The 64,883-nt window shown below is 42.8% G+C and overlaps 1 protein-coding gene across 7 annotated transcripts; it reads right to left on the reverse strand.

The window, feature by feature from the left end:
- Window positions 1–358: 358 nt before the first annotated feature.
- ZSWIM8 (zinc finger SWIM-type containing 8) lies at window positions 359–55,953 on the reverse strand. 7 transcript variants are annotated; one of them, XM_033148586.1, is made up of 27 exons: window positions 55,602–55,953; window positions 41,217–41,370; window positions 40,325–40,419; window positions 39,180–39,352; window positions 37,578–37,685; window positions 33,058–33,139; window positions 32,566–32,686; window positions 27,265–27,466; window positions 26,780–26,955; window positions 25,109–26,120; window positions 23,843–23,974; window positions 22,622–22,801; window positions 22,190–22,373; window positions 21,125–21,223; window positions 20,732–20,856; window positions 20,051–20,285; window positions 19,511–19,663; window positions 18,421–18,516; window positions 16,013–16,235; window positions 14,583–14,872; window positions 12,269–12,492; window positions 9,843–10,325; window positions 8,984–9,152; window positions 6,716–6,889; window positions 3,091–3,210; window positions 1,924–2,102; window positions 359–1,414 (listed from the first exon to the last, which is right to left on the reverse strand). In XM_033148586.1, the coding sequence occupies exons 1-27, from the start codon at window positions 55,777–55,779 to the stop codon at window positions 1,211–1,213; spliced, it is 5,571 nt and encodes a 1,856-aa protein (XP_033004477.1). In that variant the 5' UTR covers window positions 55,780–55,953; the 3' UTR covers window positions 359–1,210. The 7 variants fall into 7 exon arrangements, 5 of the variants coding, with proteins under 5 accessions (XP_033004477.1, XP_033004476.1, XP_033004475.1 ...); XM_033148585.1 differs by having other exon boundaries at window positions 6,716–6,886; window positions 8,984–9,182; XM_033148584.1 differs by having other exon boundaries at window positions 8,984–9,182.
- Window positions 55,954–64,883: the final 8,930 nt, after the last annotated feature.

The raw sequence follows: 64,883 nt of genomic DNA on the forward strand, positions 1-64,883 counted from the left end.
TATTTACTGTATTCATCACTTTATACAAAAAAATGCCCCCAAACAACTTAACAAGGTAAATTGCAAATAGGTAAAGAGCAATCAAAACAGGAAAGGTTAAGGAGGAGAAACAATGTCAGGAATAAACCATCCGTGTTTAGGAGCAAGAGAGCCCAAACCCCTTTCTTCACATACCAACATTGCCTTATGTCTTACAGTCTAAGTACTGTGTGTTAGCATGGTAAGCAGAATCGCAATGAAACTGGTGTATGTCAAAGACCATTCATGTTACAAGTTAAGAACCTCCTGCTGCAGGCAATCTTAAGTTCCGTGTTTTATCGCATCCTCAGCATGATTAACAGAAGGATGGAGAAGAGAATCAGTCTAAGAAAATGAGTGTTTTAATCAGGAAACTGAAACAAGGAATAAGAAATTGATTACAGGAGAGCTAACATCCCAGCCAAAGTAACATGACTGTACAACTCAGAACCACCATGGTTGGAACATCCTACAAAGCCTGATGACAAAAACTCTTTGGGGCCACAGTCCAAGCAGCAAAGAAACTGCAGTAGCCAGCTCAATACTGTTCTGGGGCCTGCAAAAGTGGTACTTTTGCCCATCCAAACATGTAGGCAGTGCTGGCTGAAGGAGCTCTTTCCACTTCAGCCTGAGCTCCTCTGGGTAGTTGCTGCAGGAAGGAATGGTGACGGAGGAGCCCAGGATGCGCAAAAAGAAAACTCTTGCCTCTCCTGGCCCTATGATGAATGAAATTTTTAGAACCTTATAGAAAGTAGTATACATATTTATAAATGCTAAAATAAATATTATAAAGGACAGGCTCCACCCTACGCCCTTAACATGCAGGCACACACACACACACACCCTCATTTAGAAAACTGCACAGGAAGGGGGCTGAAAGCACTGGCCAAGTATCAGCTAGCCAGACAACTCTCCCTCTTTCCCCCCCCCAACCCCCGCAACTTTCACACAGAAAACACTCTCATACACACACCACGTACTTCCTTGTACTTGCAAAACTACTTTCTTGACTCCACCTGCTGGGGAGAAGAAAACAAGGGAAGTGGAGCACAGTCACAGTTGCACGAAGAGGAATGCCTTGGTATAAATACATCAAATCAGTGGTTTCCAACAGCTAAAAAAAAAAAAAAAGATCCGGTATGGAAGGGTGCCACGAACAGAACTCTAGCTAACAGAAGCCACCCCCAAGCCGTCATGGTGAAAAGGTGGTCATTTCCAAAGAGACCCTTTGCCACAAATCCTTAGTCTGCTTGCTGCGCTTCAGGTTCTGAAGGATGTCATTGAATTGCATCATGCCCATAGGGGTCAGGCAGAAGGCGCTTCTGGCGCTGCGAATGGCATTCACAAAGTCATCGTAGTCTGCCGGAGTGAGGTGGATCAGCCGGTGGTGGATGTACTTTAGGGGGACACAAGGGGAAATGATGTTCAGATATAGCTTCCAAGGTAACAATGTTTTTCCATGTTCTACCTACCTGATCACTCTTCCCCCTTTGCTGCTGTGTGGCAGAAACGTCTTACGTAATCGGTAAGTTGTGGAGGAAGGGAGAGGCTTGCCCAAGATCCCTCAACAACGTTGACTCAAGTGTCAAGGTTCAGCATTCTAGCTCTGCCCTACAATGGCTCTTATTTATTCTCCCAAAGGAGGGATGACAAGCAGGATCAGCACAATGAAACAAAAGGCTGCCTAGAGAATCAAGCAATACTGTAATAAAGACTTAATTCTCAGTTTTCTCAACAAATTGGGAGGTTGTTCACCTACTATTAACCTACAAGTGCTTTGACTTAACAGCCTTCACATTATCCAGGCACGTATTTAGATGATGGTGCGGCTATACTTTTCTGGAGCAGCAAGGAGCAACTAGGTGAAGCAAGCTTGACCCGATGGAAAGGAAGGGGCATGTGTACCTGTATGTATGCCTGCTGACACCTCTGTACCAACTGGTGGAAGGCTGGTGTGCGCAGGTGATTGTGGACATGGGCAGGATTGAGCCTCTGCAGGGATTCCATGATGATCTCTTGCAACACAAAAGGGCTCAGGACCCCCTTGGCTGCGCCAAGACAGAATTGATGCACATAGTTGACACCTGCAGAAAAATAAAGGTGGATGCAGCAGAGTAGGAAGAAAAGGCAAAGCATACTGAAAAACCAAGAGGGCAACTACTTCTCCTCCTTAGCAAGGGGCAGAGCACAGCATCTACAAATTAGCTGCAATGAGCTAGAGCGCACGTCGGACAAGGGAGAATCTGCCAGCCTTACTTACTCTTCACTTACCAGCGATTAAAACAAAGTATTGAGGAATCTAGCTAATATAAGAGTAATCCACAAACACTCTGCTTTTCTTTTTATAGAACTTTGACAAATTTATAAATTACACTTGGACTAATGCATGGGCCTTATCCACATGCCCGAAGGTTGTTGGGTTTGTTTGTTTTTTGCTTCCCCACTCCTTTGTATTTTTATATTCTACTGCTCCTCCAGGTCTCTCACTGTGTTATCATGATGCCAAGAGTTGTTTTTGTTTTCTTTAAAAAAAAAAAACACACCCCAGGCGATTTTTAAAATAGAATTATTCATAGTTCCCAAAGTCACCTGCTGTGATACCAAAAATGTTTTTATGGCCCATCAAAGATTCCCCCAATTTTTTTTTAAAAAGGGGATTTCTTGTGGCCACTTTTATGGAGGGTCACATACCATAGGCCACACCTACTATAGTATGGGACCCCCATACAGCTGACCATGGGTCAATGCAGTCCTTGGCCCAAAAAAAGTTAGCCACCCCTGCAGTGCCTTAAGAAAAACCCCTTTAAGCTGCTCAGTTTTGGTGTCATTTACATCTCCATGTGATAGTCTTCTGTTATGGATCAGAAGCTACAATATTTACAGTGGTCTCTCTTCGTGAATTAATTTTATTTCCCACATTTTATTCAGTTCTAGAATCAATGCTACTGCTACAGTATGGGCAATCAGATGAAGATACACGAAAAGCAGAAGAGCTTGGCGGGAAATGGTGCCTTGGGACTAAGTGAACCTTTACTCGCAGAAAAACAAGTGTTTTTCTGCCTTGGGCCTTACCTAATTTGGCAGCTAATCCCAGGAGCCATTTCACATCTTCTGTGTAAGGTGGGCTGCGTGAGAAGTTGTTGGGGTGGTCATTGTGAGCTCTGCGGCCAAGCATCTCCAGTGCTAACATTCCTGCAGGGAAGTGCAAATTCAAAATTTCAGACAACCAAGTTAAGCCCCACAAGACTTAAGAGGGGTAGTGCCCACCCATTCGCAACCATTTCATAGAAATGAGCTAGGAGATGGCAATTATGCCCAATGGTGTCTCTGTTTATCTTTGCAAGGTGGTAAAAAGGTTGACAACATTTGTAATCCCTGTGGATTTGGTAGAAGATGAAGCGACAGCTTGCAGAACGATCTGGAGCTGAGAAACAGCAGGTGGGGGAAAGCATAAATGTACATCTTCCTCTGCTCTTTTCAAAAGCAGCTTTAAAAAAAAAACAAATAGAAAGCCAGCAGGAGTTTTTTTATTTTCATTTTTCATTTTGTTTAAACACAGACATAAACATTCACCATTCAGTTATGCCCTCAGTTCCTATGCAAGACAACACTCTCTGAACAGGCCTGTGTTAGGCTTCCCCCTCTTTCATATCTGTGACAACAGGCAAAACAGGGAGACAATATTTCCGAGGGGACTCCGATGACACAAACCCCTCCTCTACATCATTCTGCCATAGAATGGATAAGGACACCAACCACAATATGGAGAGCAACTCAGGACAGTCTGGATTCTCCACATATAAGGAATATTGAAAATGCCCAGGTTTCCACCGGCAATCAATTTCAATATGGCCAACTGCAAGTAAATACAAACCTAGGCCAGAGTAGTATAGCGATACATTGTGACTAGGGCAAGCCAGACTATTTCATGCTGACCCCAAATTCTGGACGTCTTACAAGCCCACCTACCTGGGGGGATACTTCCTAGACTAGTACATTTTACCACAGTATTAAATGGTAAAGGATAACAACTTGCTCCATCCCGGATATATCTTATGCCCCAAGGATTTGGATGTCAGCCCCAAGCCAGGACTGGAAGGCATGCCTTCACCTTCCCTTCAAAGCAAAAGGCAGAGAGCAACAGGCTCTCTTTCAAACTCCAATTTAGGAGATTATGTGCTAGAGGCAGAAAGCAAACTGTGCACTGTTTGTGAGCCTTGACAAGCGGAGGCTTTGAACAGCATTGAGGGAACACACTGCTCCCTTTCCATTTCATTGTGTGTCTCCTTCCTCACACCCCAAGAACCCCACAGGTGTCTGCATAGTCTACTTAGAGGAGAAACTTGGTTAAGGTTGAAGAATGAACAAGATAGCCCAGAAGGCTGTGTTAACATAGTAAAATTAAGAAATAAGTGACCAAGTCCCCAATTAACATTCTTTGTTCCATATAAATATGCAGTGATCAATTCCTTTTCTTGTAATTGCTATGATTTTATTAGGCTGCAGTAGGTGGAGATGAAAAAGGAAGTATAGTTGGTTGGTTCATTTGTGTTTAAATTTTTATTTTTGCAAAAAGAGACAGCTTTACAAAAAATCACTGAAACATGCAAACTCATTGCATCCATTCACCACCTTGTAGCCACTAGGAACTTTATTCCTCCTCCATTCCCCATTTTATATGACAGTGTACATTTTATTTTATTTTGTTCAGTGCCCCAAAATAACACCACATAGGCTGTTTTGGATCTCCACCCTCAGAACACAGTTGGAATTATGTTATATCCATTCTATAGGCATTCCAAAAGTGGCCCACTTTGATTTCTAGGAATCTGCAAGGTATCAATTTTGTAATCAAACCAGGACATTACAGTTAATACCACTATCAGCCCTGAAAACCATAGTTCATAGTTATCAAGAGCCCTGCAACACCAGCAGGGTGTGAACCATTCAATGCAGTCAAGGATGGGCATCTGGTATCAAGACCTTAGATTTGAGGATTCATCACAAAGCGGAGGTTGAGGAGAGTTCCATCTCCCTCCTTGGAACAGCAATCAAGGCTTATCTTACACATGTACTGTATTCTGCTCAGAAAAGGTCATATTGAACAAGGTGACTCATATGGTTGAGTCTTACAAGCCTGTCATTTCTAGCCCAGTTACCTCACACCATGACCATGGGCTTTGTTCCATTGACATCTGCAATAGTTTCTCCTTCCATTTCATCGGAGACCCAGGGCCAGTCCTGCAATGCAGCAGAGTGAACCATTTGGCCTCCACTTTGGGCAGCAAAATATCTTCAGCCAACAGTGGTGAGTCAGCCTGATCAAGGTTTGGTTTCTTGAGAATCAAGAACCTCTTCAAGACAGTAGCTCAACTATGCTTGTCTGGCACAGCAAGGTACCAGAATGCTTATGAATGAGGTTCCAAAATTCAGATAAAGGCTGTACATGTGGTCCCACAGAGCATAGGTCCATGAAAGATTCCCAATTGCACAAAACATGCCTGTTGAAAGCAGTCAGAAGGGCTTGTTCTGCTTTACCCCCAAAACACTGCACAGCCCTTGGCTTCTTGTCACAGTCAGTGTCTCATTATTGGCCATACTAATCATTAGGGGCACAAAGGAGGCAGATAATTATCACTACAATGAAGCAGAGAGGCTGCCAGCATCCTTGAGACTGATGTACCTGAGGAAGATCCTGAATGCACCCAACAGGCTATACTCTGCTTAGACCCATCAATACTTGAGACTCAGTTTTTTCTACCCGGGTGTAATGCCAAACTGTCCAATTATATGACCGGATTCCTGAGCCTGATTGCCAAGAGCATGGGGTGGAGTTGCAGGGATCTCCTTGGCTTCTGGTACTGAGGTAGCTTGATATTCCTAATGTGATCCTCAGAGGCCCTGGCACTTAGACCCGATGATGCTGAAGCTGGCTTCGTCCATGCCCAGTTTTCTACTGAACTCAAAGCTCCCTGCCCTGCAATTGTTTTACTTGGAAGGCAAGAGGAAGCAACTCAGGGCTCAAGTACTCTGAGCTCCAGAGGACACTAACTTAAAGGAGAACCTGAGTAGTTATAAGGGTGTGACATGTTTTCTACAACATGGACTAGTTGTGCATGCTGTGCCAGAGACTCAACTATACATAGGTAAGAAGAACTATCTAGCTACCAAGCATCCATCCTCATACTCCTTATCTTTCTGAATCAATTTGAAGGCTCACTCCACACTAGATTCATAACATGCATCTTGCCCCGCCCCTGGCCTGGCAAAAAAACAACAACAACAACCTCCTTATGTCTGTATCTGCTCACCAAGACCATTTTAACATTCACCCCAATCCTATGAACCTCTCAGTATTGTAGGAAGTCTTTCCTCAACAGACTTTCTGCCTCAGGACTGCTGACAGCTGGTGCACTCACATTACTGACTGGCACACTTCTCACTGTGATTCCATCCCCCAAACCCACTTGCATTCCCCTCAAAAGATTCATGCACTGTAAGGTTCTGTGATCGGCTTGTAAGTCTTGTGGCTATGTATTCCAGCCTAAACCAAACAACAGTCTAAAACCACTTCATCACGTGAGAATTAGCACACCTTCCCTATTGACCTTGGCACAAGAGTCAATTTTCACATACTGTAGCCCTGCCCTGAATTGCAGGTGAGAGGGTGGCAAGAGCCACAATTAACTGTCCTTACCAACTCGGTAGGCAGAGTGGAGGTGATGCACGCCTTGATTGCCTGCAGGCTGGCTGTGCTGCTCATCCTCAGAAGGAAAGCCTCCTGTGACAAGGGAGCTGGGCTGAGAAGACAGACTCGTCAAGGAAGTCCCTTGAATTGCTGGGAATGTAGACCCTGCATGAACACTTCCTACTGGAGAAAACAAACAACAATATAAGGGGTGGGGTGGGAATATTGGCATCAAACAGCTATAGGACTTCAGCCAGCTACATCCTGCCCCAAACTGTATCATACTTGTGGGGTTAACTCTGGTAGTAACATGGTAGACAGAGGAAACGTAAGCAAGTAGACCCAGAAGTACATGTCCTAGAAATTCTAAAGATGGATCACTTGTTTGCCTTCTCAGTGAGCAGGCTTTATAATGTAGTTCCCAAGAGCCAAACCTTACTACTGCATCGTGTCCCTTTGCAGACAATGGGAAGCCAGCAAGTAATGTATCAGGAGAGTCTTTACACCAACAGTAGAATAATTGGGGAAGATGAAATAAGCGACACTCAACTTTTTGGGGCCCTGGGACACAATTGGATTTTTATGGGAGTACTCTGCAGGTACTGCTCCCTCTATTTCTCCCCACCCCACCAGACAGAAAACATGTGCACACTTGGACAAACACGTAATGTCACTTTTCCAATGAGTCCTAAGCAAAAGTTGGATCCAGCAGAACTGAAATAGATCGCTTTTAATTTGCATGATTTTACACAGGGCCCCTGAACAATCACCATTGAATTAAAGCTTATACTGGTAGACTACACAGTCAAAAATCTCAGGGCCAGTGCTCGCTAGTAACACAAAAACATTGATCCTCATGGATCTAGCATAGGTTGACGACAAATCACACAGGTGACCTATGATTTCAAGGTGGCTTTGGGAAATTATGAGGGTCCATAAGGATCCATTCCTTAGATTCATATTTCTATGCCACGGCAGCTTTAGAAAGTACCACAAGTGATCTTTATAGTTCAGTCAAGGTGATTTGATGAGGGGATGGGCCCCCGGGAAGGCCCCCCCCCTTAAAAAATTCTGTGATTTCAATGGGATTTTTTTTTTTTTACTGGATTCACCTTGGCAGCACATTTGCCTTCCCTCCCTGGCACTCCATTCTGTTGCTCCCGACTCCTGTGATGCCTCATTTCTTTTCTGCAGGCTACTCAAGTTTTCTTCCACCCAGTTTCTCAGACTAATGCCCTTTCCCTCCTACCCTCTCAGTCACTCTGCTTGCCATTCAGCTGCTGATCCAAACCTTGGAAAACACAGAACTGAACCTAGGACTTGCTTGTCCTCACAGAAATTAGAATAATCTGATACCATACATATTTTTAGAAATGATTTATAAAATATTTGAACCCCTTATCTTAAAATATTTTATTCATCATGTTAAAATAGAACATTCCATAATCTATTTTTCATTTTTCATTTTTTTTCAAAAACAAAACAAAACAAAAAAAGCTTCAGGAAAAAAACAGGGGGGGAAACCTCCCCCCCCCAGTTTTTTTCCAGGCCTTCACATCTCAAGGCCAACCACCCCCCTTCCTCAGATGTGCAATTTCATGACACAATCTTTGGAAACCTAGTAATAGCTATACCATGTTTGGTAGCCCAACATCCCACCTGCTACAGACCACTGCAGGTCAATTTTAAGAAAGCCCCGGTTAAAGCTGTTTACCCCCAAGCCTGAGAAGTTTTAAAGATTATTCATGGAGGGCTCTTTCTCTTTGGTAGCCTAAGGATTCTACCTAATAGTTGCTGAAGTTTTCATAATTTCCTAAGAGGATAAAGGGATTGTGCTGGCAGTATGTTTTCATTTTAATCATGGTATATATGGTTGTTGTTTTTTAATGCATAAATGAAACCCTTAACAAATTTTAAAAATATTGTATGCACCCAGAGACTGCATTGTAGAGGCACAGAGACCAGTTGTGGGCCCCCCGTCAAGCCTGCAAGGAAACCTAACAGAAAAAGTCACTTGTGTTCCTCTTGCCATGTTCTTTCCTCATATGCTTCAGAACAATATGAAGGTTTATGACATCATGACTGGGATTCCATTGAGGCCGATTTCCATCTTGCACACCTACACATCTCATGATTCACAGCAGCACAAAAAATCACCCCTAGTCCTGTGTCACAGTAGGTGAGCTCCATAAGCCTCAGCAAAACTAGAAACACCATTCAGCTAGGATGCTACAGGAGCCTATTTCCCGCAAGACACAGCAAGACTGAAATACTCACTTGCTACATTGGAAGACAGAGACAGCCCAGTCTCAGCATGGTATGGATGCACAGCAATCTGCGTCATGGATGGGACAGGCACTCCCGGGAAGGACACTGCTGTAGCTGCCAGAGACGGGGTAGTGACCGAGTACGGGTACTGTGCTCCAATGAATGCTGGGTGGACACCCTGCAAAGGAAGAGGACAGGGTAACCCTGCCTTGCGCCCAAAACACAAGGCAGGGTTTTTCAGGAGGGGCCTCCAAGCAACCCAACTATCTAGTACCGAGAACTCCATTTCCAACCCAACTCCTGAAAGCCTAGAACCCACACCATGCTCATTGGGCCATTCTAAGCAAATTTCTTTCAAGGAGGAGGAATGTGACGGGAGACAAAATAGCCACTATGCCTATCTTAGGCATTCTCCCCACCCCCATAAACTGGCATGGGATAATGTGAGATTTATCAGTAAACACTAACAATTTGTAAATTGGTACAAATTTAATAATTCTGACACAAACTGGGAGAGCAACAATGAGATATATATCCACCAAAATGCATCTTTATACAAAGATTCAGACTTTTGGTCCCTCTAACCCATTACTGCCCCCAACGAGAAGTGACTCTAAGGGCTTGGACAGGGGCTTTTTCCAGCTGCCATTTGCATGCACGGGGTCCCAAGTTTCATCCTTGGCATGTCCTAGTGCTGTGCTTTCGCCCTTTTCATTATGGTGCCACACTGAAACCAGCAAAACTAAATAATCCGGCTTGCCATCCTTCTATTCACCTATGCCACAACACTAGGGTTGACAGAAAAAGATGTGTCGTCATCGTCCCCCCCCCCCTCCCCAAGATGCTTACTCTACAAAAGATAACTTACTTGGGGATAAGCTGAGCCAGGAACAGGAAAGACCGCCGGACGTGGCATGTGCTGGATAGGGTGCCCGATATACTGAGGATTGCAAGGGATGTGGGTCTGGAGTGTTGTATAAGGGTGCAGACCCTGGGTGTGCGCATGTGCCATTGCTGGCCCTGCCATGGTGTGCTGCTGGTAGATTGTCGACCCCACCGAAATTACGGGCACCACCGTTGCTGCTGCTGTCACCGCAGCCGCGACAGTCACTGTGGTGGGTTCTGACGTCACTCTGGTATCTGCCAGTCCACGCACCGCTTCGCAGGATGCCCGGGCTCCACTTGCACTGCAGCCTGTGGCTCCCTCTCTCTGAGCAAGAGTTCCACCAACAGTTTGTTCGTACAACCAGTACCACTGGTGAGCAACTTCAAACAGGACTTCAGGGTAAACACCGCCTCCTTTGGCTGCCTCCTCCACTGCCAAGCATGCCTTCTCCAGCATTAGATTATCCTGTAATATTAGGGAAGGTACTGATGATTTAAGGTCTTTTATACTGCCCTTCGCAATTTACAATTAAAGTGTAAATGCAATCAAACTAACAGCTCTGAACCCAACAGTCAACCTTACAGAATTCTACCTAAAGAGCTTGGTAAAATAAAATAAAATAAGACTCTGCCTGGGACAAAAACGGCATTAAGGCAGGTTTCAGCCAACCCTGTCTGGAAAGAGCATTCCACAAGTATGATGCCGCATCAAGAAGGGTCCCTCTTTGATAGCCACCCACATCTCCCCAGGCGGCATCTGCAGGAGCATGGGTGTCTGCACGGAGGAGTCGTATTTCTTGGATCTCCGGCTTTTATTTAAAAACAAAACCTTCCAGCACTTGTAGAACCCAAGTTATGAGACAGAATGTGCATGCACTCTCTTGTGGGAAACTAACTTGCTCCTGCCTTTCAGTGTTTTTAGCCAATGAAAGTCATAGCTGTCTGATATTTAAGAAAGCAGGCCTAACCAAGTAGACAAATAGAAGGGTAGAATGACATGTCCCATATACGTCTATATAGAAATAACTGGTTCATTTTTAAGTCTTTCCTGCTGGCCTTCAGATATCCGGGATTTTACTGTAACTGTGATTTGGTAAAAGGTAAACGGGAGCAAAAAATAGCAGCAAAGATGGAGGTTCATGTTTTTCTCTCTCTAATCTTATTTCATAGAAACAAAAAACAAAAAGTGATTTCACCCGAGTTTGTAAACATTAAAAAAAAAAAATCCCTGCCGGTGTCAATGCAGATAAAATCTATCACTATTATACCCATGTGGCTAAGAGTGTGTTGTTTATTTATTTGGTTTAGTACAAAACATCACTAGATGGCTGACATACCAGCCCTGCAAAGTAACCCAATTATACCCATCTTGTTGCCATGTGAGTGTGTGAATGACCTTAAAGTGTAACCTAGTGTTTTATCCCAGAATGGGGATTTTTTTTGGGGGGGGGGGATGCAGTGATGTGTGAAGTTGGCTGTGGAAGCAGAGCAATTAATGGCTGAAGTGGGTGCAGGGAGCCAATTGAAAGGACTGAGGTTTTTAGGTGTGAGTGGCAGTATATGTCATCTGGGTGCCAAGTCAATATGTCAATGAATAGCATGCAAAGCAACAGAGGAGTAAGACCTGTTCTGCTAATTTCTAAGAGGCCAGGTCTCTCCAGGTCTCATCACCATTCAGTCAGCAAATCTACCAGAAATGGAAAACTAGCTCCCTGGTGCTAGTTATTTATATATGTATATCAACCTATTAGGAATATCTGAAGAAGTGTGCATGCACACGAAAGCTCATACCAAGAACAAACTCAGTTGGTCTCTAAGGTGCTACTGGAAAGAATTTTCTATTTTGTTTCGACTATGGCAGACCAACACAGCTACCCACCTGTAACTGCTATTAGGAATATGTACTTTTCACCCTCCCCCTGAGAAAAATCCCTGCAAAGGAGGCCTGTTACAATAGCTAGGTGCATATGGCTGCATTATGAAGCAGAAAGACCTATATTGAAGTGTAAGGTCCATATTTCATTAAAGGCCAAATTCTAATACAGAAAATATTGGATGAGTGTATGGAGAAAATATAAGGGCACCCATATAAGAAATTTAGTGTATCAAAATAAATTTATTTTACTTTGGAATAGCACAAAATAACATAGTAGTGGCAGTTATTTAAGTTGTTCCTTTGGAGCTTTTGGAGACAACTCCTGACTTTAAAAATCCAAAACATTTATCTCTCTAGCATTTTGGGGGTCCAGTTTTTTATAATTTTTTTAAAGACCTCAGACAACACTAAATGCAAACACTAAAAGACTGCAACACTAAATGCAAAAAGAAGGAACAGGCGAACCCAATTGCTCAAAGGCAAGAAGCAGCTGGGTGCCTGATAGCATCGACCGAGACCTCTGAACTGCTCACCTGCTCCTTGCACTGGACCAGGGCTCTCTGGATCTCATTTGGGTTCAAGGCGTGGGCGTGCGGCAAACAGCTCAATGCCAGCTCAGCGGCTGCTCGCACCATGTTGGAATCCCTAGCTCTGGAAGCCCTGTCAGCCAGGGACGCTACCTCCGGAGGGGTCAGGTGCCCATCCCAGCACTCCACCAGGATGTTCAAGGCTGCACTGCCAATCTCCATGGCTTGCCCTAGAAACCAGAGAAAAGAGGATGCACAACAAAGTAGTCAGGTGCCTACAAGACTCAATACATTTATTATGGTATACGCTTTCATGGATGAGAGTGCAATATCCTGAATTGGCAGGTACACACATTGAGGTGGGGGTTGTAAGCAGTGCAGCTAGAGAGAAATGCAATGCAATAAACACAGGCTGTGACAAATACTGGTACATTAAAGCTTAGATGTATGTTAAGGTCATTACAGCAAGCACTCATAAAGCAGTACTGGTAATATAAATATCCTGGCATTGGTAAGCTAACCAAAAGAGACCCTTTCAGCAATAAACTCCTTATGTAAAGGAGCCTCAATAGTCTGTAGGTGACTTCTGTTCTCCAGTTGTCAGGAGTCTCTGCCTCTGCAAAAAGAAAAACCCATTTGCAGTAGTGCAAGTGGTTCTACCAGAGCTCCCTTCTATATTAGTTTTCCCCATCTATGATGCTTACCTTTATGCTACTAGTGGAAAAGCAAGTACTTTGCTAGATTTGAGTTTTGTAAGCTCTGTGAACAGAGTGAAACACAGATCTTAACACTATTAATAGGGGCAAATATTTCTTTATGATGTGCAAAGTAAGTTACAATCTTTACCTTGTTTGCCTTTGCAGCTTCCCAACTTCATAAAATTTCCAAGTTTGCAGCTAGGAAACTGAAAATGCAACTTGCCCAGACCATTGCTGGGATCTGAACTCAAAGGTCTCCCAAGTACTCAGCCAAACATCTACCTACTGAACCCTGTGCTCTGAATGTGGTGCCCCATAGGTGCAACGGCACCAATGAACACCTCTCCAAACACCCATGAAACCTCTTCCCCCACTTCTCCCCTTCACCAGGAGTTGTCTTTTTCCTCCTGTTTGTAGTGATCTGAAAAGATTTGAGAGAGGAAGTGGGAGAAGCATTGCTCCTTTCTACTTCCTCTTACAAATTCTCATGCTAGGCTGATCTTCCCACCTAAGCAAAAAGCAGAGCAACCTGGAGGGAAGACAGGAAAGCATTTTGAAAGGAAAAAGGAAAGGGCAAGATACTGGGCTGCTCCCCAGAGGCCACAGCAGACATTTTGTGACTGGTAAAGCTCTCCATGTCAGCAATTTTGTGGTGGCACCTACAACCCTTTGTGGAAATTCCATATGTACCTCTGGGCACAGAAAGGTTGGAAGCTCCTGTGCTGGACCATCAAGGCTCCTAACCTCATATTTCATTCTTACCTAGTTAAAGCCACATATGGATTTCTCTTGAGTGCTTATAACAAGTACAAAGATTGCAAGCTATTTTACACTTGGACATACTAGGGGTCATGCTCCTAATGTACAAAGACCCTCTTTCAAAATGCCGACAAGGGGAACAGAAGCAGGGAAGAGGAAGGGTGAAGGCAACACAATATAGTGATGTAAGAGAAATCCGTATCCTTGTGAGATTAAGCACTTTCTATATATATAAAAAGTCAACGCAAAGTTAAGCCTAAAATAAAGTTGATGCATCCAAATTCAGGAAAGCCAGGATTAAATTGCCTTTTACTCCTGAATTTCTTTGGATGGCTCTGGGCAAGCTGCATGTCTCTCTCTGGCTAATCAACTCCACAGCAGATAAAATAATACATTTATATATAAAATCTACGCGTTTTGTAGTAGTGCTTGGAAACTTCCTTTCATGTTAGTGTCAAAAAGCAGAGGACACCGAAGACATTTGCTAAAGGGCTACAGATGTAACCTGTAGCCCACTGGCCGAATTAGGTCTCACATAGGTCCCAATTTGCCCCACAAGGCCGTTTCCCCAAAAAACCCACGTTCACCTGCACCACACCTGACGGCATCAGTGATGTCAGTTGTGGGGAAGTTAGAGACACAACTGCAAACGAGACACTGACTGGCAGTTCTGATACAGCAACCTGATCCCATGATTCTATGGTCAAGCATTACCCAGAGGCTTCCCAAACTGTAAACTCGGCTATACAGATTATGCTAGCAAATTGAGCCATGAGTTCTTAAAAGTTAGTAGCTAAGTTAGGTCACCCTCTGGGGAAGGATTCCTGAAAACAAAACCTGGTTGGAGCACCCTGGTTCCTTACCTGTAATCCATGAGACGTGGGAGGAATAGGTTCGAGACAGCCAGTTGGGAGAGACAAAGTTGTGCAACCCCAGTGCATAGAGACCAATCTCGAAGGCGCAGAGGTGGAGGTTGCGATGAGGACCCTGGTGGCCACCACTAGAGGATGGGTGGGTGAAAATGGAAGTACTGCTGTTTCCACCAGCCTTGATGAGGACTGTCTTGGCCAGCTCAAAATAGAAATGTGCAGCTGCTTCCGAGGGCTGATTTGGGACATGAGGAGCATGGCTCTCTGGACGCCTGCCCTTATACCTGAAAGGAACAAAGTGAAATATGTATGAAGTGAACTTAATAGTAACTTACACACCCACAATAGAAAGGAAGCTCAGATAAGGCATCATATTGTGGGTTTTCCAAAAGATAAAATGTTCAGACTTTGCAGACTCTCCAGAGAAGAAACTCTGCAAGAACTGGGCCGCTACTGAGAATACGTCACTATTTGCTCTTGTCATATAACCCCAGTGATCCAAGGAGCACTCATTTAATTTTTAATATCAAGATGAGTGCGGCCAAAAAAGTAATACTGAGTTCACTTGCTGAATTTCTCGGTCTATTTCTGCGTGGCTCTCCCATTGAGACTCCCAACTTATTATTATATTATCCTTCATCCACAGATCAAAGGGCAGTTCAGAACATAAAAATACAAAATGAGAACAAAAAATACATAATAAAACAAAAATGAAATGAAAACAGTAACCCCCATCCCTCAAACACATTTAAAAGGCCATAGAATGTTAATCAGCCAAATGCCTGGTTGAAGAGGAATGTTTTCACCAGGGACCTAAATATATGCAACAGTTAAAGTTAAAGTTGCATAATTTACTTTTCTTTTTCTTTCTCTTTTCTGCTTTTCTTTCTTTCTTTCTTTCTTTCTTTCTTTGGCCTCTTACTTTTTTTCTTCTTTCTCTGTATTTTCCTCTTTCCTTCTTTTCCTTTATTGTTTGTAATGTAAACTGTTTTTTTTATTGTGTGTAATGTGTATTTGTAAAACTTGTAAAAATTTGTAAACCATTTGGAAATAAAATAAAGATTTTATATTTAAAATAAATAAATAAATAAATAAATATATGCAACAAATGCTCCAGGTGAGCCTCCCTGGAGATCCCATCTCCCTTTAGCCACCCCAAGAAAAAAGGGGACCAACCCTTCCGAAGTTGGTGGGCATTGCTGCCCCCCCCCCCAAAAAATTATTCACCTTGGTGCCCCTGCACACAAAGATTATGATTGCAGGGTCTGGGTGAAAAGCCTCCTTGTGGTATATTTCTAATGAAGATAGCCTTTTTAATTTTTTTTTTAAATTAAATACACTGCCCTTCATCTAACAATCTCATCCTTGGGAGGTCCAAATACTAAAACGATGTACAACTTTGGAAAACAGACAGCGGCTCTTACCTGCCGACCTCCACCGTCTTTGCACGTGCTCCTCCGCTAGCTCTCCTGCTTCCACTGGAGGAGGATGAGCCCAAGGAGTCGCTGGAAGAGCTACTGATGCTATCGCTGTCCTGCCCTCTGCCCCAGGAAGTGGCTGCCCATCCTCCCCGCAGAGGCCGCCTGCTGAGGGTTGGAGAACTGTCCGAGGTGGTTTCTGGAGCACTGCTGTCAATGCTGGCCATTCCTGCAACGCAACAGTCAAAGTGCACAGCAGCAGGTGAGCAGGTCGGCAGTACACAAAACCAGTTTTACAACAGGAAACATTCTTCTCCCCCCCCACCCCACCCCAAAAAACAAGCTGAAACATTTCAAGCAAGTCAGAACCTAGAGATGTAAGCTGACCAGAAAAGCTAGAGAGTTGATAAACCAAAATCTCAGCAGTCACTAATTCAAACTTATATGAGCCGTGAACCTACTAGGTGAGGAATATTATCTTACTTTGCAGGTGTGTTGGGGATTACTGAAAATGTGGTGGTAGTGAGTATCTTTTCAGTGAGACAGAACAAATCTTTAAAGCTTAAACAGCCTGGGCCATGTTAAGAACTGTTCTCTCCCTTTTGTCAGCTGAGATAATCTTCAGAGGCCCTTCGCCATCTCACCTTCAGAAATTAGGCAGGTGCCTACGTTGAGAGAGGACTTTTTTTGTTTTTTTTAGTTGTACTTGGGCTCTTCAACTCTCCCTAGGCACATTCGCCCAAAACATTCATTCACCTTTAGGCAACAGGCGAAGCCTGACCTATTCTCCTAGGCCTTGAACAGTATTTAGGTTCTTTTTACTGGTTTTAGCTTGTTCTTGGTTTGCTGCCCGCTTGCTGTTATATCTTTTGTAATTTCTACTGGTATTTGATGTCCACCATTTTTATATGGGTTTGCTTATAAAATGCCGTGGGGACACATTACTTAAAGCCACTTAATATTTAAATCTCCTAATATTTAAAAATCTCTAAGAAGAATACACAAAAGCAACACTAAAACTATGAAGCAGTATAATTAAAAAAAAAACAGTAAAGCAGCATGTTGGATCAGGAAAAGCATGGATAAAAAGAAATGTCTTCACAAGGCGTCTGAAACAACTAATGGATGGTGCTTCATGTATGGCTGAGGGAAGGGAATTCCACAGTGAGGGGGCAATAGCAGAAAATGCCCATTTTCAGGCCACAAGTAAAATTTCCTCAGATTACCTAAATGAATTTACAGCAGCATGCTGAATTGGTCCTGCTTCAATCTGCCCTTCCTTGAGCTTGGAGCAACAGACCACTGCCTTGGCTTATTATTGCAATATATGAAGCGACACTCATGGTTTATTTCTCCCAAACCATGATCAGTAAGAGAAGAACAAACTTTGGCTTGCCATTGTGGTTTGTTTGGAGAGAATCAAACCAAAAGTGCTGGTTTGCAGTCAACGTAACCAGTGCTTATGCCATGGCTGAGTGATGCAAACGCATGTCAAATCCAGCATTACATTTCCAGCAGCGGTCAGCCAGATGCCTCTGGTCACAAGGAGGAAATCAAGACAACAGGCCTCTGCTGCTTTATTCTGATTGAAAGGTGAGGTATCCAGGCTGAATACCATTTGTACTGTGTCCAGTTCTGGGTGCCACATTTTAAGAAGAGTCTAGGCAATCTGCAACTGGTGCAGGGGAAGGCAGCAAGAATGGTGAGCAGTATGGAAAACCGGTTCTATGAGGAAAGGTTGAAAAACTGGGTGCGCTTAGCCTGGAGAAGAGACGCCTGAATGCGGACCATGATAGCACTCTCCAAATACACAGGAGAGGGCTATGACTAGATCTACCGGGCTTAAGCAAGAGGAAGGTAGATGATGAAAAACTTCTTGATGGTTCAAGCAGTTCAAGAACAGAACCAGTTACTGGGGAGGGGGTGGGAGAGAGCTATCATTCCCCAAGGTCTTTAAGCATAGGCTGGGGATGCTCTAGCTCAGGATTTCCTGCATCGAGGAGAGAGTTGGCCTACAGGGCCACTTTCAACTCTTATGTTCAGGTATATCCCGCCTCCAAATCTGCAGTTTCCATATAAACATCATGTCTAATATTCAAAGGGAAAGTGTCTCACAAAGGCTTTGTTTAACCCCCTTTTAAAGCTATCTAAACCAGAGGCCATCTTTTAGCTCTATTATGCATTATATAATGTATACTTGATTTTGGCAGTCCTAAACTTACTTAAAATCATCTTCAAGGAATATGTCCAAGTTCTAGTGTTGAAAGAAGTCTACCTTCCATTTCCAGCCACTCATCATTTTATAACACTGTCACATCCCAACTACTTCCCCAATCCCACCTAAAAGACCACCAACTTGTATCCTTTCTGCACAGTAAAGAGTAGTAATGTGGTTGCCTCTAACTTTCAGTTACCTATTTTTGTTTTGATGGGGTGACCAGAACTGTACACAGTATTCTGTATGTAGCCATGCCACATATTTATACTGGCATTATGCTTGCTGTCCTTCGCTGTTGGGAGGGGAGGGGGAAAAAAAGAGAGAGAGAGAAGCTAAATGTTTTCTGTTTCTACAGCGCAAGTCAAGATAAAAATAATTTTTGTCCTCTCGGTAGGAAAAATATGGTTGACAGATCTGGAAGATGTGGTTAGTGCATGCCAATAGCATCTTGAAAAAGATTAACTTCTTAGGTTAAATATTTACAAATTTTGTTTTAAAAGAATTTAACAATGGGAGAATCCACTATTTTCCACCCAATTAAAAAGAAAGAAAGAAAGAAAATAGCTTAATTAATTATGAGTCCTGTCCACCACTGTATACACACACCACTAATTACTTTGGAAATGTAACAGTCTTAATCCAAGTTTGCACAACTTGCAACCCAGCTAGCCAAATGTGGCCTTACATAGTGACACACTGGGGGCTCATTAAAACTCACTTGGGAGTACAATAAGCACTTGACATACTATGATAAAAGTATGGAAGCCGGGACACAAATTATACAGGCACATATTCTTCTATATGAATTTAGAGTGGATAAATCAGTTATCAAACCATTTGGGGGAAGTGAACCAGAGAGCTAAAATAATAACGATAAACCTGAAACAGAATCTAAGCATTTATTAGTTTGATTACCTCCTTTAAATGATCTGAACTGCTATAGGTAAGCCTAGTAACCATTAAAAGCTGGTTAGAAACCCCAGCCTATGAAGCTATGGGTTAACTAATGAGAGGGGCTAGGCCAACTTCATTTTGGCAGTCAGAGAATTCCTCACTGAGTGTGCTGATCCACCAGGGAAGATTTGTGCTTCGGTAAGAAATACTGGAGGTGACAGTAGATTAGGATATTAACAGACAAGCAGACAGACAGGTTCACTATATTAATTCAATTCAAAATGAATATGCAACAAAGAGCAAACAATTTAACATGCATGAAAGTGCTTCCAGAAATGTAGAACATGCAGAATGAGACAGCAGAAAGTTATGTACCCCCTGCTCAAAGTTACCTGTGTGCTTCTTTTTTTGTCTGACTGGGGAACCCCAGCACCTCCCATTGTAGCCACCTCTATTTCCAAGGGCTAGTCTGCTAGGAACTTTCCCTTCTTGCTTTAAGACACTGGGTTCCATAGGTGGGTCACAAGGGGATCTCTGAGGGTTATCTGGGAAAATACAAGAAGTAGCAAGTTAAAACAGCAGCAACAGGAAGAGGAGGAATTCATAGGCAGGTGTAACTTTGGCAGACAGGAGACAGTAGTGGATAACCACAGGCTTTAGTGCTGTTCCCCTCTCTTTCCCACATGGAAAAGAAAAACAGAAATTGTGAATGCACACTGCAATTAGAATCAGATTCTATGAAGGCAAGGAAGATGTCATTCAATTTTTATTTTGCATCACACTTGCATAATGTCAGAAGAACTTGAGAATCTGTGAGACTAGAACAAATATACAGGCAAATGAAAAAAATCTGACAGCAACCCATTTCTTTCATTTGTCCTTCCAGTGGAAATTAGAAGACAGCTGTGATCCTGTGGAACAGTAAGTCATACCTTGGGAGCTCTTTTCCAAAAAGGGTTCCGAAGTGTTGCTCTGGACAGCAGTGGTTACCCCTGCTTGTTGCGTGACGGGTGTTCCTGGGAGGTGCTGAATGGGCGCAGCTGATTGGGTAGCATGTTTGGAAGGAGATTTCTGATTGGCTACTGTGGGCTTGCTGGATGAGTAGAATGAACTTAGAGTCTGAGGCTTGTGTGTTTGGCTCTCCCTGTCCAACAGCTTATCCAAGATCTTTAAACAGAGAGTGGAACAACATGAAAGTTAGCATCTAAACAAAGGAAATGTCAGGAGAGTGGGAATGGGGAATTGAACAGGGGAGTTCTCAGAAGACAGCAGAGGGGGGAATTAAGTTTACTACAATCAAGAGAAGCAGAAAGAAGCAATTAGAAAGGTCCTTTTGGCAAGAAGATGGAAGCAGTTTGCCATACCGCTGAATAGCCCAACCTCTTGTTTATGAATTTTACAAACATATTCATACCCACTACCAGGAATAAACATCTAAAAATCAACAATGGCAATTGTATAACTGATGTATTAAGATATGTAAAATGCATAAATAAAATTAAAGAGAGAGAGAAACTACTACAATGCATGGTGCAAACAAAAAAAAATGCACTATGCTCAGCTACCATTAAACAGCCTAAGGTCTGAGTACAGTATCTCCAAATGGGACATACTTTTTTTAGCTTAGACTGGTCATCCTTGTAAGTGATCATCAGGGCCAGAGCAAGATCTCCTTTCTCCCTTCGGGTGCCTTCACACAACAGAGGGTGCTCTGCTTCACTCACTGTCGTCTTCATGCCTAGAAGGCAGAGTACAAAATTCAAACATTTATCCTGCTTGTTTTATATAATCTCTCCATTTATTTAAGTTAAGTAATAAACCATCAATTATGCTTCCCCGTAGCAACATCTGTTCCCTGTGAGGCATCAGGCTTCTCCTTATTACCATTACATATTAAGCTGAGAAGAAAATTTAAGTTCTAGATGGCTTAGCAGGATGACCAAAGTTACATCTCTTCATCAGTGAGAGATGAGGCCTGGCATAAGAAAGAGAAGCTAAGCACTCACCAAGAGCAGCCACAGCTGCCTCAAAACCGAGCTCTTCATCTCCAGGCATTTCATTATTCCAGTTACGGCTTGGAGGTCTGGATCCTGTAGGAGAAACCACTGGGAAAAAGAAAGATGGCAAATCAATAGCCAGCTCTATCACGCAAGGATTGCCTAGACTGGTAAAATTTCACAGACTTATGAAGGTAATAGCCTAAAGCATTGCTTTCTAATGTTAACTAATCTCTATCAAGACCTAGATCTTGGGATTTTACTCAGTTCTATTCTATAAAATTAATCTGTTTATTAAATTAACACAACCAAGTATTCTTAAAAGGCCACAAAAGCATCAGACACCTAATCTGCTGGCATCCATTTGTCTCGAGAGCCTAATCACAGGTTTGATATTTGTGAAGACTAGAAAGGAAAAGGTGGGTGGGGGAAGTTACAAAGTAGAATGAATTAATTTGGCAAGGCTGCTAGTATAGTAAAGCTGGAAACAGGACTGCAGTCACCACAAGGAAGCGTCTATGTCCTTAAAATGCCATCCAGAAAGCTACAGAATTTGTTCTTGGATCCGGTGGTTTACCCAGGCAAAACCTGCAGAAGTTCAGTTCCGACTGAAACTGGCCACATGTTTTGAGAATATGGACATAGTCCCTGAACTTGCTATGTAACTGCGGAGTTCAAGGAAGCTCCTGGACATTTGACGGGTCAGGACAGCTATGTGGTCCCTGAGATTAATCAAGTAACAGCTCAGCTCAGGTAAGCTCTACGGCCCAACTGAAGGTTCCATTTATATGTGTCAGTTGTAAAAGGTCCAGCCCATACAACTGAGTTAAGTGCCTCCAGAGCTCTCTCATGCATGAGAGTTTGGTCAGTACTAGAGATCCACATTCATGGTGTGCAGGATGATCTCACACATACAAGTGCTAAGAGGCTTCTCTAAAGGCATGGGACTATGAAGTTTGTTCTGTAGAAGTCTGTCCTCAAGATTTAGGAAAAGAAGCAGGTCATCATATGCCCCTTCCCCAAGATATGGCATGTACCAATTCCTCTTCTTTAGACAAATCTGAAGGGCTTTACCTGGTGTGCATAAGACATCAAATATGAAGCTGGCCAGCATAAGAGGCAAAACAGGGCGGTAATCACACAGGGTTCCTTCCCTCAGCTCTTCAGCTCTTCCCCGAATAGTGTTCATCTCATTAGAGCCAAGCGGAATTTTCTTCAACAAGGCCACAATTTCAGACTCCTGATATGCAAGCTTTACCTGTGTGTGACACAAAAGCCAGGAATAAAACAGATCCACAGGGCCTCTCTACAGAGACATTGGATAACAAAAGTAACACAGAAGTGCTTTAAATGATGCACAAAAAACATCACTGAGCCTCCATTTTCTCAGATTAAGCAACAGTGGCTAACATTTAAAGGCTGCCTCTTACCCATGAGCTACCAGGAAACTCCCTGACCTTGGTTTTCTGTAATGTCACATCAAAGCCCACCTAAGCCCACACTTACCTCCAAAGCCTTGGTAGAGGCTGGCGGCCTCTGCAGCTCCAGAGCAAACATGCCAATCTGGAAGGCTAGATTGTGGTATTCCTGCCGTTCACTCAGCACGGTCAGCAGGAAAGCAGCTTTGGATAAGGTGTTTGTTGCCATCCATGTCTGCTTGCTGGTGGATACCTTGTTTTTCTTTCCCTGTGGGATAAACAGTTTAAACATAGGGGAAATGACACACTAAGTTAGTTTCACTTTATGTGGAAAGTTAAGCATCATGAAGCTTCATGGAAAAATCTGATGGTGATAAGGCCCAACAAAGTTCTGCATTCCAATGCAGTGAAGGGTGCTATCTGTTACATTTTCTAGTGCCACCATTTTAATTTTGTTGTAGTTTGCATTGTATCATACATTATACGGCATAAATGGTCATCTAGTACTATCTAGTTGCTTTGCAGAAGCCTTACTAATTACGCCTCAGCTAGACTGTTTGCTTATACCTTGGTTTACAAACTTAATCCATTCCAGAAGTCTTAAACCAAAGTGTTCTTAAACCAAGGCGTGCTTTCCCATAGCAGCGGAAGATTCAATTTACAAATGAAACACACTCAACAGGAAGCAAAACATGTTCTTATTCCAAGGCAAAGTTCACAAGCCAAAACACCTACTTCCAGATTTGCAGCGTTCTTAAACCAAGTTGTTCATAAACTAAGCTGTTCTTAAGCCAAGGTACCACTGTACAGCTCTTTAATAGCCTTTTCCTGAATAAACTGGGGGGGGGGATGTTAACCAACCTGTAATTTTCTGACTCAATTAATAAAAGATCTGCACTACACTGTGCTGTTGAGAAGGCTGATTTTAATGAAAAGTTGCATATTTTTAATTAGGAGATTAGTAATTTCACGGTTAAAAACCCAACCTGGTGACTTGCTAATTGGTAATTTGTCAGATAGCACTAGAAATTTATCTGGTCTCCTCAATTTCACAGGACATCTCCATTAAAAAAGCAGCTGAGGCATGAGTATGCATCCAATAGTTCCCACAATGAAAACTGATACAGCTGATGAATTCATTCAGCTTTTCTGCAAGGGTTCATCTGCATAGAACAACAATTCCACTGTGTAAAGCATGAAAATTATGACTACTTGGTATATCTTGTGATTAGATACAAATGGGACTGGTTACAGAATTCAGGATCCTGAGAATTCAACACTCTCTTTAATTAACGTGGTTAATCTGTACCTTGGTTGGGGGCTGTTCCACTTTGAGATCAGGAGGGTTGGCCAACAAGTCCTTGGCAAGCTCAACTGTGAGGCGACAGGCTTCACTGCTGTAACCATGTGCATAGAGAGCCTCGGCACAAGCAAACAGGATCTGTAAATGAAGGGTTGCAAACAGAACAGATCCAGTTCTTGCTTTTTCAGATCATCAATACAGAGTTTAGATTTATGGGGTAAAAACTCAACAAACTGCCTCAGGGATGACTTTTCAGAATACAATTTAGAGCCCAAGACTAGGAGTTATTTCTTTATTTCCAGCACTGAGTTGCATTCTTATTGAGGCACATGGGGGGGGGGGGGGAGAAGGGAGGGAAATCTCCTGCAAATAACAAAGTACCAAAGACCTCAGGTATAGGTACTGTCATGGGCATAGAGGGTTGTTGTAGCACAGGCACCCCCAAACTCATCCCTCCAGATGTTTTGGGACTACAGTTCCCATCATCCCTGACCACTGGTCCTGTTAGCTAGGAATGATGGGAGTTGCAGTCCCAAAACATCTGGAAGGATGAGTTTGGGTGTGCCTGTTGTAGCATAGTGGCCAAGACAATGAGCCGGAAAGTTTCTGTGCTAAATACCACCTCAGCAGCTACCTCATTAGGTGGCTGCAAGCTGTCACTACTCTAGCCTCACATTTGCAACTATGACAACAACATATGCTGCTGATTTAGAAGACCACTGGCCTTCATAGTGCAGCACTGTCCAGCTAATCTGCAGCAGTTCTATGGTGTTGGGCAGAGGTAATTCCTAGCCCTGCTACCTATGATCCATCTTTAAAGGAAGATGCTAGGGACTAGACCAAGGACCTTCTTTCTGCATACAAAGTGTGTGCTCTGCAACTGGACAGGAGGCAGGGGGTCTTCCCTATAACATTAACCTACCTTACAGAGCTGTTTGCAAGGAGCAACATATGCAAAGTGTATGCAAAAACTCGAAGAAAAGTGCTACATAAATGCTACATGTCGTTAAAAGGTGAAACATGACTGAAACATATCCTGTTCTTCTTTTCCAAGGCATACCATTACAATCAAGTATTTGGAGGGACAGAAGAAACAATCCATAATCGACACACAAATCGTAAATTGTACAATATTTCCTCTTGGCTTTATAGTTCTTATCCCTTGGCTGTAAGCAGGAGATGAGCTTTGGCACTTCCCTGAACTTGTATACATTTGCAGGAGCCTAGAAAGACAGATTTTTGTAGGTGATTTTACACACAGGCTCCCCTTACCTCCATGCGGTTTTCCTGCTCCAGGGGCTTTATCCCAGCAAATATGTCCTGTTCTTCTTCTACCCCTCCCTCAGCCTTGTCATCCTCTTCCTTAGCAACCTCCTGGGGATTCAGATAGTACACTTGGTAGTCGTCTTCCTCCTCTTCTCCTCCTCCTCCTCCAGCAGCACCGTTCTCCCCCACTTCCTTGGGCTTCAAACTCACCCCACCAGTACTTTCATCAGGGCAAGGAATGTCATCATCTCCACTACCCACTTCGCCCACTGGGTCCTTTGGGTTCTTCTTGCTGGATGGACTACTCCTAAGGGTGGGCTCAGTTGCCTCTGAGAAATACACCCCACCATCATCCTCAAAGGTATCCCTGTAACTTCTGCTCAACGGGCTGTCTGTGAAGCTGAACGTGTTGCTAGCCTCGGCGCCAAGGGCCAAACTGCTGTCATCTAAAGCCAACTCGGCCAAGTCCGGTTCCAGAGAGCTGTCCTCGCTGCTCATGCGACGCTTCCCACTATGTTTGCTGGCCAAGGTCTTTCCCACTGGAAGCTTGCCGCCCTTGTTCACAGCTGTCTTGTATGCAGCTTTATCGCCTTCAGCTGAAAGTCTTCTCAGAACCCGCTGGGGACCTTCAGACACAACTTTCCGCTTCCCAATCAGTTCTTTGGGGCGCACAGCGGGCTCCTGAGAGGCAGGGCGCGACCGATCCCCTAGTTGCAAGCACGTCCCCGAAACATCCAGACCATGAGCTCTCCCCGCCTCACAGATGTTTTCTCCACACTGTGGTCGGCAGTTTCGCTGTTGGATGGCCTTTACCCAACAAAAGGAGTTCTTTTTGTCAGCATTGCTGTATGTGATGCCTGGAATTGGATAGGCCTCCTCCCAGTTGAAGTAGCAAGCTTCCACAGCTGGCTTGAACCCCTGGAACAGTTTCTCGAGGGATTTTTTGTGCTGTCCCCTTTTGACGTTGTCTATTACCTTCAATTGCCACTGCCTCAGCTGTGTGCACAAATCCCTCCGCCTAGCATCACAAGGGAGAAGGAACATGTAAGTGGCACAGAGGAGCTACAAAGCCTCAGATGTCACAAACATATAAAGCTGTTTTATGCATAGACAGACCATTTGACAACCTTGCTTAATAGTGTTTACTCTGCCTCAAAATTAACTCTCCAAAGATTCAGACAGGGACCTTTCCCACCCCTGCTACATCAGATATTTTAATTTAAAAATGCTGGCAATGCATGTGCTCTCATTCCCAATGAAGTAACTCTGAGGGTTGTAAACAGTGTCTGCATCCATCCTGTGCTAATATGGTAGACAAAGGTCTCCAAGCAAGCTTTTAACAAGTACCACAAATTGATCCCTCTTTCATGCTTTAATATAATCTTATTTTCTTGGTAGCAAAACCCAACAGTATGATAAGCAAATGCCATCCACCATCACTATGTATCAGAAGTATAGAGGGTTACGAAGCAGTGCAAGGCCAAAGAAGCACAGGATACAATGGGGACGTAGTATGGGAGTTTTGATGGCAATCTTCCCTCCACCCTCTGCATGTTTTGGATCTGTAACCACTTCAAACCTAAATATTTCAAATGCAGAAGATAAAGATCCATTAATGGGCTGGTTGTCAAGCTGGCACATTTTACAGCTTCATTAAGGTCTGATCCCACTACCTACCGATGAGGGCTGATGGTTGGATCCAAGACAGCAAGCCTCCAGAGAACCACCATCTCATCGCACATGCTCGCACAAGCATGAGCAGCCACTTCTGACTGGCCGTTGCTACGGCCAGTGTGCCCGCTTGCACTGCTATGGGATGCAGATGTCCTTACACTGTACCACCAACCGGTTATCTGTAGAGAGAGGGTGCAGACATGTCAAGACACATAATTCCACGCTTAACAGACATCAAGGGAAGTGCACCTTTGCCTTACTAAAAAGTATCTGCCGTAAAAGTAATACTGCACTGCTTTTCTGCAGGGTGTTCACAGCTGGGTCAAGAAGTCTGATACCTCAATATCCCCTAAAGCTTACTACATTGTCATCATGCCCTCCCCCTCCCCAACACACTGTGAATCAAATCGCTTTTGTGGACTGCCCTCAGAATTCTTCACGAGTCAGGGTATAAATGCCTTAAATAATATATATATATATAATAGTACCTGTTCGTAGGTCAGGCACTGGTCCGTTAGAATTTCTAGCAGAGGGGCTGCATTGGTGTCCCGTCTCTTGAACATCTCCCGAACAATAGAAAGTAAGTTCCAGATGCCCTCCGGCTCCCTGCCCCTCAGAGGACGCAAGAGACAGGCCCATTCGGCGGCGGCTGGGGGCTCCGTGGAAGAAAGGTACATAGAGTTCACGTCACTGTGAAATTTGACAAGATAGAGGTTGGGAGGAAAAGTCAAGGTAACACACAGAAGCAGAATAGCTGTTGCTGTAACTCTAAAGGTGGAAAAGTTATTTTATCGCCTTCATCATCTCCAGCCTTCAGCCCAATGAGAGACCTAGCACTATTACTCCCATTTTTGCAAATGAACGACAGAGGTATACACTAGAGGCCAGTCATCGCATCTACAGCTTACACATCAACTCATATCTACCAGGACCAATCTTGCAGCACCCTTATTACAAGTTACATCATTTCACAGTAAAAAAAAATCCAACTAAAAATATAATATTGTTTGACACAGCTGTGTTGATGCTGATGAGTAAAAGGCAAACCTGAACAAGCTGGACAAGGTTGTGTTACTTGGGCTATGGCTGTAAATGGCTTTCTTGGGTGAAAAATTTGCCTACGTTACACAAAGAATCTTATCCATCAAAGATAAGTGAAACATATTAATCTGTCAATCCTGCACTTTAGTCATCTGACCACAAATGCTATTAGGTCTCATATGTCTCCAGCAAAGCCATCAGTATGTCCTAGAACAACAAAGTACTCCAACATGGCTACGCCTTGTTGGAAAAGATCGCTAAGAGATGGGTAAGCTGCAACGTTGGTAAGACACTATATATATAATTATCCTGATACATTTCCAGAGAACTACAGTGTTTGCTATAACACCTTTTGGAAACCATTGGAGTAAACCGAGTCCAATCTTTTATTTGTCAAAAGATTGTGGTTTCAGTCCGCTGCATCAAAACACTGGATCACTATGGTGAGCACAAAGAAGTGGAATTCACAGGTAAGCAAATTCTCAGTTCTTCCTACTATACTTGTCACCATTCAGCTGTCCAGACACGAGGGCTTAAGAGAACTGAGCCCCAATTGCACAAGGGAGTGAATATTTGCTGTTTGAACACAAGGTTGGTGAAAGCACGGAAGCAGCCTTCAATCAATGGTGGCCACTGCAGATGCAAAAACACTGCTGTCATGAGTGTCTACAGTCAAGGTGTGAAACAGAACCATATACCTTCTTCCTGTATGAAAGTCAAGGAAGTAGCGGCTCCTCTAAGCATGTGTGCTACAATTCCAACAGGTGGTGATTCGTCCAAGGCATTTAGAAGTTGGCTTTGTTCTTTAAGGGTCACTCCATCTCTCCCCTAAACCCAGTAATCAACAAAGGAGGTGCACATCTAAAGGATTGCTTGAAGGATCAACTTCCCCGTATGTGCCCACTTGAGTGCCTTGAGCTGTGAAACTGGCACATTTACAATTAGCACATAATATTTGTTCTACTCTTGCAGTGAATTGATCCTTCTGTGTCGCAGCACCAACCCTCTGGAACTTCCAGCATATTAGTACTAGGCAAAATTTTGCACACAGCCCACTATCTGGGTATGGAAGGCCATCTGGACACTGAACTCACTGGAAATTTTAGTGTGAGTTGCAGGTGCATTTTCTGGATCCTTTTCAATTTATCACTTGTCCCCCCTGCTCAATCACCTTCAAACTTGTGTGAAGACAGACTTGGTGGTCAGTTATTCTCCCCACAGTTAGAACCAGGGCCACTGGTTGAAACTGTGGATGCTGTGATCCTAGCTGCATATTGCAGTACATAAACAATGCCATCAAGCAGGGTAGGAGGTGCTGCTGTACAAATAACTACAAATTTGAGCTGCTCTTGGGTTTTTGTTTCCAGTGCTGCAATTTCAGCCATGCGAGGGCCATCCTGGAGCAAAGAAAAACAGCAGCAGCCATTAAAGATCTCCTGAACACAACCTCAGTCCTTCTAGCAGTCTAGTCTCAAGACATTTCCCTCTGGAATCAGACAGGAGTCTCTGGTTACAGATGCTGTTGCCTCAAAATAAGGAAACATCTACTCCTAGGATGAATATATTCCAGTGCTTTGGTTGTGAGTGGTACCTTGTCAGTCCATGACCAATGTGTTGACTGAACATCTCCAAAATAAAGGACCAAGAGCATTGTCTTCTGGGTCTTAGGAGCCATGCCATGAACTTGAATTCTATCAGGGATCTATCATAGGAATCTGCAGCTGGAGCATTTCCAGGACCTTAGTGTAGATCATCAGGAATGCAGAAACAGAAAACAGACATCAAGGTGTTTCCTTTCCATCTCCAAAAGACTCAAGAGAGCAAACTTGACTCAATATATTAGCAATCAGCACTCAAACCAACCAATTGGTGCCTCCTGCGTTAACCTCCTCAGTAGGTTTTAGCCATGTCTATACCTATGTTCTTTTTTATGACTCAAGACAGAAAGAGAGAAATCATGAATGCCCTGAACTACACACTGGAGCTGGAAGTAAGATTCTCTACATCCCACACGAGAGCCAGTGTGGTGTAGTGGTTAAGAGCGGCAGACTCGTAATCTGGTTAACCGGGTTCATGTCTCTGCTCCTCCACATGCAGCTGCTGGGTGACCTTGGGCTAGTCACACTTCTCTGAAGTCTCTCAGCCCCACTCACCTCACAGAGTGTTTGTTGTGGGGGAGGAAGGGGGAGGAGAATGTTAGCCACTTCGAGACTCCTTCGGGTAGTGATAAAGCGGGATATCAAATCCAAACTCTTCTTCTTCTTCTCCTCTGTTAAATGGATGTGAAAGCAGTTCTTTCTAAAAGCCAAAAGCAAGCATCCATCTTGTATTACCCATAGGCTCTCTATGGTAAGATAAAGATGGGCAGGTGAACTGCAGTCCTTGGTATCCCAAAGGCAATTACATTAATGCCTAGAGAAATGAAGAGAATTCCCCAAACATTTGAAGCCATTTGTGGAGCAGGAGTATGCATCTGGACTGATGAACTGTCTCAGCTGGAGTTCTGTTTTCCTGACTCACTGGGGAGTGCCACGGGCTGATCTCCATCTTCAACCTGGGCATGTGCTGCAGTTGGGAGCTTCATCAAGGGCTCGAAGCTTTCTCTTGATGTGGTTTTGTCCAAAAATACTCAGAAGATACCCTCTCCATAGTAACAGTATGTAGGAGGAGGAAAAACAACTGGAGATCAAATTGCAAGCCCCCCGAGGGTTCTCTTCTACAGTGTAATGCTGGGGCGGAATAAAAGGCAAGCAAAGCACTGACTGATCACTTAGGAGCAAAGTCCCAGAAGCCAGCTTCTTCACCATCCACCCCTCTCCAAAAAAGATGGAGCCCTACTGCAATGCAGAAGGAGCCACCAAACCAGTTTTAAGTAGAAACTTGAATGGCATGACACAAACTATTATTACTTAATAAATTTATATGCTCCATAGATCTCAGGGCAGTTCAAAACACAAAATACATAATGAGAACAAGAACAAATTAATATCCCCCCTCCCCACCAAACCCCATACACATTTAAAAGGGTTTGGGTGTTAATCAGCCAAAGGCCTGGTTGAAGAGGAACGCTTTTGCCTGGCACCAAAGGAAGTATAGGGCAATCTATCCAACCGTTTAGCGGAAGACATGTACAGAATGCAGTGGCCAGGGTACTGATGGGAACTATTATCCAGGCAAATATTATGGTTGCACTGGTTGCGTGTGTCCCGTGCAGATGACCACTGCACCTGAAGACCATCAATCAGATCATGCATCCGCAGCAGTGACCAGAGGAGGAGCACAGAAAGAAGGAACGCCATGGTACACTTGCATCAGCACAACTGGATACTTTCATGTGCCCCAGCTGCAACAAAATTTGTCTCGTCTTGATCTCTAAAGCCACAGCAGGTGCTGTAAATCTCCAACAGTTTGACTTCACCACTGAAGGCAAATGCTTCCACTGTCTCCCGAGACAGATGCCAACAACACTGACATATAAAGCCCTAAGCAGCATGGGCCCAAATATCCAAAGGAGCACCTCCTCACATATAGACCTGCCCATATGTTAGGATCTGGTGGCAATTCTGCAGCCCTATGAAGTTCAAGGTTAAGAGGTTCATGAGAAGACCTTTTCTGTGGTGGTCCACAGGTTGTGCCCCTTCTTATGAGGTGTGCCTGCCCCACAGGCTTTGGTGGCAGAGGATGAGTTCACAGTATCACTTGTTCCACGGTGTTGCTGCTGGTTTTGCTTGCCGATATTGTCTATTTGATGGTTTAGTGTTTTTATACAATATGTAGCCTGTTTGGTTTTTTAAGCTGCACATAACTCACATTGAAACTGCATTGTGAAGGCTGGTCTGTACATGTGTGTGTGTGTGTGTGTGTGTGTGTGTGTGTGTGTATAAATAAATAAATAGAGATATAGGGAGAAGATACTTGATATACAGCTTGCTATAAGGAGAATAGTTCTGTCTGTTTTCTATGCACTAAACTTGCTTGTATGGAAGAGCGTTCAGACAAACATGTGGCCAGAAATGATGCATCGACTCTTGCTGGAAAACAAAGCCCTAACCCACTTTGACATCAACTCATTTGAAGGTGCAGAATCACTGCCAGTCAGGTGACAAATCACCTTTGAAGGAGTTCCTCTCAGCGCTGATCAAATGATGGGCACTGCGAGCAGCCACTTTGAAAGTGCACTATCTGTGGGGAACTCCCATAACACATCTGGTTCCAGATCCACCTTTACCCTAGAATCACATATGAAGTTGGGTATTGGGCAAGTGTGTGTGGTTTGGGAGAAATGACCTTGCAGGGCTAATTAGACTCAGAAGCTGGACGTTCCCCACCACTGCACTAGAAACTGGTCTCTGAAAAAAGCTGTCATTGTGTTCCATCAATAGCCGATGATTTGCTGTCCCGACTAGACAAATTCTTGGTTTAACACACAGGGCAAAGCAATACAAATACTGACATTTATAACTTGGAAGCAACCACAAAATATAGATTCAGACCACCTTCAGAGAAATCATAACCAAAAGGTATGCCTGCACAATTTAAACTAATTTGTTCAAGTATAGCCTATTAGCCATTTATGGCTGTCGGCCAAATGCTTGATAAACCATCTTTTTTCACTGCCTGACTAAGTCTGCAAAAACAGTGAGGGAGGGGTGTCAAGCACCTGACAGGCTATGATTGAAGGCATGAGGTTGTGTTTGGCTTGGTGAACCACCACAAGTTATGAAGGAAAAAAGAAAAAGAGAATTTACCTAAAGACAACAGGAGATGGACCACAAAATTTGTGAAGGGTTTTCTTTATGTTGTCACTTAATGTAGATTCATCCAAGTACCAGGTGCTTTGATCTGAGGCAGAGGGACCGGCAGTGGGATCTCAAGGGGGAAAAAACAGATACATTTTGCATATGTTTCTGTAAGTGGTTTATCTTCCCTGTTTACCCAGAGTGGCAGGTGAAAGAGTACACCTGAGCTTCATTCCAAATATACTTATGAAAGCTCAAACAAAACTGTACTTTCATCCCAGTGGTACAACATGGTGGATTAAAAGAAACCCTAAGAAAACAATGTTCCATTTCTCACCACTCATAAGCCAACAGGTCAAGAGGATTCTGTGTTTATTCTTTCGGCTATGCTGCCCTCCCCCTTACCAATCACAAAGCACAATGCCCTAGCATTTCAAAAGCAAAGTTTGCCTATTTGAAAGCTATTATTTATATTAACATACAGAATTCTGGAAGAGTTACCTGGGGCTCCACATACAGTATTGATAGCAGTGGACTGAGAAGACAGCAACTCATCCAGCAAGCGCTGAGCAGTAGGAAGGATCTGTGTGTGAGAAAGACATTTAACACTGACTGTCTCTCCCATGAGTTAGATCTGTTAAAAATTATCAAAAGGTGTTACATCAAATCAAATTTCTCACTAGTACTTCATCTATTTCCAAAACAATGCATACAAACCAGTTCACCAAAACGCTTAAATTTATCAATCCGTAGCTAGAGAATTACCGTGATAAATATGTTTTGCATAATTTATGTATTTTATATTTTTACTAATTTTAGAAAATATTTCATGGTATAGTACTTTATTAAATGCATAATGCTGCTTGTTATGTAAGTCAGAAGCCAAGGCTGATAGTTACTGGATGGAATAATTTATATTTCTAAGATGAAAAGAAACTCCTTGTTTAGAATGCATAAATATTCATAATTTAAGGAACAGTGCTCAGTTTTCAAAGAAACCTCAACTGGTTCAGAACACAGTTGCTAGACTGAGACGTGGAGCAAGTACAATGGACCTTATCTTGGCAATACTCAAATAACTTTACAGACTACAAGCTTGTGTTTTGGCACAATTCAAATTTGCAGTTTTATTTGTTAAAGCCTAAACCCATTAGGGCTGGGGTATCTGAAGATCAGCATCATTCCATATGAACCAGTCTGATTTTTGCTCCCTCTAGTGAGGTCCCACTCTGCCCTTATCTTTTGAGGCTCTCCAGTAGTGGTGCTTCAGCTATGGAATTCCCCTCTCCTTTATGTTCACCTTGCATCAAATATGCTAACTTTTAAGTACTTTTCTGTTTTCCTGGGCATTTAGCAGTGTATGCAGTCTTTAGGCACTCTGATTTCAAACTGGTGTTTGCAGCTAAGTGTTTTTAAAGTAGCTGTATTCAGGGCTTTTTTCCCCAGCCAGAATGCATTTCCGGCACCTCTCCCAACACCACAGCTCTGGCTCACGAAAAGACTCTCCCCGGAGCACAAAAAGGACATCCTCTATGGCAGTGGTGGCAAACCTATGGCACATGTGCCAGAGGGGGCACTCAGAGCCCTCTCTGTGGGCATGCGAACCATCGCCCTTTCCAACTCACCACAATCCTATGATTCGATGGCTAGCCTGCCAGGCTGCACTTCTAAATCCCGCTCATGCAGGAGGGAGCAAAATGCCACCGGGCTTACTGGCAGTTCTGCACCAAGGCACTTTAAGAAAGCGGAATGGAACATTCACGTTTCAGCTGCAGCCTGGGGGTAGCAAACCAGCTACTCGCAAATGTGCAGCTCTACTTGGCGCATGTGCTGCCCCTACAAACTTTCCAGGCTGCGACCCATGGCAGCGGAGTGCTGAACCGCTGCATGTCTCCGGGCTTCATGCTGGGATTTCTGTTTCGCCTGCTTGGTCAGGCCAGGAAGCAAACTTTTGAGCTGAACTTTCTGCCATCACCATGGGTAAATGCAAGATCCTCCCTGCTAGGGGACACACAGCAGAGGGCAAAGGGGACTGGTTTTTTTTTTTCCATAGGATTGTGAGGAGTTGGAAGGGAACCCGAGGGTCATCAAAGTGCAACCCCCCCGCGATGGAGGGTTCTCAACTACAGCATCCATGGCAGATGGCATGCAGCTTCTGCTTTGAAATTTCCCAAAGAAGAGTTTCTTGAAGGGAAATTATCAAAACGGCCACATTGTCTGGGAGTAATTCCCTTTTTCATGATTTCCCAAACAAGGATAATGCAAACTTTTACCTTTCAATAAAAAGTTGTTTGTATCATTGAAAGCTCTGTTACTGTGTTTTCTTTTAAGACAAAAGATGTTAAGAGTTGTTTTTTCTAAACTAAAACCTCAGTATTCAGGTTAAATTGCTGTGTTGGTACTTTGCGGTAAATAAGTTGGTTTTGGGTTGCAGTTTGGGCCTTCAGTCTCTAAAAGGTTCTCCGGCACTGCTCTATGGGCTCTGGAGAGGGTCTTCTCATGACCCAGAGGTGCACAGTGGGGCTTTAATGAGGCTCTTCAGCCTCCCAGGCTAACAGCTGTCCTGTGGGAAGAAGCCTTCCTGTGCCTCAGCTCTGCAAGCAGCCCTGCCTCTCCGGCTTGCGCATGCAAGCAGGAGGGACAAGGCATTTTGCAGAGCAGATGGAAGAAGCTTCTCTGAGCATCTGCTCTGCCCATTCACAGAGCTGCCCTGTCCCTCCTGCTTGTGCACCTTTTCCCCCTGCATCATTTATTCTAGAAAAAAGCACTAGCTGCATTCCTAATATGCCATGATCCAGCACAATCCTATGCATATTTACTGAGAATGTAAGGCCCAGTGTTCAATGAAGCTTACTCCTCATGAAAGAGTGCATAGGATTGCTACAGAAATGTTGGTTTAACTTTATTGTGTTTCTGCCAACCACATTTGCAGTAACCAAACATTTCACTTCAGAAGCCCTGCTCTGGGTACCTCTCCTTTCAAAAGTGAGCTAAATGGCAGCTGGAGGTAGGGCCCTCTCAATGGAGGTGTCTCAATTATAGCATACTCTTCATAGGAACATAGCAAGTGCCAGCTTCTTTAACTGTTTGAGTCAGATGTAATACATTTTTTTATTCTCCCATGCATTGGCTGGATCATTTATTTTTTGCCACCACACCCAACAGTTTTCATTCTTAATTTTAACATCTTTTTTATCAGACTGTAGCTATGTTTGGGTTTCTGTCGTTAGCTACCCTGAAAACCTTGCTAAAAGGTAAATACATTTTTTAAAAAAACTTTTTGAAAGATAACTGCACACTATACTTGAACCCAATCCTAGTTAGCAAATGACTTTCATGCTTCTATCTACTAAAAATATGCATACCACACTAGCCAAAAGAAGCTGTTTTTTTTTTTAAAAAATGGGGGAAACGCTAGATGCACACAACTAACACAAGAAAAGACAGCATGATTTTCTGCAAAAATGAGTAATAGTTCATCATGTACCACACAGAAAAATAAAACCCATTAAGAAGGGCCCTGGGACCATAAAACTACTGCAACACACTCTATACATGGTTGCCTTTTAAGAGCATTCAGAAGCTTCAGCTAATGCACAATGCAGCAGTCCACTTCTTGACTGATATGTGGTGGAGGGATCATGAGAGCAATATTCTGAAAACTCCACTAGCTGCCAGTTAACTTCCAAGTTCAACTGGAAGTGCTATTATTGACATCTGTATTAACTCTAGACCTCATCTCTTAAGGTTCACCTCCCCTGTATGAGCCTACCCATTAAAAATCACCTGATATTCATATAGCTATTCATGCTATTCCTTCTGGCAGAATTTACAATAAGGCTCTTCCCTACCCACAAAAGGATCACACAGTTGAAATCCAAATTATGTAATTTGACTAGCTGCTCTTTTTACCACAGCTGTGCTTTACAAGCATCAAAGTGATAGGGAGTGGTAGGGAGTATGAGAGCTTGCCATCACAGCAGACTACTCAGTGCATAGAAACAAATGTCTGGGGAATGACTATGTCTGCACAGACACCTGTCTATGCAAAGGCAGCCACTGGAAGTGTAAGAATCACTCCACTGAGCTAGCCTGCTTTTGAGAAGGTCATTGTTCCCAAATGCTGATCATGAGAGCCTACTGCCTTAGCATGGATTACATCTTACCTTTGCTTATACCGTCAGCCAGCGGTGGCATGGAAACAATATGGTGCAAATTGCTCCCTTCCACTATGCAGATAACGTTCAGTGTGGGCCAGGCCATATGAAACAGGGTAGCGTGCCCGATCACAAGGGAGCCCAATTCATGTATTATTTTTATCTATTAAATTTATATCCTTCCTGCCCTTCCTCCCGAAGGAGCACAGGGCTGCAAACACAATTGTGATAAAACAAAATATTCTAAAAACAATTCCAGTACAGATTCATGCAATTCTTCAAGTTGTTTATGAGCCTGCTTTGCCATTCATGCAGAGAATCCAGCAGATATTAGAACATGGATGATGGAAAGGGAAAAGCATGAGATGTTTATTCTCCATGCTATTGCCTTATGGCTGTACTATTTACTTACTACTTTAATATGCTTCTGTTTTAAGTTGATAAACCACCAGGAATAGTTTTAGATGAAGGGAAGCATTAAAATGTATTAAATATACAAGTACATAAATGGTATTTCAATTTATCCATGCCGTTACTTTTATTTAATAAAGTAGTTTGTTCTCATGGCAATGCCCATTCTTGGAAAAGACGAACTTCTTGAGGAAAGACGTTATCACAAAACCATTTATCAACTAAATACAAGGAAAGGAAAACAGTATTGTAGTGAAAACAGCTATCTATGAAACCAAATACCACAGGTCAAGCTGTACAACAATATCTAAAAAACATGGGCTAGTAAAAGCTTTTAGTCTTGTTTTCAAGGCTACTAAACACACAATTTGGGAAGCAGGACTAAATAAAAGTGAATCCATTTGTATGATTTGAGTACAACGTGCTTTGGAGATCATTGTTGTCTCCGTTTACCTGCTGGGGAAGTTCACTGATGAGGTACTGTGCAAATTTCTGCAGCTGATCTCTCTGAAGTCGAGACAGGGATTCTGAGACAGGTGCTCGCAAGCACACTGCAGATGCCTAAGGTAGAAAAGGCAGAACAAAGTCTTACTGCTAAACATCACCTCCCCACCCCAAGTTAACTAAAGCTGCAAATAGAAGACGTTTCAGAAACAATCTAGCAAGTTTATCACAACGAAGTATTTCAGAAAGGATATCTCTTAGAATAACAGCAATATGTATTGCAGACTCTGTTCAAAATGTACACATTTGCTTTATTAGGGAACTAGGCAACAATTAGAACTTCCAATGACCAAACAGTAACCTTTGGTTACTCCACCTTACATGGTTATATTCATTTCATTACAACTTATAGCCTATTCCTTTATCATACAGGCTCTCTAAACCACTCAGGAAAATTTAGTTCTGCATCAAAATACATTCATCATAAAGAGCCTATTTCATGCATACATTTCCTTCTGAATTTAACATCTCAATTATCCCACCCTGTCTACAATAAGCAGCAGCAGCACTAACCCATTTCTGACATGCAGGGGACTCCAGACTTCTTGCAACTAATCCTTCAAGGGGGACAGAAAACTCACTGATTATTCTCAAGCTCCCACATCATCATGTTGACTATCAGCAGAATATGCTTGGACGCAGACATTGGCAGTGCTTTTGTAGGGGGTTCATATACAATATTACCTCTCAGATTAAACTAAGTAAAATTATGGTTTGCCTATCATCTACTTCATAAACTATGGCTAAGCAAACCATACCTAATCATCGTTTCCTTTCAACCACCAACATTTAAATCCCGCATTTTATTCTAAGCTTGTCAACAATTCATCAGGGGGAGAGATTATGCTGAACTGCAGGACTAGACCCACAATTTGTACAATGTACAGTATCTTGACCACATGTTGATAAATGTGCTTAAATATTTTTCTTTCCAAAGGGGGGTGGGGAATTGCTTCACTGAAAGAATCGGAATACATTTCATTCATTTATATTTGCAGAGTGCAAAACATACTGCAGGCATTGTACAAAAGCAGAATTGATTTGGTGGTGGTGGTGTTTTTAAATACATCCATTTGATTTTTGCTTACAAAATTTTGACACATAGACTCAATTTTCCAGTGCAGCAATTCAACACTACTAATGCATAGGGTTGCATCCAATGCTGTGTGAACTAGCATAACCACCTTCCTCATCACTGTCTATTGTAGACCATTAGACACATCAACATCTATTTGCATATTCTGGTAATCAATTTTGAAGCATCCAGCCATTTAGGCAACGATGTAGCACTGATCCTTTCAGCTTGTACAGCCAGTTGTTTCTTACAATATATATGTTAAACACTACTTAGTACAGATTAGTGAATATGGGCTAATGTCCTCACTTTAAGTATGTTCCAGTCAATGCAGCTTCACAGATGTGAGTATAAAGGACTGAAAAGAAAGGGGGGAACTTGCAGTTACTGAACACTTTGATTTTATGGCTATCAATAAATATTCCCTGTACTTGGTCATCTATGCAATAGAACAATAGTCATAATTCAAGGCCTACATTGTGTATCCGGAAAAGGCAGAGGGCTACAACATGGGCACACCATTTGGCCCCAGCTCCACAAGTGCAGCTGCATGAAGTGATTCTGCATCTGTCAAACATCACTGCCACATTGTATGCTCCTTTTGGTGGTACCATCTGGGGAGGTACCACTGTGGCACTCAGATGGAAACCTGTTGGGAGAACAGGCCAAAGGTTATTGTCTGGCATCGAAGAATGCGATATATAGTGTTCAGCATAAAAAATATATTACATACAACAGTAACAGACCAATTATTTTAACTACACCTTTACTTCTTCTTGCTCCAATCGAAATCTGAAATGTCTTATTTTGGCAGCCATAATTTATTTCAAAGATAAATCGTCACTTCAATTTAATGAGATAGGCTTGCAATATAGGAATGTTCAGCAGCAAAGATTTGTGCCTGGACTACAGAACCCCCCATTAAACAGAGTTTAGATTCATTTCCTTTCTATTAACAACTATTAAATTGCACTTTAAAATTGTAAAATTGTCATTCTCTCAATAGACCTGCTGCATTAAATGAGGCTAAGGCTTCCTAATAAACTCAGAGTCAACATTTGAACCTTTTGTCTTGCAGTGGATTACACTGTCCAACCCATACCTAAAATTCCCAAAAAGCAGACTAAGCCTCTTATTGCATGTCTTATAACTGTGGCATAAAGTTAATCATGAAGGTGGGGGAAAGTATAACATAATTAAAGGAACACAACCAGATGTTGCTCTGTACCATAAATGTTCCAGTCATACTGCTCCCTGTTTTTGGGATTACTACAAAGCAAGCAAAAAAAAATCTATAAATTCTAGAACTAATTTAGTAGTCCTAGCAAAAATCACCAGCTGAAAACTGCAGTGTTTCCAGGACTCCATCAAACTGAAACTGGGTCTGCTGAGCCACTTTTTTATATCTTTGTGGATAAGATCTGGATAAAGGAATCTTTATCTGGGTCTGTACCCCCAATCTGGCCTTCTGGATGAGAGCAAAATGGTACAGGCTGAGGCAGTACATGCTGAGGCAGGACCTAACCATGTCATCCCAACTCATAAACCCTTCAAGGTAGGGTTTGTATCTGGGATAAGATTTCAGTTCTTCTCAGTACCAACGTAAGGTAGATGTAATTACCTATCTGCAGTGGATCTTTAACAGCCCTCATTCGGAAGAGTTGCTCGCCTCTCTGGAACTCATCTGCACTGCCATTTGCCAAGCAGGAGTACAGCCTAGGAAAAACAAATCATTCTGTTGTTAAAATGTACTTCAAATGAGACAAAGAGCACTGCATTCTGGATCATTGGTCTTCATATTGTAGGGAAGGGCCCAGGACCATTTCCATTATGCAGCTAGGAACAATCTAATGGGCAGGATCCAACAAAGTAGTGCAAAAATTTCTGTTTGCTCAGTGGAAGTTCTCCTCCCTCTCCTCTCCCTGTGTGCACCGCATGCCCTCCCCGAATCTGCCCCAGATGGAACCCCCAGGACAGATTTTGGGGACATGTGGAAAAAGGAGAGGGAAACCAGAAGTCCTTTCACTAACAAAAATACTTTTCTGGATGCAACACAGTATCATTTTTTTTTATTAGCATACAACCGATGAAGTGTTCGTGAAAACACAAAAGCTTACTCCCTCATTTGTAACATTTTAAATTGATTCTAATCAATAGATATTACTCTCATACGTTTATAGAGTTATCCCTAATGGACCAATATGGCCACAGTGGTACCTCGGGTTGCAGACACAATCCATTCCGGGGTGCCGTTCACACCCCGAAAAGTCCGCAACCCAAGCAGCAATATTGCACATGCGCGGAAGCACAGAACACTTCTGCGTATGCGGCAAAACCCGGAAGTAAACACTTCTGGGTTTGCCACATTCGTAATCCGCGCCATTCGCAACCCGCAGCGAATGCAATGCGAGGTACGATTGTACTTGCAATTCCCAATTTCACTGATCATGCGTCAAAGATAAAGTTAACTTTAAACAGAAAAGAAACACCAAGAGAATTCTGAATGGCAATACCTGATGTCCTCTTCATTTTCTGGGAAGCTCCAAAAGGCAATACGAAGCTGCAGTTGTTCGGGCACAGGTGGGTAGACTTTTTCAACCACTTCAAATGGAATGTGAAATGCCACCTGTTTTGCAGACAGCTCCACCAGCGGGATCACCAGCCCATCTAATACAACAAGGAGTATCAGGTGAGGTTAGTTGAAACATGCAAAAATGATCTCATCACAGGTTTTGTTAGACACAAAGCAAAAAGTTCCCATTTAAAATATACATATTTAGATGGCATATCTAGCTTCAGCATGGCAAGATACTGCCTGCAGGGCTGACAACAAGATGGCACTGAAGGCCACTACCTCCTTTGACTTTAGAAACGAAATCACAGAAAAGTTAAACAAGTAAAGTTTCTTACAGCACCACAGCTAGGGAAGCACATTGCCTCACTACACTCACCCATTCCAGAACTAGGCACCCATCTTCTGTCAGGAGTCAGTGCAAAAATAGCATTCTCCCTCAAAGAACACAAAGTATTGAAAACTATTCAAAACAAGACACAACAAAGCCAAATAAACTGGCAAAGACACAACAAGCAGAAACGCTGAAGGTGAGAACACCACTATGTTCCAATAAGGGTCCAGAGTTCAAACCTGCACTTCACTGAACAATGAGATTGGGAGAGGGGTGTGTGTGAGAGAGAGATAAGGGTATAACTTGCTTTCTCTATCACTAGTCCATTCCTGCCTCTGCTCACTTGCAGCATGATCTAGAGGACAGTGTGCTAACGCAACTCTACCCTTCAACGCAGCAACTGCTAACATTCACAAGGCCAAGTCCCCCCCCCCAATTCTTGCATACAGAGTTGTTGGTTAAGCTCTTTTCTTGCAACAGTGTTGTGTACACTAGTAAGAGCCACTGCACTTTTAACTCTATGAGAGCCTTTTCCATGTATTTATAAGAAATTATCTCTCTGGGAGGAGATAAGCATTCAGAAATGGTATTCCCTCCCACCCACCCCTGGGTTTCTAGCACTTCTTCAGCTCAACATTGTTATGTTGTTGTTGTTCAGTCATTCAGTCGTGTCCGACTCTTTGTGACCCCATGGACCAGAGCACGCCAGGCACGCCTCAACATTATACTAACTCAAAAGGAAAGTGGCAAGCCACACCAGATCACAGCCAATCATTTGATATACCAAGGGGCAAATGAGAGTTGAAATACCCTTCTTCATTTAATCAGCTCTAAATGGCCTAAGGGGGATCACCGAAGTGGCCCCACAGATGCACATCAAAACCTTCCCTAGCACCCCAAGAGGGGTTTCCTCCCTCCTGACAAAAAATCTAGTGGTGCCAACAGAAGTCCAATAGTGGCATGGGGGGTATTAGGTCACAAATAGGACTGGATGAGCCAATTTTCCCTTGCTGTGACCCCTCCCCCTCCAAGGCCTCTGTACCACAATTACCGTATTTTTCGCTCCATAGGACGCTCCGGACCATAGGGCGCACCTCATTTTTAGAGGAGGAAACAAGAAAAAAATTTTTTTCTGGTTTTCCTCCTCTAAAAGCCCTGTTTTGTTTTGTTTTTTGTTTTGTTTTTGAGGATCAGCTAAAAGTTTTGCAGCTTTTTTGCAAAGGGAAAAGCCCTGGGGTTTGGGGGGGTTTTTTTTTTGGAGGATCAGCTAAAGGTTTTGCTGCTGTTTTTGCAAAGGCAAAAGGCCTTTTTTGAGAATCAGCTAAAAGTTTTGCAGCTTTTTTTGCAAAGGGAAAAGCCCTAGGGGTTTTTTTGGTTTTTTTTTGAGGATCAGCTAAAGGTTTTGCAGCTTTTTTTGCAAAGGGGGAAAAGCAAAGCTCCTTTTGCAAAGGGGGAAAAGCAAAGAGGAAAAGCCCCATTTTTATGGTGTTTAACTCACATTTCTGAAAAATCTTAAGGAAAGGGAGCCATTTCTACTGTTTCCAGACAGATAATCTAATCAGCCAGTCACATGTCCTGGGGAAACAAACAACCTCCCTCTGCAGCACATTCAACAAAGGAGGGCAGGGCTGAAAGGGAGGCGGGGACTCTTATCTCTCTCCCGATCTCTTGCTGATCAGCTGCTGAGCGGGTCCTTTCAACACTCCCTTTTCTCTTTGTAAAATAAAAAGCACAATCTGCTTTTGGCCCCTGGGCAATTCAGCTCCAGGGACCACCATTCGTTCCATAAGACGCACAGGTATTTCCCCTTACTTTTTAGGAGGAAAAAAGTGTGTCTTATGGAGCAAAAAATACGGTAGGCTTGGGGAAAGGCATCTGCCTACAATGTAATTCTTTCAAAGTAACTGCAATGGAGGAGGAACACTTTCGCTTTAAATCTTTCCTCCTCAGTCATGACCAGCCCCCACTGCTGCAATTAGACTTCCAAATACCTTACATTAGCTCCAATAAACAAGTTTTTAAAACCTGTTTTCAGTAGGGGGATGATCTTCCTGGAGTCTGCAGTTGGAGAGGGAGAATTCATCCCTTCCTCCCTACCTGCAGTCTTCAGAAAGATCAACCCCACCCACCCAAAAAACACCTGGTAGAAGTTATTAAGCATTGTATCATTTGCAAGTTTTTTTAAAATGCCTTCATTGATACATTCGCTTTTCTAGTAAAAGACCTACAAGATCACCTCAATCCCAAATACTCAACTGATTGCTGTACTCTGCAGGAGAGGACATCCTGCAGATTGCATCCTATCAGGCAATCTGCTCTGTACAATGTCAGAACTGGGACTTTTTAGTGTTACAGGACCAGCCCTTTAGAATTCCCTCCCATTGCATATCAGACAGGCACCTTCACTACTGTATTTTCAGTGCCTGCTAAAGAATTTCACGATATCAGATTCAACACCCCACCACGTAAACTTAAGCAAAAGTAGGTCGCAATGACCCAGTTTTTAAGCATAAAACAGTCATTAACATTTATTTTATTTATTACATTTCTATACCATCCTTCATCTGAGGATCACAGGGCTGTTTACAATTCATATAACAATTATAACTATGGCACAAGTATATCAGTGCAATAATTTTGAGTTGTGAATTACTAGCAACAGCAAGAGAGAGGGGGAGAGACCTTGCAACAAAACCACACATTATCTGAGACCTTAAATTCTAGTCTGAGACTGATGTACCATCGTGCAATGAATGCAGTCTTTCATTTCTTTGGCATATAACCTAAGTGTCAAATCTTGAAAACTAAAAATTCTGCTGTTGACACTTCTGGATTTTGTGGCAAGGAAATATGGGGTGATTTCTTATTTGTTTTTCTTCAAAATGCCAACTCGAGTCAGGCTTTTCCTAGCTAATTCCATGTCTAGTGGAACACAGGTGATGTTAAACGTATTCTATTCAGAACCCTGTAAATGTGTTGCTATACCAGAGAGTAGCTGAGAAACGAAGTTTCAAGCTGCCTGCTCACCTTCATATTCCAAAATGTATATTCATCATAAACATATCATACTTTGGAATCCCAACACAGGTAGAATGTTATGCCATACTTTGTAGCTTTAGATAGCATATACTTTTCTTTGAATAACACTGATGGATTGGGGAAGGGGGAGCTTGTCTTACCGGCAAACACATTTTTTGTATAATGGCCCCCACCTCTCCCCCAGAGAATTAGGATAGGTTGCCGCCAGGGAGAATGGAGAACCTCCTGCCACACACCCTAGTCTGTCTAAAGGTGTTTATGAGTCCTATTTCTCAAGATCCCCCCCCCTTTCAGTCCAGTTCTAGGAAAAAAACTAAGAGGGAAGCTTTGGATTTACTTTCCGAAAGCTAAATATTCCGCAAAACATTGTGAAATGTTCAGAACAAACAACAACACCTAAAGCTTAGCTGTACCATCTTAGTACCTGCATGGAAGGTTTTAATAAGAATTTTTAGGAAATTGCCTTTTAAAACAATGAATGCAAATGTTAAAATATAACAAATTTTATTAGAGTATAAGAGGAAAGGAAAAAGGAAGGAAAAGAGAAGACAACAACCACACACCCAGAGTTGCAAATAAAACCAAATCAAGTCAATCTAACCTAGCTAGTTATTTGTTGCTTGTTAGAACAGGCTTGGGTTTGACAGTCTGTGCATTCTCTGTCTTTCTGGGAAATCTTATCAGGAATCCAAAAGCAGAAGGAAAAGCCTTAGATATTTAAAGGAGTCTGAGACCAGTAAAAGCTGGCCTCCATTCCTAAGATGGGTTGTCATTTGGCCCAATCATGTATTGGAAACTCCATTTCTAGTATCACCAGTCTCGTTAGCCAATCAAAAAATGGAAGCGAGTTCCACCTTCCTAATGACTCTGCTTGCAGTACAAAAGGCTTGTTAGGAATGTAAGAGCCTGCTGGATCAGGAAAATGCTGAATCTAGTCCAGCATCCTGTTCTCACAGTGGCCAACCAGGTGCCTATGGGCAAGCTCCAAGGAGGTCCTGAGCACAAGAGCACTCTCCCCTCCTGACGTTTCTAGCAACTGGTATTATAGATTAAGAGTTGTCATTAAGTCTGGCCACCTGTTCAAGGGGAGAGGGTTGATTGCTTACCAATTGCTACAGGTGCAATCGGAGTCTCAGCTGAATTAGTAAGCTTCACACAATATGATAACTACTGAAAAAACATTCCGCCAAGTCACAAGGAAGGTTCTAACTGGGAGCTATCTAATTAGATAACATTAATTAGTATAAATGAATGGATGACACTATTGTGGTTTGCCAAAGTTTCAAAGTTGAAATTAATGTTCTTAGTTTCCTATCCCAATAAAGCGTGAGAGAATACATATATAATAATTTGTAAATAGGAGGTAAAATAAATCAAATACATATACTGTAATAACATCTCATACTGCAACTATTTAGTTTCGTTTACTAAATACAAAATGCACGTGCTAACTATGCTCTATTTAAGGCAGTGTTTTTCAACCTTTTTTGGGCAAAGGCACACTTGTTTCATGAAAAAAATCACGAGGCACACCACCATTAGAAAATGTTAAAAAAATTTACTCTGTGCCTATATTGACTATATATAAAGTAATTTTCCCACGGCACACCAGGCAACATCTCGCGGCACACTAGTGTGCCACGGAACAGTGGTTGAAAAACACTGATTTAAGGCACTGAACATTTTTCAAGGAAGGTTTCCAACTCAAGGTTTTCTGAAAAACCAACATCACAGCATGCAACACTCACTATACTTTGATATAATAAAATCAAACTTTCTAACTTTTATAGGAACTGCTTTGCTGCTTCTAGAACTTTTTATTTAATGTGGCATTTATTTAACTTTACTCTTCAGCAAGAATACAAATTGCGCAAACACGTTTCTATACCCAGGAACAGTCCTTTTTCAACAGGTGAGCAAATATGCCAATGAAATCATTCTATCCCTGGATTCTAGTTAGTAAGTCATAATAAGGCATTTCAGAGAAGTACACATAGTAAGTTTAGCATGAGAAACTATGCTCATTCACGGTTTCAGTGCATCTTTCAAAATGGTGCAATGATGTAACATGGCCTGGGATATAGCAGCAGTATCGCAGATTGGAAGGACATTGCTACAATCTCACAGACATAAAATAGATCCATTTCCTTTTATTCATTTAGCAATTTTTTACAGCACTTAATATAAAAAAACAAAGTGGTTTACATAAAATGGTATAAACCATCACAATAATAAAAATACACTTTAAAATGATAGCCATAATAAAAAATTATCTATCTACCGGTGCATAATAAAAACTGCATGTTTGGGTAGCTTGTCTAATAAAATGGGATGGAGGATGGAGGCATCCAACAGATGTGCTGGGACTGTACCCAAAAAAACCTAATTGCGATTTTTGCTTGGGGAGAACACACCAAGATACAGTTTCTGCGTTTTCAATCTCAAGTTACATACCTGTCAAAAAACTCTCCCCTCTCCACCAAATACAGTAAGCCCCTAGGCCATATCACAGGGTGGGAAATCCTTTCCATCCAGAAAACTACCCCAAAAGCTGGTGAAGTGCAATTCCTAACCTCTTCTATTGTTGGCTGGAATTCTGGCAGAATGCACTAAATGGTTTATGAGCACATGCTGTATTCTCTCTGCCTATAACTACTTGGTCCATTCAACCTCTGTTCAGCCATTTATAATAGTTTTTCCAAGATTTAGGCAGAAGATACTAAAGTGGTGTGTCAGCAAAGAGGCCAAAGCCTGCCTTTATAAATTACTTGGTGTATTCTGCCTGATGAGAGATAAATCGGCATGGATGAGTTTCAGATAACAGAAAACAGCCTCACCTGCTACCAAAATAGTATCCCAACCTGAGATTTCAGGAACAACCTCCACAACTGCAGCTGCAGTTAAAGATTCATTCAACCCTTTGTGCTAGTTATTGTCATTGTGGCCTGCCTTCTAGGTGAAGAGGTTACAATCTCTAAGACAGTTCAGGGTCTTCACATATTTGAACCCAGAAGGACTAAAATATAAACTGCTTCACTAGCATGTTAGTTAACATGCAAATATATTTTCGTTTAACATTTAAAACATTTGTATGCCACCCCCTAACAAAGTTGTCTAGATAGTTATTCCATGTCTCGTACAAACTAATGAACATGGTGTAGTGTATGGGTGGATTTCCACTCACCATTTCAAAGCATGTTTAATCCTCATTGTTCACCATGTTTTTATTTTCGCCACAACAAAATTATTTCCCCCACAAAAAAGGTGGGGAATCTTTTTGGGCAGGTGGGCCAGATCTTACTTTTTATCTCCCTCCAAGCTGTGGGCCAATTTTGACAGTGGGTGGAGGCACCAACTTGACAATCATCTGATGACATGACCACTTCAGATGTCCAGCCCCTCTCACCCCTGCTTTATAAGCTAACTTGCAGCGCTGACCAAAAAGTGTGTCGACTGACTTTGTTTTGATGTTGTCACCATCTGTTTTGTTGAACCATCTTCTCATGCCATTTACAATACAACCTGATAACTGTGGTTGTCATATTTTCTCTCTGTTAAAGGTAATAAAGACTCTGCACTTTTAACAACTGCAAGGTTACAGTTTCAACAGGTGGAGTTTTTCATCACTGCACCTGTGTTCCAGGAAAGATCCTCCTTTTACAATTTTGTCATGCAGCTGTTAAAGGCACACTTTTCCATCCGCATAAGACTTACTTCTCAAAAACAGGTAGAAATAGCCTTCCATTACTGTTCTCTATTCAGAACTTTTAAAAAAGACTTGTTTTTATCAGTACCTGGAGACTACAATTAAGTGAAATTGGAGTTTTAAATTAGAATTTGAAGGCTACAATTCTAAAAATGTTTACCAGGTAACTTGAAATCAGTATTTGGGAAGAGCTAATGTATGAACAGAGCTTGCCATCTCAGTGTCAACTTTTCACCCTTAATTTATTTTCAAGTATGACCACTGCTCCCTAGTGCATGCTACTTTCTTACCCTCAAAGCAAGGCATAGGCAAACTCAGCCCCCCCAGATGTTTTGTGACTACGACTCCCATCATCCCTAGCTAACAGGACCAGTGGTCAGGGATGATGGGAATTGTAGTCTCAAAACATCTGGAGGGCCGAGTTTGCCTATGCCTGCTCAAAGCCTCTCATACGTCAAAGCAGCCCCTGATCCCACCCACAGCCAATCACTGGCATCTAAATTACTTTCTCCACTGCCACATGTTGCCACCATCCATTCCATATTCTTCATATCTGACAGTAAGTATGAGCAAAATGCAAGTTTTGTGGTCCACACTGCTCCATTTCAATGTTCCCCCTACACACCATGATACCTGCACAGCTCATATAAATACGCATGAAACAACCAGTATTAGCCACAGTTAGGTCATCACCACAATAATGGCAGATGGTTCAACAGTGTGGGTAGAATATCTTATGGGTGCCATATGATGCACTGGCATATGTTCACAGGTTTTGGCTAGATTTCATAGTCCACCACTAATTGTGGACTTGGGGAGGAAAGTAGACAGCTGTGCAAGATTATGGAAAGACTTGGATTCTTGCTGCTTCCGAGTGTTTGCATGTTCTGATAAGATGATCGTTCCCCAAAGCTCTTTGCACAGGCCAGAGGACTTCATCTGTCCCACTTGGCACAAAGCAAGAGACCACTCCCTCCTCAGAGTTCTCTGCAATACACAACTCAAGAGGAAGGAAAAGGCTGTCATGATCTCCTGAAACAGGCTATAATCAGGAGAAATTCACACGTGTCAACAGCAATCTGACAGTCACATTTGTGAAAATCTGCACATTGCAAACCTGAAGGGCCTGTTAAGGTCGCCAGCCTTATAACTGATAGTCTTATTTTAAGACCACATATCATGCTTGCAGTTGCAACAGGTTCCCGGACATTCAATTTTTCCAAACAAGAGACAAGGAGAAATTGTTTGCATTTTCATTTGACATACGGTATTTAAAGCCCAGAGCTTATCTTTGCTGTGCTTATTTTTAAGACCATTTCAGCTCTTTCTTCAAGCAAAACTCTAAGCAAAGACCTGCCTGCCCCGAATTCATAGCAAGTCCCAATTTCACCCACCAGAAAGAGTCAGTTAACTCACTCTAGTATTTTACAAGTGGTTTATTAGCTAATTGACCAGAGTCAATAACAAAGTACAGTACATGTTTTGGAGATACTGTATTTTACAAGTATTTTTTAATATAAGAACAAGGTTGTCATATAAGCAGAAAGCTGTAACATTGCCCTTCAAGAAATGAGAGAGGGAGTAAGAATTCATGCCTGCAGATTCCATTGATACAAAGCACAATCAATCCTCTGTCAAATGTCTTTCAAATCTGCTAGTTGTGCAGTGAGTGCCACTCTATATGCTAAACTTCTCAACAATGTAGTCTTCATGGATTCATTCTACTTAAATTTATTTTAAAACATTTACACTATTACTTCCTAGAAGAAAGTTGAACTGTTTACATAAATACCAAAGTTCCTACCTTTCTAAATTCCAAACCTTGGCAGTATTAAGATAACTAACACTTTTGTTGGTTCTATAATGGAACAAATGCAAACACATATAGGATTTAGGATGAGAAGTTTAAGATCACACACCTTCTAACCATCCACACAGCCTGCTCTGAATAATCTTAATTGGAATTGTAAGACTGATGCTGCCTGAAACAGCACCTGGTACAGGTAACACATCAAAACTAATGGGTTGTATTCAAAATGCACCAGAGGTCCAATCACACAACAGGAATTCTGATTCCTCTCCACCCAACCATACATCCCCAAAATTTGCTTTGGAAGACCCACCACCCCTTTGAAGCTGATTTTAAAGATGTGGGGTACAGTGGTACCCCGCTAGACGAATGCCTCGCAAGACGAAAAACTCGCTAGACGAAGGCATTCGTCTAGCGGAAGGCTGCCCCGCAAGACGAAAAAGTCTATGGGGCTGCCTCGCAAGACGAAAAATTTTCGTCTTTTTTTTTTTTTCGTTTTGCGGAGCGCGGCTGTCATTGCCGCTCCGCAAGACGAAAAACCCGCTAGACGAAAATTTTCGCAGAACGAATTATTTTCGTCTAGCGGGGCACCACTGTAGCTGGAGAAGACAAAGAGAGGATGCTCATTTTCATGAGAAGAAAGGCAGTGGTGGGTATGCCCCAGTCCCTTAACAATCCTGTGAATTTAGACACTGTTATTCTCATTCTGCAGATAATGAATCTGGGCTTTGCTAAGGGCTATCCAGACAAAATTTGTCTGGCTGAGATTTCAACTCAAGTCTCATAACCTGCCCAGCTTACAATACTGAATAGTATCAAAGAGCAAACAAGTATGAATGGGCTGGGGATTGAATTAGATGAATATTACCTCCAAATCCCCCAAGTTATATACATTTTCATGAAATCTTTATTTCAAGTTGTAACACTTACATTATGCAGGAAGTATAAAGGGGATATATAAGTACTTGCTCAAGTGTTAGTAAATAGACATGGTAGACTAAAACAAAGTTACATGTTTCCTATAATGTAATTAAATTAGAAAAATCTTTATATAGAACCTCTCCATTTAGTCAAAAAGCCAAACACATAGTTAAGCCCAGAATAACCAGGAAGTATAACTTCCTTTTTCATTGTGCTGTGGACTAAATCTTCAGTGCTGTAGCCAATCTTTCTTTGCAAAGGAAATTGTGTCCTAGATCACTGTATTCCGTACTGATGCAATAAAGACAAAGAAGAAAACTGACATTGTGAATTCAGTTTTTCATTTAAAGAAAACAGGCAGACTTGCCTCCGGAATGAGTTCAGCACTGAACAGTTTCAGTACATTCAGAACAGCTTTTTCATGTAATCCATCAGATACCCAATTCTTTGATCCTGAAAGTGGATTCTGTTACCATATTATGTGTTGCCATTGCGCTTTTTCACAATCTAATACCACCGTTAGCATGAACAACCTTCTTCAAAATAACAAAATTAATTCTATAAAGTTTATGAAGTGTTACTTTTTACACTGAAGTATTTGGGCAATAAGATCTGATACTGGATAAGAATATTACCGGTACTTTAATCAACTTCAAGACACCCTATTGACCTACTGTTTGTTGAAACTTCTACATTTTGCTACTCTGCATCATACGGCACAAACATTTCTAGCAGGTGGCAACTAGTGTCCAATTATTACAGCTCATTTCCATCTCACTTCATTCCTCATCCTTGTTTGTAACACTATAAAATGCAGTGCTAAAAATCAAAGGAAGTTAAATGTAATTATGGACAAGTGACAGGATTCATTAAGATGAATTAAGCTTCACTGAAAAAGCTACAGAATTCATTTCTGAATACTATAAGGGCTAAAGCATGTACCAATAACTACCTCTCCAAGACTTCAGAGTCAATGGTGAATTACAGGATTCTGGGAGGACCTTGTGATTCTCCACTGGCATAACTAAAAAAAGAACCCTAATAAGCCTATCTCATTTCTAAGGGATCACTTCACGCTAGTGAACCAAACATGCAAATCTCCTAATTATTAGTAGACCGGGCAAAAAAGTGCAGCCATTCAAGAGTTCCTTGCAAAATGAAGCTGAGGGGTTGGGGAGTTTTTTTTAAGCTCAAGGGTCATATTCCCTTGTAAACAACCTTCTGGAGGCCACATGGTGGAGGTGGGCAAGGTCAGAGGCAAAATATGTGTGGGACAAGAGTTAAAAGAGGACAAACTAACAGATTCTTAGATTTGTGCAATAGGCTACACACAAGCATGCATAATACAGGTTTCTACACACATATACAGTGAGGGGGGAAAGTATTTGATCCCCTGCTAAATTTGCCCGTTTGCCCCCTGACGAAGAAATGACCAGTTCATAATTTTAATGGTAGGTTTATTGTAGCTGTGAGAGACAGAACAACAACAGGGAAACCCAGAAGACAAAAGTCAGAGATTGATGTGCATTATGAGGAGTGAAGTAAGTATTTAATCCCCTATCAACCAGCCAGATGTCAGGCTACCTAGTATATTCACTGTATGTAACGAGCTGAGATTAGAAGCACCTGCTGTAAGGGAGAGGTCTTGCCTGTAATCCCAGCTCGTTACAGTACCTGTACAAAAGACACCTGTCGACAGAAGCAATCAATCCAGCAGATTCCAAAGTAGCCACCATGACCAAAACCAAAGAGCTGTCCAAGGATGTCAGGGACAAGATTGTAGACCTGCACAAGACTGGACTGGGCTACAAGACTATTGCCAAGCAGCCTGGTGAGAAGGTGACAACATTTGGTGCAATAATTCGCAAATGGAAGAAACACAAAATAACATGCACTCCTTAGTTTAAAAAACAAAGTTTCTTAGTGAATGCATTTCATGACCAATTTCCTACTCCTCACTTCTGCAATCCCCATGGCTATCAATGCTTGCTTTCTAGCTATGAGGTGGAAATTTAACAATTTTTTTCCTCGAACAATTCAATTTTCCACCAAATCCATGGAGGTTGTCACTTTAAGTGGAAAGAAAGGCCATGGCACCAGGTAAAATACCATTATTTCCAAAGAAGGGAAAAACTCTGAAACATTTTCTAAACGTAGCACAAGTTACCTTCTGGTCTGTGATCACAAACTCTGAGTGACAACAGGTTAATCAATTATCTCATCCTGAGAAATGATCAGAGTTAATATATTAATGCACTACATTCTATAACTAGATATAGTACAAAGTTTTGCTGTATAGTATTGTCTACAACCTGCAACAAAGCTCTCCATCAAAATAATCTCAACTATCAAGCAAGCCTTGAGTAGTTTCATACTGGCAACCCCTGTGCACAGAAAACATACTATTTTTAAAACAAAATAAAAAATAAAAAAATTCCTTCCAGCAGCACCTTAGAGACCAACTAAGTTTGTTCTTGGTATGAGCTTTCGTGTGCACACACACTTCTTCAGATACTATTTTTACATTTTGATCTGGCAATCCTAACCATATTCCTGAACTTCCCAAAGTTACAAAGAATGTTTTCACAACTGGGTAACAATGCCAGCTATAGATGCTAACAAGTGCTAGGGGGGAGGGACACAATTTGATATGACCTACTAAAAACTTCTTTGTTTCAGCAAGTCTAGCCAGACGTGTAATTTTATTATGAATACTTGTTTTTTAGCTCCACTGATTTTATCTATATTTTTCATAAATATTTCACAGTATTTTGTGTTAAACTACTTACAGATATTTCTGATTATTTTGTTTATCTGAAATATTTTTATTATATTTTTATTTAACACATTGCATATTACCCTTCATCCAACAGTTTCCAAGGTAGTGAACAAGTATAAATAATGAATAATTTTAATGATTAATAAGACCTTATAATTTACAATAAAACTGGTAACATTAACTCTAATATGAGGAAGCAGCTAAAAACATACACCAAGTCTAGGCATTACACAAATTAAAATACCTGAGGAAATTTAACCTGGCACACTCTTCAGGAAACATACTACTGGGTACTTGTAAAATCAAGCTCAGTTCAGAGCAGCTCCTTCACCATATGCAACCAAGAATAAAGATCAACTGTATAATACAGAAGGGGCTTGTAAATATTTCTTTACACACCATCAATTTCTCATCACTGGTTTAAATGTCAACACAACACATTTCATATATGCATATGAAGTGCCTGTATGTCAAAATATGTTGTATGACATAAGATGCACGCGTCAGGGAGCTGGATTTTTTTGTGACTCTCTGCCACAAAATGCATAGTATGTGTATTTGGTAGGGTATAATTTGTGTAGCAGCCCTCAGATATCTGCTTTTAAAAAACTGAAACAAAATAGAAAATTCTTTCCAGTAGCACCTTAGAGACCAACTGAGTTTGTTCTTAGTATAGTTGGTCTCTAAGGTGCTACTGGAAAGAATTTTCTATTTTGTTTCGACTATGGCAGACCAACACGGCTACCCACCTGTAACTTTAAAAAACTGAGTTACAATAATTAAATCTGAGAGACCAAAAGACCAAAGTTGGATGATAGCAACAAGCTATTTGCAACTATTTGGTTCAGAAAAGTATTCTACCATGAGTTGACATGATAGCAAAAGAGCACTTCTCTAAATGTAAAGTGTTGTTCAAATGTACCATCCATGAACACAGTTGGCTTCCACTTTGGATAGACTTTACCTTCATAGAATCGTTATTACTTTCAGTGCATGACAATATTCAAATTATAGCTTGATTTCAAGAACAGTTTATTATATACCTGATTTGCATTCCTTACATTTTGCCCTTACTCCGAGTAAAAGTACCATCAATGGTGAACTGGGGGCCCACTATGCAAAAACTAACATTCAAACAGGTTGGGAACCACCAATTTAACCTTTCACTAAGGAAGAACAACTATCACAGAGCAAGGTATAATCTCCTTAGCAAAAGATTAAGTATATAACTAGGTCAGTCTTGCTGCACTATAACATGCCTATACATTCTCAGTAATCATTGCAATGCATTTCATTCAGGCATTAATATCCTAATTAAACTGTGAAAAAAACTAGTCCACACCATAGAAGATGCAGGCAGCACTGACAGTCCTTATCAATGGCAGATTTTGGGTACAAAAGAAAATTTTTAAGCAGCTCTAATTAGTGCACATAGGTTGAAAACCAACACCTACCTACTTGGGAATAAGTCCCAGCCAGTTCTAAGGAACTGAAGTGTGCATATGAATACAGCTAAAGTTCATGACTAATAAGCAACACTGGATCATGCCCCTTACTTAATGCAAGTCTGAGTCTGCAGCTGATCCAAGTTACAACATTTTTGTTTTTCTATTTCAACACACACCTGTTTCTAACTGCCAACATACCTTGACTGGTTGCCTGCCTACAGGCACCTCATCGATCCTCAGGTGTGTTTTTTTTTTTTTTACCAACCCCTTTCTATACCCAGCCACTCACCTTTCATTTTGACAGTGGGGGAATTGGGTCCAGCCGATTGCTTCCGCCATCCTCTCCAATTCTGGCATAAGCTCTCTGCCTCAGAGATGAAGGAACAAAGGGAGTCTTCTTCAAAGCGGTCAGAATCTTCAAATGAAAACCTTTCCCCGTCCTCCCACTCTGCAAACATGAGTTCCATCACATCCAAAAAAACAGGGAAAGGGAAAAAGCAGGCCTTCTCTCTCAGAGAGGTGCAGCGACAGGACTCCAGGACAACCTGTATTAGTACTTCAAGTTCAATTTGCTCATTTGTCTCCGGAGGGTAGGTGGGGGGGGGAGCAACACCAGCAAAAACCCAAGCAACTACAACGACAGAAGAAACTAAATTTTTGACCGTATACACTCAACTTTAAAAAAAAAACAACCCAAAAAACACCCACAGCTGCAACGTATTCACAACTCCGCTTCCTCAAAAGAAAGAACGGGGAAAGTGCACCCGCAAACCGCTCCTTGGCTTGGCTAGCATGTGGACACCTGTATTTAGCAAAAACGCGGAAGAGGCTGAAATAAGCGAGGTTTTCAAGCCCCCCAAAAAAGCAGCAAAAAGGGGAGGGATATAAAAAATAAAAACCCCACCCAGAGGAAACTGCATGCAAACAGGGGGCTCACCGAGGCCAGTCTATAAGCCACCAGCGTTTGGCGAGGCAACTTGGGACGTCAGGCGAGAGTGCACATGTGCAAAACCATGCCTACCCCCTACCGCACCCTGAAGTTCTGACACGTCCGTCCCCCCCCCAAAAAAAAAAACGCAAACGAGACGAGGCCCCTCGCAGGACGCCTTTCAGCTGGAGCGGTGGGGAGGGGTGAGAGGTGGGGGCAGGAAGGCTGTTGCTCCACCAGAGAGTGTGACAGAAAGGGGTCGAGTAAGGAGAGAGGGGTGGGCAACTGTGGGGTTGAGAGACAGAAGATATGTGGGGCGGGGGGACGGGGAGGCCCGGCAAATAAGGAGGCTGCTGCGCCCCCCACCGCGGGCTTGAGGGGGAAACGGACGGAGCTGCCTCAGGCGGCGGGGAGGGAAGCAGCTGAAGCGGCCCTCAGACGGGTTCTGGGGGGTTTTGTCTCGTCCGTCGTCCGGGCCCAGCGACTGGAATCCCTTTTACGGGGGCGCCATGGCGGCGGCGGCGGCGGGCCCCTCCTGGAGTGGGGCGAAGGCGACGACGGAGCGAAGGGAGGAAGAAGGGGCGGTTCCGCGAAGCGAAGTAAGGGGTAGGTAGGTTAACCCGGGCTTGGGCCTGGCGCGCCGACGCCTCCCTCTCGGCCGTCCGCTAGGCGAGCGCTAAAATGGCCCCCCTCGCTCGCCCGCGCGCGCCCGCGAGGCCACCCCCCTCCCCGCACGGCCACGGGCGAGCGAGCGCGCGCGCCGCCCTCTCTCACAGCCACCACAGCGAAGCGGTCCTTTAGGCTCCTCCTCCTCTTCTCCTCGCTCCCTCCCGCCTCCTTATCGCCCAGCTGAACATCGCTTCCGGTCGCGCCGCTTCCGGCTTCCTCCGCGACCGCCCGCAGAGATAGGGAGGAGGAAAAGGAGATACCACGTACCCGCGGCGGCCCCGCCATAGAGATGCGAATTGTAGAGGCGCCCGCGAGTGTCTCCTTGTAAAAACGGAAGCTTCCGGGCTCCTTTAGGTATCCGCGCAGGGTTACCTGGGGTCACGGCTGCGGAACACGCGTTGGGCGCGCGTTCGGAGCGCTGTGGTTTTTGCGTAGGGTCATGGATGATCTATATTGCTGCATTGCAGGGGGTGGTTGTTGTTGTTGTTGTTGTTGTTATTATTTATCATTTGCTAGAAGCTACTCAGAGTGTCTGGGGCAACCCAGTCAGATAGGCAGCATATAAACAACAACAACAACAACAACAACTATTTTTATTATTATATTTGTCTACTGCCCTTCATCCAAAGATTACAGGGCTGTCTGCAACATAAAATTACAAAAAGAAAACACAGAATGTGTAATAACACAAAAAACAAACCAGTAACACCCCTCACGCAAACACACAAGTCCTTAGAATGTTAATCATCCCAAAGCCTCGTTGAAGAGAGATGATTTTGCCTGGTGCCTAAAGATATGTAAGGAAGGGCCAGAGGATTGGAATAGATGACCCCCAGGGTCCCTTTCAACTTCGGATTCTACGATTCTATGTCAGCTGTGGGAATTGCAGCTCATAGAACTGTAGAGTTGGATGGGACCACAGGGGTCATCTAATCCACACACACCCCAAACACACAATGCAGGACTCTTTTGCCCAAGAATGTGCTTTGAATATGCTCCAGCTCTCATTGAACTCGGACTTGATTCTGAGCAGGCATGCATGGATTGTACTGCCAGACCCTGCCAGGAGGTGGAAGTAAGGAGCAGCCTATAGAAAACACTGGAGAAATCCAGGACTTCAGTGTAGCCTGAGCCAGCCCACAGATGAGGCAGGATGAAGCAGCTGCCTCAGACAGCGGAAACATAAGAGGAGGCGTCCCATCTTCCCCACCATTTCTACCAGTGGCAGAGACTACTTTGCCACTGGTCTCCACCCACCCCTGCAGGCATAGGGATCCAGAGCCAAAGCTCTCCAGAATGCCCCCTCTGGCCAGGTTCCATTGGGTGCACTTGTGGAGTTTGCAACCCACCATGAAGAAGATGAAGAGGAGGAGTTTGGATTTGATATCCTGCTTTATCACTACCCGAAGGAGTCTCAAAGTGGCTAACATTCTCCTTTCCCTTCCTCCCCCACAACAAACACTCTGTGAGGTGAGTGGGGCTGAGAGACTTCAGAGAAGTGTGACTAGCCCAAGGTCACCCAGCAGCTGCATGTGGAGGAGCGGGGAAGCGAACCCGGTTCACCAGATTACGAGTCTACCTCTCTTAACCACTACACCACACTGGCTCTCACACTATGCCCAGCAGCAAGGTTTTGCAACTGCTATTTGTTGAAGGGGAGCTCTTGCAGAGCTTCAAACTCCCCAGCTACATTGTGGGAGTGGCAGCGGGATGTATTGCCTCAGGCACAAAAATGTCTTGTGCCATCCTTGAGCGCAGCTGGGATAAGGCAGCAGTCTGTCGACAGGTGTCTTTTGTACAGGTACTATAACGAGCTGGGATTACAGGTAAGACCTCTCCCTTACAGCAGGTGCTTCTAAGCTCAGTTCATTACATAGTGAAGATACCAGGTAGCCTGACATCTGGCTGGTTGATAGGGGATCATTCTTTTATTGGTGGGTTATTTGAAAATGAGACTGCAGTTTTAATATTGAATTTTTAAATTTGTATTTTAATCTGTTATTTTAAATTGATTGTGTTTATGTTTTTGCTGTGATTTTAATTAGTGTTAGCCGCCCTGAGCCCGGGTTTTGGCTGGGAAGGGCGGGGTATAAATAAAAAATTATTATTATTATTATTATTATTATTATTATTATTATTATTATTATTATTATTATTATCAAATACCTATTTCACTCCTTATAATGCACATCAATCTCTGACTTTTCTCTTCTGGATTTCCCTGTTGTTATTCTGTCTCTACAATAAAGCTACCATTCAAATTATGGACTGGTCATTTCTTCGTCAGAGGGCAAACAGGCAAATTTAGCAGGGGATCAAATACTTTCCCCCCTTTCTGTACTCTTAAGACAGAACCTCCATCAATCTGTATCCTTTACCAAAATGGCCATTGCATCTTGGGGCTTTCCAAAATAAGGTTATTGGATGGTCCAGAAGTCACTGGAAGCATCAATAGCTTTGTCAGGTTTGTGGCAGCAAGTCCAGTGTAAAGTTGTACAAGTTAGATCATCAGTGGTTTGACAATTATGTAAATATTGTTATAAATCTGGGGGGTACCCTCCTAAAAATGAATAAATACAAGGATTTTGATTAATTGGGATATGGATTAAAACAAAAACAGCAGAGCTTGCCAGACAAGAGGATTCCTGGGCTGGTTTATGCAAACTAACCTGGCAGAGCTATGCTATCAAGGAAACAACAGAGGGCTATTAACAATATAAGGGAACTCCTTCCCCCTTGCCCCAGGTATGACCAGAGGGGAGGTTGCCAGGGTAACTGCTCTGGGGGAGAGCAAAGGGTTTCTGGGAAGGAGGAGGAAGGGGGGGGAAGCTGAGATCCATCTTTGGGGGAGGCTGGCTGCAGGCAGGCTGCACTGCTGCCTCCTGAAATGACCATGCCATAAGATCTGGACTCCATCCATGCAGACTGAAGGTGTAAATAGGTGAATTAAGATGTCGTAGAAAGGCAATATTCAGCAGCTCATTGTGCTGTGATCTGAAGACAGCTCATGCTGTATATTAGGACGCGGGTGGCGCTGTGGGTTAAACCACAGAGTCTAGGGGTTGCTGATCAGAAGATCGGTGCCGTTTCCGTGCATTGCTCTGGTTCGTCAGAAGCGGCTTAGTCATGCTGGCCACATGACCTGGAAGCTGTACACCAGCTCCCTCGGCCAGTAAAGCGAGATGAGCACCGCAACCCCAGAGTCGTCCGCAACTGGACCTAATGGTCAGGGGTCCCTTTACCTTTACCGGTATATTGGTATAAAAGTCAGGTGCCTGCCCCTCTCTACCAAGCAGTGGCAAAAGTCCATGGGGTCCCAGGCCCCCACACAGGGTCTGTGTCCCTTTGGAGAATAGAAGACACAGCAGAGACTGTCATGGCTTTAAGAAATATGGTTAATTTTTCTTCAAACAATGTTGGGTGCTTTCCTTTCAGCCTTCTATTGGACCCAAACAGGATTCCCAAGTAGAGTAGATAACAGAGATTCAGTAACTAGACCTTTAGTTCTTTGGTATTCAGAATTTTATCTCTTCCCCCCACCCCCCTTCTTGTGAGTAGATTGTCTGAAAAGCACATTCTAGGCTGTGAGGAAGAGATGATAGTAATTAACACTGGCAGCTGTAATTACACCTCATGCTAATAACACAGAACAGACAATTTGGTAATTACTGTGCCTTGTCTTTTATAGTGCTGCAGGAGGGATAGTTTGTTGACTTTAATTGAATAAAAGGGGATGGTTTGTGGATGATGTAAGCAAACAGTGCTATGTTGTTTTGCACTAGCTAAAATTTTAATCAAAAGATACATTACTGTACCATTAATCAACATATGTGCTAGTTTCTGAAAACTGGTCATGCTAATGTAATAAGTAAAAAATCTGCCCTTATTCCCTTTGCAGGTTCTCCATTGGTAGGAGTAAAAAACAGAGGCCAACCAGAGAAGATTGAGAAGGAAAGCAGCTAGTAAGCTTGATCTTTATTGAAGCTGTTGCAAGGTGATTTTTCAATGCCGGCATGCTCTTATAAAGACATTTTAAAATCCCTCCTGGAGTCTAGCCCACCCCCAAAAGCATCATCCAATCAACAGAAGAGATGTAACCCAAGACCACTACCTCCCCCCCAGATACATCAGAGCTACATCACAAATTGGGGAGGGTCAGAGGAGGTAACTTGGGAATTTTCCACACCTGTGCCATCTCTCCTTGACCCCTCCCAGACACACATTTCTGCAAAACAAAAGGTTTCCTCCCTGGCCGGTAGGGCTAATGGCTGCTGTCCATTGTGAGGGAAATGGCCCATCCTCAGGCAGAGACTTCTCACCTCCTCCCTGCAGATGAAAATACTTGGCCAGCTAGGAGTCAAAATGGAGTGAGGCCTGTCTTTCTGTGCTGTTTTCAGACATGTGGCCTTATTTGTTTGGTAAATTAATAACATATATATATATATATATATATATATATATATATATATGTATGAAAGACTTGAAATTCTTACAACAGATTCCCAGTGATGAGAGTGAGAGAAGTAGTCTTCTTCCACTTGAGAGGTGCTTTGCATATGAGACTTGAGAGCAACTTTATTTTCATTTCCTTTTATAAATCCAATGGAAAAAAAATAAAAATCTTACATTTATTAGAATATGAGCGGAAGTTCAGATTAAAAGTTTCTTCTGGCTTTCTGTTTTTGGGCCGCATGAAAGTTAAAATTTAAGTCCAGAGTCATCTTCTCTCTGGTCAGTTCCACGACCACGTACAATCGTTTGGGGGTATCTAGAAATTTTACCTCTTTGTCATAACTGGAACCCTGCATTTACCCTGTAAACTGTGCACCTGGGGAATGTGCATAGAGGAAATAGATAAAGGTAAAGGTAAAGGGACCCCTGACCATTAGGTCCAGTCGTGTCCGACTCTGGGGTTGCGGCGCTCATCTCGCTTTATAGGCCAATGGAGCCGGCGTTTGTCCGCAGACAGCTTCCGGGTCATGTGGCCAGCATGACAAAGCCGCTTCTGGCGAACCAGAGCAGCGCACGGAAACGCCGTTTACCTTCCCGCCGGAGCGGTCCCTATTTATCTACTTGCACTTTGACGTGCTTTCGAACTGCTAGGTGGGCAGGAGCTGGGACCGAGCAACGGGAGCTCACCCCGTAGCAGGGATTTGAACTGCCAACCTTCTGATCGGCAATCCCTAGACTCTGTGGTTTAACCCACAGCGCCACCTGGGTCCCTGAGGAAATAGATACTGCCTTCCAAAAGGATGGGTGTGGCCCTCTGACACGCATTTGAAAGCCTTTCCCTTGATTTTGTAGTTTGGAAAGCTCTGAAGTTAATAAATACCAATAAGGGTCCCAGTTTAACTAGGACTATACACCAGGCTTCCTCAACCTTGGCCCTCCAGATGTTTTTTGAGACTACAATTCCCATCATCCCTGACCACTGGTCCTGCTAGCTAGGGATCATGGGAGTTGTAGGCCAAAAACATCTGGAGGGCCGAGGTTGAGGAAGCCTGCTATACACCATAGAAATCTTACCATGATTTTATAATGCATGCTGTTAATTCTGAGTTGTGGTGGAAAATTCCGTGACAGTGCTACCCAGGGTAGCTTTTCTTGGAATGAGAAAAAACTGGAGACACACTCTCTTCTTTTTTTTGTCATATTTATTTTATTTACAAATATATAAGTAAACATAAGTGGAGTCAAAAAGGCACTCCACCAAGGTAGCAAATGTACTTCCCCATATCTGTTCTGCAGAGAGCTACCCCTAGGAGCAAACTCAAATCTTTCTCTTTGTCTCTTCCAAAACTGCCACATCCACCACTCCCTCTTTCCCAGGCTCAGGAGAAGAAACTGAGTCAAACACAGAGTCCCAACTATCTCCTAATCATTGTTAATTAATGGCACAAATTTATATCTGAAACCTGAACCACGATGGGTTCCTGACAAATAAAAATGCACAATAAAACAACCAATAAAATAAATAATAAAAACAAAACAGCAGAACGGTAAAACCATATATTAAAACCAGAGCAAGGTAAAATCCAAATTATTTTCTTAAAACGGTATCCTGAAAGGGAAGAGCACAGAAAGAAGAAACACCATGATACACGTGCATCAGCACAACTGGACACCTTCATCTGCCCCAGCTGCAACAAAATGTGTCTCTCCTGTATCAGACTCTACAGCCACAGCAGGCACTATAATTCTCCAACCGTTTTGATGTCGTCCCCAAAGGTATACTCCTCCATTGTCTCCCAAGGCGCCAACAATACAAACAGATCTTTAAAGGCCCTGGACATATAAAATGTTGGCATCACACAAGGCTGGAGTGGGGGTATTTCAAAGATGAATGCTGCTGTGGACAGGCTCTTTCTCTGCTCATCACCTGCCTTGTTTCTGACGTCGGGGCTCAGGAGGGCTACTGAGGAAGATCTCAACATTCAGGCAGTTTCAAGAGCTCACATCAGCAGACCACTGGGACTATGAACTAACAGCCTGCCTCACAAAGCAATAGTTAGCCAGCAATGTAACACACAACACACAAACGGAAAAAAACATCTGTGGTAATTTGCATAACTGTTCATCTAATGTGTTAAAAAAAAAACATTTAGGAAGACAAAGGTTAAAGTTTCCAGGTAGTATATATTTCAGAGCTCTGCATCCTATGGCGCTGACCAGCTGGAGTGTACATATGTTATAAAAGAAACGAGGGAATAAAATGAATATGCCACATTTCGTTCCATTCATTTCAATTAAAATGGCACAAACACTTTTAAGTCAGGGGGTCAGCAAACTTTTTCAGCAGGGGGCCGGTCCACTGTCCCTCAGACCTTGTGGGGGGGGCGGACTATATTTTGAAAAAAAATAAATGAACGAATTCCTATGCCCCACAAATAACCCAGAGATGCGTTTTAAATAAAAGCACACATTCTACTCATGTAAAAAACACCAGGCAGGCCCCACAAATAACCCAGAGATGCATTTTAAATAAAAAGACACATTCTACTCATGTAAAAACATGCTGATTCCCGGACCGTCCGTGGGCCGCATTTAGAAGGCGATTGTGCCGCATCCGGCCCCCAGGCCTTAGTTTGGGGACCCCTGCTTTAAGTACTATGTTTTCTGCTGTCTCAAGGTTTTGTTTCTCTGTCCAGTCACACTAGCTTGGTGCATTTGTTCAAGATCACAAATCACAAACTTCTGCCTGTCTTCCAAAGCTGCAATATATTTCAAATGCTACTCTCCAAAACTGTTCTCTTGATATATGTAACATCTAGGATGTTATGGTGTTAAAGAGATATGTAGACAAATGTTAAACAGGGAGGGGGAGGAGAGGTCAGACATATCTTCCCAGTCAGCATCCTAAAACTTTCTCACTGACCTGAGGGGGGAAACTGAAGATATGGAAAGGAGGAGTCTGTAAGAGAAGCAGAAGTTCTATGGAAAAAATAATTCCCCTGACCACCCAGGAGAGCGATGTGAGATTAAAAGCACAATAGCTCAGTTCAGACATCATGCCAAAGCATGGTTTTCATTAAACATATTCTAAGGATCAACATCTACTTTCAAAAGGCAAGTCACTGCAAGCTCCTTTATCCATTTTTGTTTTCTCAGAGCAATCCGTTCCTACATTCCCTTCTCTTCCTGTGCTCAGCAGCCTCTAAACTAGAGGTTGCTAACCTGTGACCCTACAGTTATTGTTACAGACTCCAGCTGCAATCTGCTCCAGCCAGCATGGCCAGTGGTCAGAGATGATGGGAGTCCAACAACATCTGGAGGGCCATAGATTAGCCATTTCTGCTCTAGATGAGTCTAGAGACAGAGTGGTTTCTATAAAATCAAGCATTGCACCAACCCAAGGTTAGCATAAACCATGGCTTGCAATCCCACTTCCAGCAACAGTTTCTAATTTTGGGTTGCTAGCTAATTGCAAACCATGATTTGGCATGATACCTGAATTGGAAACAGAAGAAAGCAGGT

Source organism: Lacerta agilis, chromosome 5 (assembly GCF_009819535.1).
Source record: "Lacerta agilis isolate rLacAgi1 chromosome 5, rLacAgi1.pri, whole genome shotgun sequence".
NCBI classification, from domain to species: Eukaryota; Metazoa; Chordata; class Lepidosauria; order Squamata; family Lacertidae; genus Lacerta; species Lacerta agilis.

What these genes read in the sequence shown, in the direction of transcription:
- ZSWIM8 (XM_033148584.1), bottom strand. Translation starts at nt 55,779, where the DNA reads ATGGAACTCATGTTTGCAGAGTGGGAGGACGGGGAAAGGTTTTCATTT. An exon ending in TAAAGATCCACTGCAGATAG is followed by an intron (nt 39,353 to 40,324) that starts GTAATTACATCT and finishes TTCTCCCAACAG; the next exon opens with GTTTCCATCTGAGTGCCACA. An exon ending in GGGATTAGCTGCCAAATTAG is followed by an intron (nt 2,103 to 3,090) that starts GTAAGGCCCAAG and finishes ATTTTTCTGCAG; the next exon opens with GTGTCAACTATGTGCATCAA.